Raw genomic sequence first — 72,089 nt, 5'->3', positions numbered from 1 at the left:
ATCTGTTGTGATAAAAAGAAATGCAAAATACAAATACAAATCATTATGTTCAGTGTTGACTGGATGAGGTGATCCACAACCATGAGAAGAAAAACCAAGATTTTTAGGGGGGTGGGGGGGGGGGGGGGGTGAAGTTTCTGTATTTCATGGGTGGAAATATATTGCTGAAATATTTGTGAATGTATTTGGACACAATAATCAGTAATACGGTTTTGTTGTTTTCCTCCACTTCTGTGTTGTTCCATACACAAACACTCACCCCCACCCCTACATATCTGCACACCCACCCACCCACCTGCACACAAAAACTATGATGCAGTTTTATAAAACACACACAGACACACACACAGACACACGGACACACACACACACACACACACACACACACACGGACACACACACACACACACACACACACACACAGACACACACAGACACACACAGAGACACACACACACGCACACTGTAAACTTTGATCCTACTTCTGATGAAGTCCAAGTGTATATATACATGTGTGTGTGTGTGTGTGTGTTTTATATAACTCCATGTATGTGGTACTTGCCAGTTAATACAGGTGCTGTACAGTGTTGAAATATACTGCACTGTACTGCACAGCACTGTACTGTACTGTACTGTACTGTACTGAACTTTACTGTATTGAACTCTACTACACTGCAATATACCGCTACAGTATGCTGTGCTGTGCTATGCTATGGTATGCTGTACAATACTATACTGCTCACACACACACGCACACACACATATGCACACACATACACAAGAAGTAGGATCAAAGAGCACATCACAATGCTAAGACAAGATATATATAGATACAGATACATGTCGTTTGTTTTTTTCTTGAATGCTTTCTTATGCTGTTGTAAGCCATCAAGCACTTTTGTATTATGTAATGTTTCTTTCGAGACGCTTAGAGCCCTTTATAGCGGGGAGGTTGCACCATGTAAGTACTAAATATTATCATTATTATAACACAGATAATGGCACTGATCCTCACAGGCCCACGTCAAAGCGTACGTCGTCAAGTCGTTGGCAGAGACCGTGTCGACGATGACAGGCAAGCTGAGAACTGTGGTGGAGAAGCTGTGTCAGCTGTACTCTGTTGTCGGCATCCTGGCATCGCTTGGAGACTTCCTGGAGGTGAGACTGATCAACACTTTAACTCTCTCCGGACGAAGAAATGCTCACGCATCCCTACACAAAACATATTCGGATTCGGACGAAGGAATGGAATAGCATTCTTCGAAAGTAAATTCCCATCATGCGCTGTACACGTGATTTTGTGATTAGCCAAGCAGAGTGCGCTATTCTGGGTCACTCCACAATCGAACAGTATGATTGGTCAGCCTGGAATGTGTGGCCCGTCTTGCACACACGCTGACAAAGTCACTGACCGGTCGTCTGCTCGCGTGCCAGCCTGTTAGCAAAGCAGGCTCTTCTCAGAATGTTGCGAAGCGAACATGGCAGTGACGGCAACGTTTTAGGGTTGCCGAAGTACTTGAAATGCTACAAACTGAAGGGTCGGACATTGAAGAGGTGGATGATGACAAAGAAGAAAGCAAATTTAATGCAGAAAGCGAGCATGGGTATGGTGATTCAGGGTGAAAAATTGGCAGTATTTTCTACATATGGCAAAACTGTAAAAATAAGATGAGAAATTTGATTTTTTTTTTATATGTAATAGCTCAACACGTAATAAACCAGTTCTGAAAGTTTCATTTTCTTACACAATATTTTTTTCAAACCCTTACAAATGGGCCGTCTGTGGGGAAAAGCAAGGGAGAAAACTTGTTGTCCCGAGTGAGTTAACTCTTTCATAGGCGACTTTTGTTGACAAGACTTCTTCTTCGTCTTCTCCTTCTGCGTTCGTGGGCTGCAACTCTCACGTTCACTTGTTTTGTACACGAGTGGGCTTTTACGTGTATTTCCCTTACCATTTAGGCAGCCATACTCCGTTTTCAGGGGGTGTTGACTAGACAGTGCACTGCCATAGGCGACTGTTGTTGACATGGAGGTGTCATGTTGATAAGACCACCTTGTAACAAAGCTTGACAGCTGCAGCTAGTTTCCCACCCATAGACCTCTGAACAACCTTTGCCCCCTGACCGAGTTTGAAGGGAACAAGTCCATGGAGTGATGGCCTAGAGGTAACGCGAATCTGAGCGTGTTGGTACGAATCACAGCTCAGCCGCCGATATTTTCTCTCCCTCCACTAGACCTTGAGTGGTGGTCTGGACACTAGTCATTCGGATGAGACGATAAACCGAGGTCCCGTGTGCAGCATGCACTTAGCGCATGTAAAAGAACCCACGGCAACAAAAGGATTGTTCCTGGCAAAATTCTGTAGAAAAATCCACTTCGATAGGAAAAGCAAATAAAACCGCACACAGGAAAAAATACAAAAAAATGGGTGGCGCTGTAGTGTAGCGACGTGCTGTCCCTGGGGAGAGCAGCCTGAATTTCACACAGAGAAATCTGTCATGATAAAAAGAAATACAACTGCAAATAAAAATTGTGCTGTTCTGACATGAACCGAAGCCTTTGACTGAGAGCGTCCTTTCTAAAAACATTTTGCGCTGGGGGGGGCGTTTTTCACACAGAAACTTGGTGGTGAAAGTGTTAATATGGAACCTAACGATGATAATGAACATTAGAAAAAAAAAAAAAAATGACAGCTGAGCTTGATCAATACTTTAATAGTGAACCTAATGATGATTCTGAAAATCAGAACAAAAAATATGACAGCTTTGTGGGAGGCGAGCTTGATCAACACTGTATTACAGAACTTATCAATGATGATGAAAACTGGACCAAAAAATGACAGCTTTAGTAGAAGAAGGCTTGATCAAAACTTTGATACAGAATCAAACAATGATTATGAAAATTGAAACAAAAAATGACAGCTTTAGTAGAGGCGAATTTGATCAACACTTCAATACTGAACCTAACGATGATTATGAAAACTGAAACAAAAAATGACAGCTTTAGTAGAGGCGAATTTGATCAACACTTCAATACTGAACCTAACGATGATTATGAAAATTAGAACAAAAAATGACAGCTTTAGTAGAGGCGAATTTGATCAACACTTCAATACTGAACCTAACGATGATTATGAAAATTAGAACAAAAAATGACAGCTTTAGTAGAGGCGAATTTGATCAACACTTCAACACAGAACCTAACGATGATTATGAAAATTAGAACAAAAAATGACAGCTTTAGTAGAGGCGAATTTGATCAACACTTCAACACAGAACCTAACGATGATTATGAAAATTAGAACCAAAAAAATGACAGCTTTATGGGAGGCGAGCTTGATCAACACTTTGATACTGAACCTAGCAATGGTAATAAAAATTGGAACAAAAAACGACAGCTTTAGTAGAGGCGAAATTGATCAACAGTTTATTACTAAACCTAACGTTGATAATGAAAATTAGAACCATAAAAATGGCAAATTTAGTGGTTAGAGATTGATCAACAGTTTATTACTGAACCTAACGATGATAATGAAAATTAGAACCATAAAAATGGCAAATTTAGTGGTTAGAGATTGATCAACAGTTTATTACTAAACCTAATGTTGATAATGAAAATTAGAACCATAAAAATGGCAGATTTAGTGGTTAGAGATTGATCAACAGTTTATTACTAAACCTAGCGTTGATAATGAAAATTAGAACCATAAAAATGGCAGATTTAGTGGTTAGTGATTGATCAACAGTTTATTACTAAACCTAACGATGATAATGAAAATTAAATCCAAAATCATATGCAAACACAGATACAGTAGAAGTTTGGATACAAACATGTGCATATCAATATAAGAACTTGTGCATACACACCCACATGCACAACACACACACACACACATACACACACACACACACACACACACACACATGTTTGAACATGAGCAGCACATTACACATTGGAATGGGGCTGATGACTAGATCTTCAAGCAAACGGTTGTTGACTGCTTTGGGAAAAATGCTATTAGTTAAGTGATTGGTTTTGGTAAATACTTCCTGTACCAATGATAATGATGATAACAAAAATCAAAATAAACAGTGACAGCTTTAAAATAAAAAATGACTGTGTTAGTACTAAACCTTATAATGATAATGTACATTAGAATCAACGCTGAAAGCTTAGCTTTAACCCTTTCAGCTTTAGTACTAAACGTAACATTAATAAGGAAAGAAAAAAAAGGACACTTTGTCCTAAACCTAGTGATGATAAGGAATATTCGAAACACACACAAGAAAATGACAGCATAGGTTTAGTATTACACATAACGACAACTTAACTTTATTAATAAACCTAACAGTAATAATGAAAAATGAAAAATCAATATTGTAAGCTTAACTTGAATTCTGAAACTAACGATGATGATGAACATTAAAATCGACTCTGAAGGCTTAGCTTTGATACTGAACCTAACAATAACAAGGGAACTTTTGTGAGAGTTTATTGTACAAATTTGTGAGAGTTTATTATACAACTTTCCCAAACTGAGATAGTTCATATACATCTGTCTAAAACTGACCATCCACAGCTAAATGACAAGTTACACAGGTCAGCAAAGACAGTCAAACAGCGCTTCATTTTTTTGCATGAACTGGTCATAGATGTGTGTCAGATTTTATATGTGACATTAATAAAAAGAAAATGGTCATTTAGAACAGTACAGTTTCAGGTCAACAGGGGTCACTGGGACACATGAATGATACTTGCATTGATTCAAGTAATTTATCAATGTTTCATCCTCCCCCCTCCATCTTTGATTTATATAAAATAAGGAATGGAATGCACATGAGACCATAAGATACAGCAAAAAAACCCAACAACAACAACAAAAAACAACAACAATAACAACAACAAAAAATAACAACACACACACACACACACACACACACACACACACACACACACACACACACACACACACACACAAAGAACAACTGTATACAGGAATTTCTTTTGAGAAAAAAAATTAATTTTTTTTTCCTCCCTATGAAGGATGGTTATGTCTTTTTACACAGGATTTTTTTTTTTCAGAAACAAATTGCTGTGGAATCTATTTTATTTCAGATTGTTTTATTTCTCCCTGTAAAGGATGGTTACCTCATTTTTTACATGTTTTTTTTTTTTTTTCAGAAAAAAAATTGCTGTTGACTTTACTTTATTTCAGTTCATTTCATTTCTTCCTGTGTGGGTGTATGTGTGAATGTGTGTCTTCATGTTTTACATTTATTTGCTTATTTATCATCATTGTTGTCTTATTTATTTATTTATTTATTATTATTATTATTTTTTTATTATCATTACTACTACCTTTTTATATTATAATTATTATTTATTTATTTATGTAAGCTTATCTATTATTTATTCACCGTTTTTATTATTATTATTTTATTTATTTTATTTTATTTTATTTTTTCTCAAGGCCTAACTATGTGCGTTGGGTTACGCTGCTGGTCAGGCATCTGCTTGGCAGATGTGGTGTAGCGTATATGGATTTGTCCGAACGCAGTGACACCTCCTTGAGCTACTGAAACTGAAACTGAAACTCATTTCTTCCTATAAAGGATAGTTAAATTTTTTATTACACAGCATTTTTTTTTCTTGGAAAAAAGTGCTGTAGAATTTATTTTATTCTATTTTGTTTTATTTCATTTCTCCCTATAACCCTATAAATGGTGTTTACATCTTTTTTTGATGGATTTTTTTCCAGAAAAAATTGCTGTATAATTTTGTTTAATTTAATTTTATTTTGTTGTATTTTATTTTATTTCATTTCTCCCTATAACCCTATAAAGGGTGTTTCCATCTTTTTTTGATGGATTTTTTCCCAGAAAAAATTGCTGTAGAATTTTGTTTAATTATATTTTATTTTATTTCATTTCATTTCTCCCTATATAAAGGATAGTTACGTCTTTTTTTAACATAGGATTTTTTTTTTCCAGAAAAAAATTGCTGTAAAATCTATTTTATCTCCCCCTCCCTATATTAAGGATGGCTACGTCAGCAGTCAGCAGTCGGCCATGCTTCGAGAGCGTCTCCTCGGCCTTCTCGCTGACCTCCGACCCGACGCGGTGGCGCTGGTGGATGCGTTTGACTTCCCGGACGCTGTGCTGGACAGTGCGTTGGGGCGGTGGGACGGGCAGGTGTACGATGCCCTGTACGACTGGTCCCTCAACAGTGCCATGAACGAAAAACAGGTAGGTTCAGGTGCACGATGTCCTTTACGACTGGTCCTTCAACAGTGCCATGAACGACAAACAGGTGAGTTCAGGTGTACGATGCCCTGTACGACTGGTCCCTCAACAGTGCCATGAACGAAAAACAGGTAGGTTCAGGTGTACGATGTCCTCAACGACTGGTCCTTCAACAGTGCCATGAACGACAAACAGGTAGGTTCAGGTGTACAATGCTCTGTACGACTGGTCCCTCAACAGTGCCATGAACGACAAACAGGTAGGTTCAGGTGTACAATGCTCTGTACGACTGGTCCCTCAACACTGCCATGAACAACAAACAGGTAGGTTCAGGTGTACGATGCCGTGTATGACTGGTCCCTCAACAGTGCCATGAACGACAAACAGGTAGGTTCAGGTGTACGATGTCCTCAACGACTGGTCCTTCAACAGTGCCATGAACGACAAACAGGTAGGTTCAGGTGTACGATGTCCTCAACGACTGGTCCCTCAACAGTGCCATGAACGACAAACAGGTAGGTTCAGGTGTACGATGTCCTCAGCGACTGGTCCCTCAACGGTGCCATGAACGACAAACAGGTAGGTTCAGGTGTATGATACCCTTTACGTCTGGTCCCTCAACAGTGCCATGAACAACAAACAGGTAAGTTCAGGTGTACTATGCCCTGTACGACTGGTCCCTCAACAGTGCCATGAACGACAAACAGGTAGGTTCAGGTGTACGATATCCTGTACGACTGGTCCCTCAACAGTGCCATGAACGAAAAACAGGTAGGTTCAGGTGTACGATATCCTGTACGACTGGTCCCTCAACAGTGCCATGAACAACAAACAGGTAGGTTCAGGTGTACGATGTCCTCAGCGACTGGTCCTTCAACAGTGCCATGAATAACAAACAGGTAGGTTCAGGTGTATGATGTCCTTTACGACTGGTCCCTCAACAGTGCCATGAACGACAAACAGGTAGGTTCAGGTGTACGATGCCCTGTACGACTGGTCCCTCAACAGTGCCATGAACGACAAACAGGTAGGTTCAGGTGTACGATGTCCTCAACGACTGGTCCTTCAACAGTGCCATGAACGACAAACAGGTAAGTTCAGGTGTACGATGTCCTCAACGACTGGTCCCTCAACGGTGCCATGAACGACAAACAGGTAGGTTCAGGTGTATGATACCCTCTGCAACTGGTCCCTCAACAGTGCCATGAACGACAAACAGGTGAGTTCAGGTGTACGATGTCCTCAACGACAGGGCCCTGAACAGTGCCATGAACGACAAACAGGTAGGTTCAGGTGTACGATGTCCTCAACGACTGGTCCCTCAACAGTGCCATGAACGACAAACAGGTGAGTTCAGGTGTGTGATGCCCTGTACAATGCCCTTTACGACTGGTCCTTCAACAGTGCCATGAACGACAAACAGGTGAGTTCAGGTGTACAATGCCCTCAATGACTGGTCCCTCAACAGTGCCATGAACGACAAACAGGTAGGTTCAGGTGTACGATGTCCTCAACGACTGGTCCCTCAACAGTGCCATGAACGACAAACAGGTAGGTTCAGGTGTACGATGTCCTCAACGACTGGTCCCTCAACAGTGCCATGAACAAAAAACAGGTAGGTTGAGGTGTGCAATGCTCTGTACGACTGGTCCCTCAACAGTGCCATGAACGACAAACAGGTGGGTTCAGGTGTACTATGCCCTGTACGACTGGTCCCTCAACAGTGCCATGAACGACAAACAGGTAGGTTCAGGTGTACGATGTCCTTTACGACTGGTCCCTCAACAGTGCCATGAACGACAAACAGTTGGGTTTCACTTTTATTGCTGTTATTGTTATCCTTATTATTTTCATTTTGTTGTTATTGTTATTATTATTGTTGGTGTTATGATTATTATTGTTGTTGATGGTGCTAGTGTTATTATTGTTGTTGTTCATATTGTTATGATGATGATGATGATGATTATTATTAATATTATTATTATTATTACTACTACTGCTGCTACTATTACTATTATTACTATTGTTGTTGTTGTTGTTAGTAGTAGTAGTAGTAGTATTGTTATTATTATCATTATTATTTCATCATTATCGTTATTATTATCATTAATAATATTATAGTTATTGTTAGTATTATTATTGTTGTTGTTGTCATTGTTAGTAGTATTATCATTATTATTGTCCTTGTTGTCTTTGTTGTTGTTGTTGTTGTTGTTGTTAATGAAGATAATATTGATATATTGTACTTGTATGACACAAACTCTCCATAGATGGGCTCTAAGCGCCTCACATGAAACAGTACATATGTAACAGTGCATTATATCACACAAGAGTACATGAAGACATTGTTAAGAGTACATGAAGACACTGTTGTTGTTATTATTATCATTGTTATTATTTGTAATTATTCTGCTATTGATAGTAGTAGTAGTAGTAGTAGTAGTAGTATAGTAGTAATAGTAGTATTTATAAAAGAGGAAGGTAACAGAATGGTTAAGATGCTCATCTGCCTATACAGTGACTGTGATGGTCTTGGTTCGAATCCTAGTCTCAGCCCTTCTCCAGAGTTTGACTGGAAAAATCAAGCTGATCTTCAAGACGTTTTGACGAGATGATAAACCGAGGTCCCGTGTGCAGCATGCATTTGGCACACTGAAAAAGAATCCATGAAATGTTGTCCTCTGGTAACATTTTTGAAGAAGAAATCCACTCTGATAGGTACACAAATACATTTTGGTGTCATATACCGTACCATGTCAAACTGATGCAAACTAGGCCTATCGGTTTGCTCTGCTTGGCCAAATTTCGCGCGGCTAACAGTGAAAAGACGAGCCGTCTTGCCCGGTCCGCTCTTAGCCAATCAAACGTCTCTAAAAGCTATAAGCGCTGAATCATTCCTTTGGCCATTGGTATTAGACCAGTGTGTGTGCATGACAGTGTGCGTGTATGCATTTGTACATGTGTAGTTTGTGTGTGTGTGTGTGTGTGTGACCACCAGATCTAATCAGAGTAGAGAGGGTTGCACTTACAGGGATCTCACAGCATGAAAATTTTCCACACCAAACACAAGCTGGGCTAATTTAAAAATTTGTCTGCTACACTACTGAAAAAAGAGATTGGCAGATATTCCAGTATCAATGTTCAGTTTTCATAGCCCCTTGTTTCTTCATATGCTTAAAAATTTTTTTTTTTTTATGCATTTAGCTTTTTATTGAATGGTACTGATCAAGTGTTCTATTAAAATTCCAAGACTTTTACAGATCCCGAATGGCAAAAAACATAGTTTCCCAAAACTTTTCAAGCCCTGGAAATGGTTCTCACATTTTCCCAAGACTTTTCCAGCCCTGGAATTGGTTCTCTCATTTTCCCCAAAGACTTTTCCAGCCCTGGAATTGGGTCTCTCATTTTCACCCCAAAGACTTTTCCAGCCCTGGAATTGGGTCTCTCATTTCCCCCTCAAGACTTTTCCAGCCCTGGAATTGGGTCTCTCATTTTCCCCCAAGACTTTTCCAGCCCTGGAATTGGGTCTCTCATTTTCACCCCAAAGACTTTTCCAGCCCTGGAATTGGGTCTCTCATTTTCCCCCAAAGACTTTTCCAGCCCTGGAATTGGGTCTCTCATTTTCACCCCCAAGACTTTTCCAGCCCTGGAATTGGGTCTCTCATTTTCACCCAAAGACTTTTCCAGCCCTGGAATTGGGTCTCTCATTTCCCCCCCAAGACTTTTCCAGCCCTGGAATTGGGTCTCTCATTTTCACCCCCAAGACTTTTCCAGCCCTGGAATTGGGTCTCTCATTTTCCCCCAAGACTTTTCCAGCCCCGGAATTGGTTCTCTCATTTTCCCCCAAGACTTTTCTCCAGACTCAGTGTCTCCGTAAGAACGCAGCACCTGTGTGATTTGTGTGACAGGTACTGGACACGTATCACAGGTACCAGCGACCCTTCATGGAGGCTCAGTGGGCCAAGACGCCGCAGGTGTTGTCCGTCTCCCGTCTGTAGCTGTCCGCAGTGGTCAGCCGTTCTGCTGCCGTGGGACGGAATGCGGCACTGCCTTCAACCTGTCGATCAGCAGTGTCATACTGTATGATTATTCAGTGATCACAGTGTCATCATACTCCATGATTATTCAGTGACCATGGTATCGTACAAAATGATTATTCAGTGATTGCAGTGTCATACTCCATGATTGTTCAGTGACCACAGTGTCATCATACTCCATGATTATTCAGTGACCATGGTATCTTACTTTATGAGTATTCAGTGACCATGGTATCATACTCCATGATTATTCAGTGACCACAGTATCATCATACTCCATGATTATTCAGTGACCACAGTGTCATCATACTCCATGATTATTCAGTGACCACAGTGTCATCATACTCCATGATTGTTCAGTGACCATAGTGTCATCATACTCCATGATTGTTCAGTGACCACAGTATCATACTGCAAGATTATTCAGTGACCACAGTGTCATCATACTCCATGATTGTTCAGTGACCACAGTGTCATCATACTCCATGATTGTTCAGTGACCACAGTATCATCATACTCCATGATTGTTCAGTGACCACAGTGTCATCATACTCCATGATTATTCAGTGACCACAGTGTCATCATACTCCATGATTATTCAGTGACCACAGCATCATACTGCAAGATTATTCAGTGATTGCAGTGTCATACTCCATGATTATTCGGTTATCATAACAGCATCATGCTCCATAATTATTCAGTAATCAGAATGACTGATGTCAGTTTTTCTGAAAATCAGATGGGTAAAAAGTAGTTATTCCAACCGGAAAATATTATTAGAGTGCACTCTTTTTATTTTACAACAAGGGAGGTAATATAATAAGGGAAGCTACTAGTTGCAGCTACTAATTCCTGATATGAGTGGAGCAGTTGTTTGCACAGGACAGAAATCAGACCACTGCTAGAGTCTGCACCAGTGGGTCATGGTAAGTATGTTACATTAAATGTAATTCTAGAGGGGGAAAAATCCTTTATTCTGTTGAGCAGTTGTTCCCATGGAAGTTCTTGTTGCAGTGAGTGTGGTTGTTTTGGGGCTTTTAAAGAGTGTGAAGTTTGTGCTGCAAACTGTAACTTTCACAACACCGACAGTCTTCGTTGGCTTTCATGGGCAGCCATCATGATGATCATGTTAAGAGTGTTAGTTGTAAAATCTGACATCTGCACATTTGGAGTTGGTTATAGATTTTATAGCTTTTGGGCTCAATTTTGTTGTGAATAGCGCACTTTCATTTAAAAAAAACACTGGGCACTGGGGAAAAAACAGATATATATATATATAGACACACACATGAAGTTTGTGTTGTTTTAAAACAGCTGGTCTCTCTTCTGATAATTAAGTGTGCATTATTCCATTCGCATATATGTTCATCATGTACTGTGTAATCTTACATGGTTGCACTGTTTTGTTTACCATTCAAATTTTCCATGCGGCTTCATGGGGTGTATTCTAGAAGAAGAAAAAAGCAAACCCATTACATTTAGCATGTCTGTCCTGTCTCTGCAAGAAGGACTGGGGAGGAAAAAAGTAAAAAAATAAAAACAAGAGAGGCAAGGCCTTCAAGACTCACTTGTGATACACTTTAAAAAAAAAAAAAAGCCAAGCTTTTTATGTATTGAGTATAATTTCAAAATGTAATGTTTAAGATGAGAAAGATTAGTTTAAAGCAAATTAAGTCCCATAGCATTAATTACAGAGTAATTTCCCTTTTTTTACCCTCTGCACCAAAACATTTGCAAAAAATAAATAAAACTTCCATGCTTAGCAAAAGAAGTTCCTCTTTGAACAAAAAATGATAATAATGACTGCTCTTGTTGTTGGGTCAGAATATCAGATCAAAGTGCCAAGTTCAGAGAATACCAAAAAATATAACAGTAAATGCAGTTTGCATATAATTAGGCTTCATTAGACAACCGAATACCGGGTTAAAACACAGACTCACTTTGTTTACACAAGTGAGTCAAAACCCAAAAAAAACACAGCAGTGTGAATAGGTGTCCGGTTTCAAAACCTGACATCAGGGAAAAAAAAATGAAACAAGACTCATGGTCTGTCTCTGTCACAGTTGGACATTAAAAAAAGTAATTCAGGCTTAGTAATAATGTAATTTATATAGCGCCATTCCATGTAAAACATGCTCATTTCCACTGTGCAATGTATAAAAAAACAACAACAATGTGTTGAACATGAATGCTGCAACTCCCACATTCACTCACAACTCCCATTTGTGAATGAGCATTTACTTATTTCATTGTTTTTACCTTGCCAGTAAGGCAGCCGTCTTCCATTTCCCTTTCTTCGTGTTCAAGTTTACAGTTTCAATTTCTCAAGGAGGCATTACTGCGTTTAGATAAATCTATATACACTACACCACATCTGCTAGGTAGATGCCCAACCAGCAGCATAACCAAACGTGCTTAGTCAGGCTTTGATTTAGCACGATCGTCCTATCGAGCTATATAATTATGTGACCTGGTTGGAGACATAATTTGACAAAAAACAAGAACGCCAGACAATCAATCGAGCTATATAATTATGTGACCTGGTTGGAGACATAATTTGACAAAAAACAAGAACGCCAGAGAATCGACAGACAGACAGAAAATACGAAAAAACAGCTGTATGAAGAGCACAGGAACAGGAGTCATGATGGCTGCCGGAAAAGAGGGTGCTAGTCAGGGGGGCAAAGGGGAGGTTACCTACTTCCGGGAGGTTATTGCCCATAGCTACTTTCGTTTTCTCCGCATAGGCGGATAGTAGTTTGCACAGGACAGGAATGTCAGACCCCTGCCGGAGTCAGCACTAGTGGGTCACGGTAAGTATGTTATTTAAATGTAATTTTAGACAGAAAATTTCCTTTGTGTACTTATCCGTGTCGATTTCTTCCACAGAAGGTTGGCAAAGGGCATCTCTTTTGTTGTCATAGGACGTCAGGCGCAATAGCCGAGTGGTTAAAGCGTTGGACTTTCAATCTGAGGGTCCTGGGTTCGAATCACGGTGACGGCGCCTGGTGGGTAAAGGGTGGAGATTTTTACGATCTCCCAGGTCAACATATGTGCAGACCTGCTAGTGCCTGAACCCCCTTCGTGTGTAAACGCATGCAGAAGATTAAATACGCACGTTAAAGATCCTGTAATCCATGTCAGCGTTCGGTGGGTTATGGAAACAAAAACATACCTGAAAATGGAGCATGGCTGCCTACATGGCGGGGTAAAAACGGTCATGCACGTAAAAGCCCACTCGTGTACATGCGAGTGTATGTGGGAATTGCAGCCCACGAAAGCAGAAGAAGAAGAAGAAGTTGCCATAGGACCTCCGTTTATCGTCTCATCCGAATGACAAGACGCTAAGTTTGATTTTTAAGTCAAACTTGTGAGAAAGGGCGAGAGTGAGAATGGAACCCAGACCCTCACAGACACTGTATTCGCAGATAAGTGTCTCAGCCATTCTGTCACCTTCCTCACCTTCTGCATGTTTACAGACATGAAGGGGTGAAGGCACTGGAAGGTCTTTACATTTTGCTGTGCTGGGTGGTAGGAAAAAAAACCCCAACTGTTTCCCACCTGGTGCCGATACTGTGGTCGAACCCAGGACCTATGGATGGTTGAAAGTCCCACTTCAATTACTTTCACCTCCACCTGATCCCCCTCTCTGGAAATGGAGTATGACTGACTACATGGCAGGGGTTAAAATGGCCATACATGTAAAAATCCACTCATGTATGAGTGTTTTTGGGAGTCGCAGTTCACAACCAAAGAAGACTTACTTTTTTCAGTGAAGCGAGGGTCAGTGTTCATGTGTTTTTCTTGAAGCAGATTCTACGGTGTAATGCTTCATTGCTTTTGTTGGAATCAAACAATGTATTTTTTTATATTGTTTACCCAAATGTGAAATGTGATGACATGTTTCTTGACAAATATAACCTTTTCTGCAAGGGAGAAAAAAAAAAAAGAATTACTTTACTTTTACATATCAGAACTGTTTGTTCATATTGTTCCAAATGTAATTCAGGAATAATTTTGTCTGTGTTTTAGAATTTGTGAAACATCACATATGCCTTAGTTTGTTATTGATAAGGTGTATGAGCTTTGTATGTGTATAATAATGGATAAACACGTTCAACAACAGCCCTTTTGGGTGGAGAGAATTGTAATGCAATATGATAATTTTAAATGGCTTTAGAAGTTTTCTAAACCACCAGCACTGACCTTGTGAAAGACAAATATTCAAAGAATCAAGATGACATTTACATTGGGGAGATAGGGGTGGAGTTTGCATGTTCTCAGAGACCCTGAAATAAACTTAAATGTGTGAATATTCTCAGAAGCTATTTGTGAAATAAACTTTAACTCACTCTGGACGAATAGTTCTCTCCCTTGCTTTTCCCTGCAGACAACCCATTTGTTAGGGTTAGGAAAAAAATCACCAAAAATACAAAACATAAAGTAAATGAATGAAACTTACAGTACTTGACCCACTGACCCCTCTCCTCACGTCGTGTGAACGCCCACCAGAAGCCGAATCACTATGAGTAACTTCTTGCTGGTAGCTTTCTTCACTGCAGATACTTTATTCAACATCTTCACCATCCTTGTCGATGTCGAAACCTTCAGTTTGAAGCATTTCAGTCACTTCAGCAGTGGCAAAAGCCGCTCTCGTGATCTAGTTTGCTCCAAAAATTTCCACTTGTATTGCCTGTGACGCCATTTTCGATACATATGCAGATTAGATTGGCGTGTGGGGTCCTGAACTCGCTGGCTCACTGTGGAGTGTGTTGTTACGAAATCTCATGAAGAAACTTTACATTTGACCCTTGACACGTTCGCAATGCACGGTTTAGCTGTGATTGTTATGCTACCCCATGAGGAAAACATGGAAACATTTTGTCTGGGTTTGCTGTTTACATTATATTCCTAAGCTAATAAGAATGCATCTAGTTAGGATTGAATGTTCTTCTCAATGGTGCTGTTTCTGTCCAAAAAAGTATTGTTGACAATCTGCCAGATAATATCTTTACTGTTTCAAGGAGTATTTCATTTGTCTTCTGTGTATTGTAACATTATTTTTTGACAATATTGTCTTTGTATTTCTTTTCATTACAACGTATTTCTCTGTGTGAAATTTGGGAGAGCTAGTCGCTTCACTACAGCGCCACCCATTTTTTTGTATTTTTTCCTGCATGCAGTTTTATTTGTTTTTCTATCGAAGTGGATTTTTTTTTACAGAATTTTGCCAGGAACAACCTTTTTGTTGCCGTGGGTTATGTGTGCTAAGTGCATGCTGCACACGGGACCTTGGTTTACCGTCTCATCTGAATAACTAGCATCCAGACCACCACTCAAGATCTAGTGGAGGGGGAGAAAATATTGGCGGCTGAGCCATGATTCGAACCAGCACGCTCAGATTTTCCCTCTTCCTAGGTGGACGTGTTACCTCTAGGCCATCACTCCACAATGGTGGATTTGTTTGGATTGTTTGTGTGAGAAAAGATGTGGTTGAAATTGTATCTTAAACTTTATTTATTAATTTTCATTATTGTTTGATTTCCCTCGGACTGGTCATAATCACCAACAGGTTTTCACCCCCGAAGTGGCCTTTTTGCAGTCCGACTGGGCTACAAACAATGTATAAGATTTGATTCTGATTTGTGGGAGAAATGGCATTTAAATCACCAGATTGTGATACTTTGTTAAGAAAGGATTGAGATGTATAGGAAGTGAGTTTTTTCTTAGTGTGCACTTTGATATTCATAATATGTGGAGTGATGGCCTAGAGGTAACGCGTCCGCCTAGGAAACGAGAGAATCTGAGCGCGCTGGTTCGAATCACAGCTCAGCCGCCAATATTTTCTCCCCCTCCACTAGACCTTGAGTGGTGGTCTGGATGCTAGTCATTCGGATGAGACGATAAACCAAGGTCCCGTGTGCAGCATGCACTTAGCGCACGTAAAAGAACCCACGGCAACAAAAGGATTGTTCCTGGCAAAATTCTGTAGAAAAATCCACTTCGATAGGAAAAGCAAATAAAAACCGCACGCAGGAAAAAATACAAAAAAATGGGTGGCGCTGTAGTGGAGCGACGTGCTCTCCCTGGGGAGAGCAGCCTGAATTTCACACAGAGAAATCTGTTGTGATAAAAAGAAATACAAATACAAAATACAAATAAATACAGCTTTGGTGAAATGGAATGACTCTGCCAGCAACCTATATTTCTATATGATTTTCTTGTCAAAATTTACATGTTGAAAACAGTCAGTCAGTAATTCATTAGTCAGAAACCAGATTGATCTTCAGGATTAAAGTTTTGTTGTTAAAATAATGAAGGCATTGGTGTGTGTGTGTGTGTGTGTGTGTGTTTCAATAACTTGTAATGGTCAAGTTGCAAAGAAATGTTTTTTGTTCCTTTTTATAATTAAAAAAAAAAAGTAACATCAATTTGGAAAACAAGAAAACCCACGATTGTTTTCTATGTACATGTTTATTATCTCTTTTTTTTTGTCTGTACATTTTTTCCCCAATAAAATAAGAATATGGTAATAATCATTACTCTGCTGTGTGATAATGTTACACAGGAAAAATAATACAAACAGCACACAGAACTACAACGTATTTACACTGAACCCATACTGTCTCCAGCCATCTGCAAAACACCACAACTTCATAACGTGCCATCATTGGCTCGCAACAATCTATCACACACTGTAACCTAGCACACCTCAGCTCCTGGCAATAAATTAGGGTCATTAACACAGTGAAGTCACTCTGTTTCAAACATCTAACAAAATGTGCACAAAGGCAGCAAACTCCAAAAAGAGGTGACTTTGTAGGGGGACTGGGGGATGGGGAGATGTTTCAATGTTGTTTCAAATAGTCTGGAATGAAAAACAAAAAATCCAACCAAATGCACCTTAAATGTTCTTCGATTGTCTGGGACTTCCTATTTTGTGCTATCGGAATCTGGTACCTTGTCCTAAATTAAGGGGTAGGTGGGGTGTGGATTCATAAATGCTATCATCATTCACCACTCAAGAATACACCAGCTAGCTCATACCCACCACACATATACTTCTGGCTTTCAGTGAGATCTGCAGAAAACAATGATCACTTTTTTTTTTCTTTTTTTAAATACATACTTTAAAAAAAAAAAAAATCAAATGCATAGTCACCAGACAGCAAAGAAGTCTCATGGTCATCTGCCTGTCTGATTAGCAAAACAAGTCTGATCCAACCTGTATTGTTAAAAAAAAAAACCAAAAAAAACCCCAAAAAAACCTGTAACGTATGCTCAAAGGCAAACATCAAGCCACTCAAAGACAATGCATGCAGATGATTCAGTGAAACAAGTTTCTCACCTGTCATCAAATCTAACCTGGAAATAAATGGGAGATCGTGTTATACGGCATCTATTTAACAACAAAAATCCTATTTCAAACTGACCCGAATCTCTTTTGTGACCATGGCAACATGAACCTTGACGCACCATGCAACGTGTCTAAGTATCTGACAGGACCACAGATCACGTCAAAACGACACATTCAAGCCACAAAGTGGAACATCTGCAGCACTTTTAAAAGCCGTGAAGGCTGGACACACAAACTGATCTGCACACATCACACTGCAAGCAAGCCGCACTGACAGTAATGACATGCCGTACGCTCTGCCTCGCAGGCAGTGCAGGAAGGCACAACTAATAACTGTTGATTTCCTTTCTCACTTGAAGGAACAGAACAGTTTTTTTTTTTTTTGGCAGACAACCTCTATTCCTATGTCATAATGATACATCGTTTTACAGCAGACAACCTACATTCCTGATAATAAATATGTTGACCATTGTGGTGCCACAGCCACTGAACATCAGTGAATCCCACATTCTGCGTAATGGAGGAAATAACACCTGTGCTGGACCACATAGATGCAAAAATCAACACTTACAGTGTCGCTTCCTCAACTTTCTTCTTCCTGTAGCTACAATCAACATGCTGCTGATTTTTTTTTGGGGGGGGGCTACCTTCACTTGGAGGGATGCTGTATTTTCCCTTGGTGGTGGTGGGGGGAAAAAAAAACCAAGGTCTTGCCTCCAGCAAGTTCAAGAATTTTCCAAGTGACAGTCGAAATTCTTACCTGTGAAATTTTTGTTTTCAAAGGCTGGAAGTAGAAATACGTGTACTTTGCTTATCTATCATCACTGTCTGTAAACAATTCATCTTGTCTTGTATTTCTGACACAGTCTGCAGGACTTGTGTTTTGTGTGTGACGCTGTGTCCTGGAAACCTGTGAACATTCGGAATCACAGCAGACCCCCCATCCCCTGCACGAAAGTGTTTCCCCTACTTCCAGACTTGATCCAAGATGAATAAACAGACTTGTGTGAAGTCTGATTTCGGTCTAGTCATCGGGTATAAAAACATTGGTCTTTTGTGCTAAACATGAAGATTACAGAGTCAGTATAATTCGAGTGCTGGAGAAAACAACAAAAGAGAGAAAATCTGGAATATATATGATATCATTCACAAATATTATTAGTGTTGTTAACTCATTCATTAAGATTCAGCATAAACAAAACATCAAAATCAGTTAACATCTAGAACCATTTCTTGTACTCAGCAAAAAAAATGGCACTTACAACACACACTCACAAACACACTGATAATCACACACACACCCACAAACACACTAATGAACACACACACACACACACACACACAAAAAGTGGTCAACACAAACCCTCTCACACGGAACCTGGTCAAATAAACCCATCTACCACAGCAACCGATACAGGCCCAATACAACGGCAGTCCAGGCAAAGTGTTCCCATCTGCTGAACTGCTTGAGGTGAAAGAACCAACGAAAAGTAGTACACCAAGTACTTCGAAAACAGAAAGCATCTGGCAAAGGAACATTTCACGCTGCTAAAAATGCACACTGGTAGTAATGAAACATGCTCCCAACCTCTACAGCAGAAGGCAGGGTATTAACCTGGCGTATAGCACAGCTACCCTCCAGTGGGTAGCACCTGGTATGAAATTGGTATGAAGTTTAAATTTATTGTCACACACACACAAAAAAAAAAAGAAAGAAAAAACAAGACAGTGACAAGAGAATGTGTACCCAGAAAACCAGCCTTATGTGTTTCATTACATCCTCTGTCAAATCAGAAACATCTGGCAGGTACTTCTGTACTCATACCTGTAGCTACCTGTCACATCATTTGGCAGGTGTCTCCTGTACTCATATCTGTAGCTACCTGTCACATCATTTGGCAGGTACCTCTGTACTCATACCTGTAGCTACCTGTCACATCATTTGGCAGGTACCTCTGTACTCATACCTGTAGCTACCTGTCACATCATTTGGCAGGTACCTCTGTACTCATACCTGTAGCTACCTGTCACATCATTTGGCAGGTACCTCTGTACTCATACCTGTAGCTACCTGTCACATCATTTGGCAGGTGTCTCCTGTACTCATATCTGTAGCTACCTGTCACATCATTTGGCAGGTACCTCTGTACTCATACCTGTAGCTACCTGTCACATCATTTGGCAGGTACCTCTGTACTCATACCTGTAGCTACCTGTCATATCATTCGGCAGGTGTCTCCTGTACTCATATCTGTAGCTACCTGTCACATCATTTGGCAGGTACCTCTGTACTCATACCTGTAGCTACCTGTCACATCATTCGGCAGGTGTCTCCTGTACTCATACCTGTAGCTACCTGTCACATCATTCGGCAGGTGTCTCCTGTACTCATACCTGTAGCTACCTGTCACATCATTCGGCAGGTGTCTCCTGTATTCATACCTGTAGCTACCTGTCACATCATTTGGCAGGTGTCTCCTGTACTCATATCTGTAGCTACCTGTCACATCATTCAGCAGGTACCTATGTACTCAAACCTGTAGCTACATGTCTGTTTTCACATTGTTTGGCAAGTACCTCTGTACTCATACCTGTCACATCGTTTGGCAGGTACCTTTGTACTCATACCTGTAGCTACCTGCCACATCATTTGGCAGGTACCTTTGTACTCAAATCTGTACTTACCTTTCACAATCATCTAACAGGTACCTCTGTATTCACACGTGTAGCTACCTGTCAAATGATTTGACAGGTACCTCAGTATTCATATCTGGAGCTACCTGTCACATTTGGTAGGTCTGGTACCTGTCACATCAAATAACAGGAACCTCTGTAACCACACTTGTTCTACCTGTGAGCCTCTGCTCTGAAAGTTATAAAAAATAAATAAATAAAAAAAACCACTCAAAATTCCCAAATATGTATTAACCCCATTCCCAGACAAAATACGGACAGTTTTCAAAACCTGTCCCATGGTTCCAAAATGATATGCCGAACATTGGACGCAATTCGTCTGATCAAAAACAATTCACAGCAGTCTGAAACCTGGCATGGATTCCATTCCACCCCACCCCCCTCTGAAACTTGCACAGTCAACAGTGTAGGTTTTCACAGAACCGCCAGCCCCTTTCCGTGGAAGCGAGGCTGAGAAAACAGCTAGCAATTTGCTATATTTGTTATAAAATGCTCCTCAATCTTTGGAACTGTGTTTCCTTAAAAACAAAACTAGTAGTAAAAATATACATAATTTGTCTGAAGTCTTAAACATAGAGTTTGGGAGATATGGCGTGGAGAGAAAATGAAATGTAATGTAATGATGCTGGCAAGAAAACCGGAACTAAGGATGATGCTCACATGTATTTTATGGACCACAAGGTACTTTCTGTCGGTTGGATAAACTCTACAACAATACTCTTTTTTAATAACATCCACACAGGATTAATTTCATAACAGATCACGCTGCTGAATAAAGTCCCCAAAATGAAGAATAAGTCAGCCAGAAAGACTACATGCTGCCAAGACTCCACAATGCCTCTATGCACAGAAAAGAAAGAAGAAAAAAGCTACTTGTTACAGATAAAGCCACACACAATCTTTTTCTGGCTTTAGACCCTTGACTGCTGCTGACAAGTATGCTCTTCACTGAAGGGCTGTCACCTCACTGAGGTATGACACAGCTTACAGGTCAGGATGTCAGTGAAGGGCTGTCACCTCACTGAGGTATGACACAGCTTACAGGTCAGGATGTCAGTGAAGGGCTGTCACCTCACTGAGGTATGACACAGCTTAAAGGTCAGGATGTCAGTGAAGGGCTGTCACCTCACTGAGGTATGACACAGCTTACATGTCAGGATGTCAGTGAAGGGCTGTCACCTCACTGAGGTATGATGCAGCTTACAGGTCAGGATGTCAGTGAAGGGCTGTCATCTCACTGAAGTATGACACAGCTTACATGTCAGGATGTCAGTGAAGGGCTGTCACCTCACTGAGGTATGACACAGCTTACAGGTCAGGATGTCACTGAAGGGCTGTCATCTCACTGAGGTATGACACAGCTTAAAGGTCAGGATGTCAGTGAAGGGCTGTCACCTCACTGAAGTATGACACAGCTTAAAGGTCAGGATGTCAGTGAAGGGCTGTCACCTCACTGAAGTATGACACAGCTTAAAGGTCAGGATGTCAGTGAAGGGCTGTCACCTCACTGAAGTATGACACAGCTTAAAGGTCAGGATGTCAGTGAAGGGCTGTCATCTCACTGAGGTATGACACAGCTTAAAGGTCAGGATGTCAGTGAAGGGCTGTCACCTCACTGAGGTATGACACAGCTTACATGTCAGGATGTCAGTGAAGGGCTGTCACCTCACTGAGGTATGACACAGCTTACATGTCAGGATGTCAGTGAAGGGCTGTCACCTTTTTTTCACTTTTTTTTCTAAAATCAAGTTATACCTGCCAACAAAGACACTGCAGCTTCTGTTAACACAATGGAGGTAATTCATCATGGGAGGCTACTAGCCACAGCTACTTTTAATTTCTCTGCATGGGTGGACAAGTAGTTTGGACAGGACAGGAATCCAGCCCCCGCTAGAGTGTGCACTAGTGGGTCACAGTACAGTGTGTAATTAAAATAAAAATAACAAGAGAGGCAAGGCCTTCAAGACTCACTTGTGATACACTTAAAAAAAAATCCAAGCTTTTTATGTATTGAGTATAATTTCAAAATGTAATGTTTAAGATGAGAAAGATCAGTTTAAAGCAAATTAAGTCCCCTAGCATTAATTACAGAGTAATTTCCCTTTTTTACAACCTGCACCAAAACGTTTGCAAAATAAATAAACTTCCATGCTTAGCAAAAGAAGTTCCTGTTTGAACAAAAAATGATAATAATGACTCCTCTTGTTGTTGTGTCAGAATAAGAGGTCAAAGTGCCAAGTTTAGAGAATACAAAAAATATAAATATAATAGTAAATGCAGTTTGCATATAATTAGGCTTCATTATATATTTTTTTGTGCCCATCCCAGAGGTGCAATATTGTTTTAAACAAGATGACTGGCAAAAACTGAATTTTTCCTATTTTTATGCCTAATTTGGTGTCAACTGACAAAGTATTTGCAGAGAAAATGTCAATGTTAAAGTTTACCATGGACACACAGACACACGGACACACACACACAGACAACCGAACACCGGGTTAAAACATAGACTCATTTTGTTTACACAAGTGAGTCAAAAAGGAGGGCTGGGCAGCGAGGAACATCAACAGTAAATCAAGGCACTAACATAACATTATCTTTCTTCAAATCATCCTTTTCTGATCTAATTCAAAAGCAAGGTTTATTTTTTTAATATTTTTTGCCTGATTCCTTCACCAGCTCTTGAGTCAACGCTCAAACTCAATGACCTGAAGCTGCAAAGCAGGCTTCCCAGTTTCCCTTCTCACTGGCTGCAGTCATCTGCTTTCCCTTTAAACACATTCAAACATGTTAAGTATCCTATGGCAGTGGTTCAACGTTCTGATCGTGATCATGGGCAGTATTATCATCACAGAGAGGTGAAGATGCCAATGTGTTGGCATCCTCTTTAATGTTTTATGTTTCTGCTACTGTTTTGGGTTGGTTGTTTTTTTGGGGGGGGGGTTCTATTGCACCAGCAGAGGTATTAAATATGAGTGCATTAATAAATCACTTTTATCTTCTTTGCAGTTTGTTGAGGAGGAATTAAAAGTATCTTGTAGTCCATAAGCTACAGTATATAAAATATATGGGAACCAAATGTATGAATAATTTCTCTGAAGTTAATAACATAATATCAGAACACATTCTGCGAATATGAAAAAACACATAAAAAAAAAATAGTTGGAGAATAAAGATAACATTCTCTCCACAAATATCAACAAATATGCAACTTATATGGAAGACATCAGCTCAAACAAGTGTACTTTTCGGAATAAGACAAATAATAAAAGACTTCTATGCATAAGACAGTATAACAAAAGTATGATCTCGAACATGCATGATGGTGTTGTTTTATGCATAAGACAACGTAACAAAAACATGGCCTGAAATGTGCGTGTTGATGTCAACGAGACATGACCGACTAGTTTAACAAAGGCATTGCTTCACTGAATGCTAAGGTTCCAAAGGTAATTCAACACAGGAACTCTCTTACAGAATCGATACATGTCTACCCATGCACACACAAACGTCGACAGGAATCATTCAACACTGGGAAACATACTAAGTCAATACACAGGAAACTTTTTTCATGTTCTTTCTCCACTTTCTGTTGTCTCCTATTGAAAGGCTTCAAGAGAAACACACACAGGAAACTTCTTTCATGTTCTTTCTCTGCCGTTCCATTGTCTCCTACCCAATTTTCAGCCTGTCCACTATCACATTCTTGCTGGCAACACCGTTCTTGTTTCCTTTAAAAATTCTGCTGTCTTTTCCTCTTGGCGTCAATAGCGTCCTGAATCGGTTGCCGCTTAGCCTGATAGCGCGCCCGCAGTTCCTCAATCTCTCGCTCCATCTCAGGGTCAAGGTCGGCCAGACGCTGTTCTAACTCCTCGTATGCCAAGGTCCGTAACTGTATGGAATAAAGAGAAAAAGAAATTCACAACATACATGAGCATAGAGTAGCATAAGGATGATTTATAAAAATAAAATAAAAAAATAAAAAAATCTGACATCTAAAAGCAAACAGATATAAACCACAATGACACCTACTGCTCATTACTACTTTCCTCTGACATCTAAAAGCACACTGAAACAAACCACATACACACAAGTACAAATACAAAAGGAGCACAACTTCAGAAAACAATCTTTTTTTATGTAAAATATTATATCATTATAGCGTAACTCACAAATTCATAATCCCCATCAATGAAAGACACAAAAAATTATCAGAACTCACAAAATCAAAATCACTGTTGATAAAAGACCCAGGAAACAATCACAACTCACAAATTCAAAATCCCCATCAAAATGAAAGACCCAGGAAACAATCACAACTCACAAATTCAAAATCCCCATCAAAATGAAAGACCGAAGGTAACGACCACAACTTACAAATTCAAAATCCCCATCAAAATAAAAGACCCAAGGAAATGATCACAACTCACAAATTCAAAATCCCCATCAAAATAAAAGACCCAAGGAAATGACCACAACTCACAAATTCAAAATCCCCATCAAAATGAAAGACCCAAGGTAACTATCACAACTCACAAATTCAAAATCCCCATCAAAATGAAAGACCCAAGGTAACGATCACAACTCACAAATTCAAAATCCCCATCAAAATGAAAGACCCAAGGTAACGATCACAACTCACAAATTCAAAATCCCCATCAAAATGAAAGACCCAAGGTAACGATCACAACTCACAAATTCAAAATCCCCATCAAAATGAAAGACCCAAGGAAACGATGGATCACAACTCACAAATTCAAAATCGCCGTCCAGGAAGGACCTCTGGAAGTGGTGTGGGGGGGTGACCTGTTTGGGCGGGGGCTGCTGCTGCTGCGGGGGCTGCTGCTGTTGCTGTGGGGCCTGCTGGGGGGCGGGGTTGGCGGACACGGGCTGGGCCTTGTTGGACACCCGGGCCTTGTCCTCCTGCTCCTTCTTCTCAAAGTGGTCCAGGTAGGCCGGCCGGTACTTCTCCTTTCCGCCCGTCGCCGTGCTGTGACCTGGACACACAGCATGATGATGATGATGATCTTCTTCTTCTTCTTCTGCGTTCGTGGGCTGCAACTCCCACGTTCACTCGTATGCACACGAGTGGGTTTTTACGTGCATGACCGTTTTTACCCCGCCATGTAGGCAGCCACAATCCGCTTTCGGGGGTGTGCATGCTGGTTATGTTCTTGTTTCCATAACCCACCGAACGCTGACATGGATTACAGGATCTTTAACGTGCGTACTTGATCTTCTGCATGCGTTTACACACGAAGGGGGTTCAGGCACTAGCAGGTCTGCACGTATGTTGACCTGGGAGATTGTAAAAATTTCCATCCTTCACCCACCAGGCGCCATCACCATGATTCGAACCCGGGACCATGGATGATGATGATGATATAGATACTTATACAGCACCTATCGTCCGTCAGAGACCAAGCTCTAGGCACTTTACAAACACAGTGTCATTGATATGGATACTTATACAGCACCTATCGTCCGTCAGAGACCAAGCTCTAGGCACTTTACAAACACAGTGTCATTGATATGGATACTTATACAGTGCCTATCATCCGTCAGAGACCAAGCTCTAAGTGCTTTGCAAACATGGAGTCACTGATATAGATACTTATACAGCACCTATCGTCCGTCAGAGACCAAGCTCTAAGTGCTTTACTAACACAGTGTCAATGATACGGATACTTATACAGCGATATCCTCAGTCAGAGACCACGCTCTGAGTGCTTTACAAACATGGTGTCACTGATATAGATACTTATACAGCGCCTATCCTCGGTCAGAGACCAAGCTCTAAGCACTTTACAAAGTTGAGGTCATTTGCACAACAGGCTGCCTACCTAGGCAGAGCGCAGCAATCCTGCCATGCCTGAACACACTTTGTTTTGGGGGTGCCTGGCACATAATAATAATTACAATAATGTACATTTACATAGCGCCCTTTCTTTCTAAGAGCTCAGGGCACTCTACATGAAAGAAAAAATTGACGAATTACATAAATCATTCATGGCCATTCTTTTGACCATCTCTTTTGCTAACATACTTCACCAGCTATCTACATTTGTGTGACACACACTAACACAAGCAAGACCTGCTCAAAGAAAGATACTGCTTACGTGGCTAAGCTACAAGCCTGAACGAAGTGCAAACACTTTATCAGATGGAGACTGAGTGAGCACACCCCTGGTCTGGAGCCCACTGCTGGTCACCTCCTAACGACCATCCTCAAGACTGTACACAGGTAACCTGTGATCAGAGAAAAGTGGAAACAGTCCACTTACGTTTCATCGTGCCGTCATCTTCCTCCTCCTCCTCCTCTTCGGAATCCTGGTTGATCACCATCGTTCCAAGCTCAGACTGGAGAGTGCTGGCTGCACTGTTCACCACCAGTGTACCGTCCATCTCGGGTACCAGTGTACCTGAAATATGACCACAGTGAGAGCTGCTGCACTATTCACCACCAGTGTACCGTCTGTCTTCGCTACCAGTGTACCTGAAATATGACCACAGTGAGAGCTGCTGCACTATTCACCACCAGTGTACCGTCTGTCTCCGGTACCAGTGTACCTGAAATATGATCACAGTGAGAGCTGCTGCACTATTCACCACCGTGTACCGTCTGTCTCGGGTACCAGTGTACCTGAAATCTGCACCACAGTGAGAGCTGCTGCACTATTCACCACCAGTGTACCGTCTGTCTCCGGTACCAGTGTACCTGAAATATGATCACAGTGAGAGCTGCTGCACTATTCACCACCAGTGTACCATCTGTCTTCGCTACCAGTGTACCTGAAATATGACCACAGTGAGAGCTGCTGCACTATTCACCACCAGTGTACCGTCTGTCTTGGGTACCAGTGTACCTGAAATATGATCACAGTGAGAGCTGCTGCACTATTCACCACCAGTGTACCGTCTGTCTCCGGTACCAGTGTGCCTGAAGTATGACCACAGTGAGAGCTGCTGCACTATTCACCACCAGTGTACCGTCTGTCTCTGGTACCAGTGTACCTGAAATATGATCACAGTGAGAGCTGCTGCACTATTCACCACCAGTGTACTGTCTGTCTCTGGTACCAGTGTACCTGAAATATGACCACAGTGAGAGCTGCTGCACTATTCACCACCAGTGTACCGTCTGTCTCTGGTACCAGAAGAGGGCTGCTGCACTATTCACCACCAGTGTACCGTCTGTCTCGGCACCAGTGTACCTGAAATATGACCACAGTGAGAGCTGCTGCACTATTCACCACCAGTGTACCGTATGTCTCTGGTACCAGTGTACCTGAAATATGACCACAGTGAGAGCTGCTGCACTATTCACCACCAGTGTACCGTCTGTCTCCGGTACCAGTGTACCTGAAATATGACCACAGTGAGAGCTGCTGCACTATTCACCACCAGTGTACCGTCTGTCTCGGGTACCAGTGTACCTGAAATATGATCACAGTGAGAAATGCTGCACTATTCACCACCAGTGTACCGTCTGTCTCGGGTACCAGTGTACCTGAAATATGATCACAGTGAGAAATGCTGCACTATTCACCACTAGTGTATCGTCGGTCTTCGGTACCAGTGAACCTCAAATATAACATGACAGATCAGAAAAATCTCCACCCTTTACCCACCAGGCACCGTCACCGAGATTCGAACCTGTGACCCTCAGATAGAAAGTCCAACGCTTTAACCACTCAGCTATTGTGCCCATCACATCTATTTCTTTCATGCGTGTGAGTGCATAACTGTGTGTGTGTGTGTGCATGCATGCTTGTGCACGCGCGTATGTGTGAGTGTGTTTGTGTGTGTGTGTATGTGCACGCGTGTGTGTGCGTGTTCTTGTGCGCTTTGTGTCTTACTGATATGCTGAAAAACACTCTGAGGTTTGAAAGCACTATGTAAATATACTGTCATTATTATCATAAATAACATGTCAACACATAAATCATGACATACCAGAAGAGAACATTTCTCAAGCTAACTGACATTGGGGAAAACGAGCTATTCACTCTCTCTCCATACCTTCGCTCTGTGCCTTCATGGTACCATCAGGCTCATCTGTCTTCTTCACCATTGTTCCGTCTTTGTCGTCATCCTCTCCCTGCAACACACATTTTAGAATGTCAGTCCACAACATGTCTCTGAAACAAACAATATGTTTGTCCAAAGTTCCCATGCAGACCCGCCATTCACCAACAAAACCTGTCAACAACATTTTGGACAAAGTGTCAGTGACAAATGCCATTTCTCGGTAGCACACCAATATATTTTCAACCACAACAACCCCCCCACAAATGTGCGCAGAGTGTTGCGCCAGACATTTCACTATTGTCGTTGTCTTCAGTCTCGCAGTGTATAGTCTATTGGTGTTGCTCATCAGAAACATTTGCCAAAATAACTTTCCAGAATGGTCCCCTGCACTGAGTTCTTGTAGTGAAATAGCTAGGTGGCTGAAAAAAATAAAAACACTTAGTGTCGCAGCACTTCCAATGGCACAATGGTGATTCATCTTTTGTCGAACATGTGTTCAGTGAGACGTTTGTTTAGCAGCACTTCCAATGGCACAATGGTGATTCATCTTTTGTCGAACATGTGTTCAGTGAGACGTTTGTTGCGACTGGCTGGAAATGTTAAACGTAAACAGTCACTGGCTGAGACATTACTGGGTAAACCATGAGAGTGTCCATCTTCAAATTGGGGAAGGGGTGTAGAAAATGTTTTTCTTTATATGACCACAGCATTTTCTACATGAGCATAACAGTGTTGCAATTATGCAACCAATTCTGCTCAAAACATAGCAGCTGGCAACTCTGTGCATGCATTTATGTGCATGTGCATATGTGTGTATGCTACATGAATGTTGGGGAAGGGGAAGTGAAGATGAAAGAGGGCATTTTACATATCCTTTTGAATTTTTGAAAATTAAAACTTGCATTTACATCTTTGTATCACCATGGTTACACGCGTGTACACAACAAAATCTGGCCACACGTGTCAAAAGTCTGTAGTTTGGTGGTCCACATGGTTTGATGCTGAAGTGCTGCTCCTCACACAGAACATTTTGTTTTTAACTGAGATTATTTTTTTTACAGTGGATAAAATTCCCAAACAACTTGTAAGAGTTGGCAGTTAAGTATGTACACGTGTGTATGTGCAATCATGTGTGTGCATGCACATGTGCTTGTAGTGCACACACTTAAGTGTGCCCTTGTGTGAAAATCATTATGGTGTTATTTCACTGTCCCCAAACACTACCATGTTTTGTGAGACTTAATTCTTTGCATCCCAGCAGCAGGACATGGTAATATTTCTCAGTCTTCATTTTTCGCCCACAATAAATCTTTTCTGACAGGCTCAGTAACTGTGTGCACAGTGTATGTTTAGTAAAAAGAACAACCTGGTACAGACTGATTTACTGATAATGGGGAAAAAAATCTCAGAAAATATAAAGCCCAATACATTAAAGTCTAGTTTACACAAGTATGGATAGCACAGCAACCTGACGGACACAAGCAAATTTCACATTCCTGCTTCATCGCGTGGTTTCTCAGCAAAGTCGGGTAATAAACAAATTTGTATTTGTATTTGAAAATATTTTATCACAACAGATTTCTCTGTGTGAAATTTGGGCTGCTCTCCCCAGGGAGAGCGCGTCGCTATACTATAGCGCCACCCATTTTTTTGTATTTTTTCCTGCGTGCAGTTTTATTTGTTTTTCCTATCGAAGTGGATTTTTTCTACAGAATTTTGCCAGGAACCCTTTTCTTGCCATGGGTTCTTTTACGTGCGCTAAGTGCATGCTGCACACGGGACCTCGGTTTTTCGTCTCATCCGAATGACTAGCGTCCAGACCACTACTCAAGGTCTAGTGGAGGGGGAGAAAATATCGGCGGGTGAGCCGTGATTTGAACCAGTGTGCTCAGATTCTCTCACTTCCTAGGCGGACGCGTTACCTCTAGGCCATCACTCCACACTCCATGGTCAAAAACGTAAAAATTTACAAGTCTGAGTGAGCATGAGTGTGTGTATGCATGACTGAAACCTGACTGAACGACACAGGAAGTGAATGATGAGCGCCCATAATCATCTCTCAGTTGGCTCTTCCTAGGTAGACAGCCTGTTGTGCAAATGACTCAGTGTTTGTAAAGCACTTAGAGCTTGGTCTCTGACCAAGGATAGGCACTATATAAGTATCCATAACAAACACAAGTTTCTTCCTCTTCTTGCTAGTTAGAAAAACATTCGTTCAACACAGGTAGATTTCTCTCTTCCCCTAAATTTCATGTTAAAAGCAAACTCCACTATTTGCGCACACATCTCCACTGGCTCCCTGTCTCACATCAAATAAAGTACAAGATCAGCACTCTATGCTACGAGTGTATTCACAAATCAGCCCCTTCCTATCTCTGTGGCTGCCTTCACCTCTACACTCCATCTCGCTCACTACGATCAGCTTCGGATCCACTCCACTTATGCATACCCAGATTCAAACTCTCGGCTGTTGGCCGCCGTTCTTTCTCGGTCTCTGGACCTTGCAATTGGAACGAACTTCCTCTTTCGCTTCGTCAAGTCTCCACACTCAGCTCTTTGAAGTCTGGCCTTAAAACCCACCTCTTCCCAAAATAGCCTCTCTTCCCTGCCTCTTCTTTGTCTTTAGTTTCTCCAGTTTTAGAGTTATGCGTGCGTGAGAGTGACTGGTGCGAAAGCACTTAGATTTGTCTATGCACAAGATTCAGCGCTATATCATTATTATTATTATTTATTATTTACACAGAAACAGAAAGGGTATGCAGAGTCATAAATAAAAACATTATTTCCATCACAATACAATTTCTTTCTTTCTTATCCTTACCGACTCGTCCCCATTGGAGAGTGCCTGGTTCTGCATCTCCTGGATCTCTTTGGCTTCTCTGATCATCTCCTGCAGTATCTCACACGACTCCGCCTTTTTGATGAAATCATGCTGCAACCATCACAACACAGAAAGGATTTAGTTCTCATGTGAAATCATTCTGTGGAACAGACATCAGATTAGCTAAAGACACCTTCTGCAGTACTGAGATGTTTCATTATTCATTCCTTCATCAAGTTGATATAAAACCTCAGAAATCACAGGGTTTGGAAGAATGTATGAAGCCTGCTTACTCCCCGAGTGTAACCAAATTACCAAGTGCGCACAAACCTACCCTTTGCCATCAATTCACAAAACACCAGGTGCACACAAACCTACTCTTTGACATAAGTCATAAAGTATTGAGTGCACACAAACCTATCCTTTGCCACCAAGTCACAAAACATCAGGTGCACACAAACCTACTCTTTGACAGAAGTCACAAAGTATCGAGTGCACACAACCTACCCTTTGCCATCAAATCAAAAAGAATGAAGTGCACACAAACCTATTCTCTTTGCCACCAAGTCACAAAGTATCAAGTGCACACAAACCTATCCTCTTTGCCACCAAGTCACAAAGTATCAAGTGCACACAAACCTATCCTTTTCGCTACCAAGTCACAAAGTATCAAGCGCACACAAATCAAGCCTTTGCCATCAAGTCACAAAGTATCAAGTGCACACAAAACTATCCTCTTTGCCACCAAGTCACAAAATATCAAGTGCACACAAACCTATCCTCTTTGCCACCAAGTCACAAAATATCAAGTGCACACAAACCTATCCTCTTTGCCATCAAGTCACAAAGAATCATTACTATACAGTGCACACAACCTATCCTTTGCCATCAAGTCACAAGATATCAGAAGCACACAAACCAAGGGGTACACAAAATACAACAAAACAGTACATAGATTTAAATAACATTTAAATAACAAACGTAATATGCTCAGCAGCTGAAGGAGTCCTACGCCTTGCATAATAAAACTGAAAAATTCCTCATAAAATTTTCATTCTGAAAAGCCATCAGTAAACATAACAGCAGCTGACTACGATACATGTAAAATTTTTTTAGTGGACTATATCCTTAATAAAGGAAATTTTCTATTTAAAATTACGTTTAAATAACATACTTACCGTGACCCAACTAATGCAGACTCCGGTAGGGGTCTGACATTCCTGCCTGTGCAAACTACTATCCGCCTATGCGGAGAAAATGAAACTACGGCCGATAACCTCCCGGAAGTAGGTAACCTCCCCTTTGTCCCGCTGGCTAACGCCCTCTTTTTCCGGCAGCCATTATGACTCCTGTCCTGTGCTCTCCATACGGCTAAGTTTTTTCGTATATCCTTAATAATAATAATAACGGATACTTATATAGCACACTATCCAGAAATCTGCTCTAGGTGCTTTACAAAAACGCTTTTGTTAACATAAAACATTATATCTATGTTACATACACACACAAAAATGTGACTACACACACACACATACACACACACACACACTGCATACATACATTTTAACATACATGTGTAAGTAACAGCTACCCTAACACATACGCACACATAGGCAGGCACAAACTTACATTAACACACACACACACAGTACACATTCATATACATGCATGTAGTTATGTACACATACATATGTATACACACATAGTCAAGCACAGCTAACGCAGAGCTGCTGAGCATATTACGTTTCTCTCAAATGAGTCAATGCTGGGTAACACATAACAAAATGCAGCTCATCGTCATTTCCAATCGAAGCAACTGACAGAGCAGCTCTCACCTCTAACAATTCAACAGCAGTGGCTCTGTTTTCAGGGTTTTTCACCAGACACTTGGAGACAAAGTCAATGAACTCCGTGGACCATTTATCTGGTTGTCTGAATGACGGTGGAGGTTTGGTCGGGATCATGAAGATGGCCTGCCAACATTTTTAATAATGATGATAATGATAATGATGATGGTGGTGATAACAATAAAAAAAAAGCAATAATAATAATAATGACAACAACAATGATAATCATCATCATCACACAGATAAAATAACGACAGTACAATAATGGTAGTAATAATAATAACACTGATAAGAATAAAAATAATAACCAAAATAACAATAATGGTACTGGCACAAACTACCCACAAACTCCTACCCACAAACTCCTCCATGTACCCCACCCAAAAGAACCATCTTCCCCTTCCTCCTGTGCCCTCAACCCCACTTGCCCCCCCCCCTTCACTGCACAAACCACCCCACCCCTCCCCCAAGACCAAAAAAAAAAAAAAAAAAAAAAAAAAGCTATTCACTCCAAAATCAAATACTTTAATACTCACATTATGATGCAACGTGCAGTCACTCATATAATACACTCCCAACCCCACCAACCCACACAGCATGACTCCGTCATTCCCACACGTCCCTTCCAACTCTTTTCCTCCCCTGTCTCCTTTTCTACACACACCTGTCAGTGGTAGAAGCAACAACTTTCAGCTAAACCTTTCAGTGACAAGTCTATTCTATGCTCAGTGACAACTGTTTGGGTCATGGGGTAATAACTTGGAAAAAAAAAAAAAAAAAAAAAAAAACGAAAAAAAAATCTAGCATGCAAACTACTAAAGCAAAAGTATAAATAAACATACTTTTCTGAAAGGAAAATAAACACACTATCCAACTGTATCAGTTTCACATAAATCCAATGACTTTGCATTAAGAAAATCCCATCAATGATATGGAAGGAAATTTCTGTCCTGGGGCACTTTTTTGCACACTGGAAGGGGACAGGAAATTTCCATCATGGGGCTTTTTTTGCACACTGGAAGGGGACAAATTTCCATCATGGGGCACTTTTTTTTTTGCAAACCGGAAGGGGATGGAAATTTCCATCATGGGGCACTTTTTTTTGCACACTGGAAGGGGATGGAAATTTCCATCATGGGGCACTTTTTTTTTGCACACTGGAAGGGGATGGAAATTTCCATCATGGGGCACTTTTTTTGCAAACCGGAAGGGGATGGAAATTTCCATCATGGTGCTTTTTTTTTTTTTGCACACTGGAAGGGGACGGAAATTTCCATCATGGGGCACTTTTTTTTTGCACACTGGAAGGGGATGGAAATTTCCATCATGGGGCACTTTTTTTTTTTTTTCCAAACCGGGACAGGAAATTTCCATCATGGGGCTTTTTTTTTTGCAAACCGGAAGGGGATGGAAATTTCCATCATGGGGCACTATTTTGCACACTGGAAGGGGACGGAAATTTCCATCATGGGGCACTATTTTGCACACTGGAAGGGGACGGAAATTTCCATTATGGGGCACTTTTTTTTGCAAACCGGAAGGGGACAGATTTTCCATCATGAGGCACTTTTTTTGCACACTGGAAGGGGGCGGAAATTTCCATCACTGGTCACTCAAGGGGCCAAGGACTTACCCTCATAGGGTGGATGTCTCCGTAAGGCGGCTTGCCTTCCGCCATTTCCAGGGCTGTGATCCCTGCATGCAGAACAGTATCCATGCTGATTATATCATGGTATATCCTCCTTACACAGTGCAGGAGTGAATGACTGAAGTGAAGTGAAGTATAGTGGTGTGGTGTGGTGTAGCATGGTGTAGTGTTGTGCGGTGTGGTGTGGTGTAGTGTAATGTGGTAGTGTGTAGTGTTGTGTAGTGGTTTTATGAAGTGTAGTGTTGTGGTGTGGTGTGGTGTGGTGTGGTGTAGTATTGTGGTGTGGTGTAGTATTGTGGTGTAGTGTAGTGTTGTGGAGTGGAATGGAGTAGTGTGGTGTGGAGTGGTGTGGTGTGGTGTGGAGTGGTGTGGTTCAGTGTAGTGCAGTGGTTTGGTGTGGTATGGTGTAGTGTAGTGTGGTGTGGTGTAGTGCAATGTAGTGAAGTGTAAAATGAAGAACACACACACACACACACACACACACACTGAAACAAACACACACACACACACACATACAAACCCACTAACCTAAGCTCCATATATCAGCCACACAATCGTAGCCAATCTCCTGTATCACTTCAGGGGCCATCCAGTAAGGTGTGCCTATCACAGTGTTGCGCTTTGCCATAGTATCCTAAAACACACACACACACACATCATAAATACATGGCATCCACATGGGGCAAATGCTGAAAATTTCCAAAATTTCATGAACCTGTATTACTAAATTCAAGGATACAGTGTGTGTGTGTGTATGTATGTGTGTGTCGGGGATGTGGGTGGGTGTGGGTGTGTGTGAGCACTGACGTGTCAACATGGATGTGTGAGGGTGAGGTGAGAGAGGGGTCTGTGAGTTGTGAGTGATTTTACAATGTTTATAAAATACTACTTTTAGCCAGTCTGTATCTCAACATCGTTGTCATATTTCTGTACCTTATTCATATCACATGTGTTGTTAAATGCGCTTTCACCCGCAGAGTAAGTACTATATAAATGCACATTATTATTATTATGATCATCATTATTCGAACAAGTACTGTTAAATGCGCTTGGAGCTGCAAATATAAGCACAATATAAATGCACATAATTATCATTATCATCATCACTATTATTATTATCACTATCACTAATATCATCAATAATAATATTATCATTCTTATTATTATCACTGCTATGACTAGTATCATTACTAATATCATCATACTATCGTTATGATGTGAGTTGTGTGAGTGAAGCGACTGACCGTGAGCTGACCAGCAACCCCAAAGTCGGCCAGCTTGGCATGTCCCTCATTGTTCAACAGGATGTTACCGGCCTTGATGTCTCTGTGGATCTTGCGGCGCGAGTGCAGGTACTCCAGACCCTTCAGGGTGTAGTACAGGATCGTCGCTATTTCCCGCTCCACCAGCTGGTCACAGCCACACACACACAGAGTCATACACACACATAGGCACACACACATATCGAAGCACACACACACACACAGTGAAATAAGAAAACACGCTTATTTACAATCTGCCCTCAAGGCAAAAACAAAAAAAATGAATTCTACATAATCACAAGACAGAGAGAGAGAGAGTCAGAGGAGGAGAGAGAGACTCATACACACACACACACATACACACTCAGTCATATACACATAAACACAAGCACACAGTTACACACACATACAGTCACACTTACACACACATACACAGAGAGTCACACACACACACAGTCACATACATATAAACACAGGTATACAGTCACACACACACACACACACACACACACACACAGAGTCACACTTGCATACACAGTCACATACATATTATAAGCACACAGTCACACACACTTACAGAGTCACACACACACACACACACACACACACACACACACACACACACACACACACACACACACACAGGCACAAAAACAAGTGCACAGACAGAGAGACAGACACACACACACACACACACAAACACATACAGGCACAGGCACACACACACAGAGAGAATCACAAAGCATGTCACAAAAACTTATTTCTGAGATCAGAAAATACTTAATCAAAATCAATAATCTAACAAGACATGAAACAAAGTGTCTGAGTTTGATTACCAACAATCCAAATGTGAAGGTAAAACATGTTGAAAGTGGCAGAGCTGTGGACAATTTTTCCTGATTCATACTTCTTTTTTTTTTTTTTTTTTTTTTTTTACATCAGAAAAGAAATGAAATGATAAATAAAAAAATCACTGGAAAATACTTCAGTATGTTCATATACTTGCATTCTACAAACATAGACATGCATTCAATGCTCATTTTGCTTCTTCCTTTTTTAATTTTTATTTTTATTTTTAGCTTATACATGCTTATTCACCTATTGATATGCTCAGAAAAGGAGAAATAATGAACTGAGAACACTACTGTTATTTTCATCCCCCAAAACATGACATTTTATTTCTTAATTAAAACCAAAGTTGTCTGACTAGGCTTTTCTGTGGATGAAACCACAAACACTCACATACTAACTCTCCTACACAGTCAAACTCACACACACACACACACATTTCAGCACATTCCCGTTCCAGTCAAGCAAAGCACAAAGGTGATGAACTGACCGTTTTATTACGTAACCTCATGATGTCAGAGACAGACCCTGCTCCACAATACTCCATCACAATCTGTCAACACACAACACCACAAGACTGTATTGTATTGTATTGCAATGCAGTGTATTGTATTGTGATGTGTTGCATTACATTGTATTGCAATGCAGTGTATTGTATTGTGATGTGTTGCATTACATTGTATTGCATTGTATTGTATTGCATTGCATTGGTTGTACTGCATTTGTGTGAAATTCTGGCTGTTCTCCCAAGGCAGGTGACTGTTTCCATGCTGCTTTGACCTGTACAAATGTTGATTTTTTTTTTTCAAAAAGTGTCATAACTTGTCACAAAGCCAAACTGCATCATTTGACCGCAGCATTCAACTAAAAATGAGTTATGATTATTATTATCATCATTACCATTATCATTATTATTACTGATAACAGCATAGCACCAATCCTCGGTCAGAGACCAAGCTCTAAGTGCTTTACAAACATGGAGTCATTTGTGCAACTGGCTGCCTACCCAGGTAGAGCCAAGTGACCGCCGCCTTTAGGAAAGAAAGATAGCAACAAGCTATGTTGGCTTGCATTGTGCTCTTCCAATCATTACAAGTTAGAACAAGCTACGTGGGTTCACACTGTGCTCTTTCAATCATTACAAGTTAGCAACAACAAGCTATGCAGGCTCACACTGTGCTCTTCCAATCATTACAAGTTAGCAACAACGAGCTATGTGGGCTCACAAGAAACGAAAGATGAGTGCCCAATGGCAGCTGTCAGTCGGCGGCTTTCTACCCAGGTAAGCAGCCTGTTGTGCAAATAACCCCAAGATTGTAAAGAGCTTTGAGCTTGGACTCCAACGGAGGATAGGTGCTATGTAAGTATCCATATCATTCATTCATTCACTCACCCAGAGGTCTGTGTTCTTGAAGTAGCTGCCGTAGTACTTGACGATGTACTTGCTGTCGCACTGCTGCATGATGGAGATCTCCTTGATGATCTCCTGGAGATCAGTGTCCACAGGCACCTGTTTGATGGCAAGCACCTGCCCTGTCTCCTTGTGCAGCGACTTGAACACGCTGCCATACGACCTGGGCCACCACATACGTCACGTTTCATGCAGGAGGCTTAGAAAAAAAGATCTTTTTAAATAGCAATAGTTATATCACACACACACATACACACACACACACACACTTACACACATCATGTTTTATAAACAGGCTTTTCCTTCTTCAATTCAGGACATTTAACAAACAAAAAACAAAAACAAAAATTATATTTATCTGTATGTATTTTTGTATATCTATATATAACAACCAATACATGGTTACACCACACACACACACACCCCTCATGCTTACACAAGGGCTTTTCTTTCTTCAATTCAGCACATGTAATATATATATATATATATATATATATATATATATATATAAAGTAATAATAATAATATCAGTTATACCATACACACACACATCATGTACCACACATGGGCTTTTTCTTCTTCAATTCAATACACTTAACAACAAAAACAAGTTAAACCACACACACACATCCTGTTTCCTATATGGGATTGTCTTCCCTGAATTCAGTACACATAACAAGAAAAAAGAAAAGAAAAGGAAGCGAGAGAATCTGAGTGTGCTGGTTTGAATCATGGCTCAGCCGCCAATATTTTCTCCCCCTCCACTAGACCTTGAGTGGTGGTCTGCACGCTAGTCATTCGGATGAGATGATAAACCGAGGTCCCATGTGCAGCATGCACTTAGCACATGTAAAAGAACCCACGGCAACAAAAGGGTTGTTCCTGGCAAAATTCTGTAGAAAAATCCACTTCAATAGGAAAAAGAAACAGAACTGCACGCAGGAAAAAATACCAAAAAAAAAGGGTGGCGCTGTAGTATAGCGATGCGCTCTCCCTAGGGAGAGCAGCCCAAATTTCACACAGAGAAATCTGTTGTGATAAAAAGAAATACAAATACAAACACTCGCACTTCCTTGTAAATGAATAAACCGTACTTAACCACCAGCAAATCTCTTAAAAACAAACTTCTTAATCCTGGGGAGTTTATAGCCCAGCCACAGTAAACCCATGGAAATTGCCTGTTTTTCTCCAAATTATGTGGCACTCATTTGGAAATACTGTAGAAATTAGTTCCCTTTCTTTGAGGTTTATGCATACGCAGAAACATGAAAACATCTTAATGAGACAAATTTTGACGCCGATGCTCAGGTGCAGGATTTAATGAGTTAAAGCACAAAGATGAAACACTTCATATCCCCCCATAATTTTGGTGCGGTCTGGACAAACAGTTAAGAAAAAATAAATGTCACTAATGACTGGGAGGATAAAGGTTTGATCCACAGTAGAAGTATATTTATGATCACAGAATTTTTCCATCCTTGGCTGGTTCCTCGAAGCTGAAGTGTGCTATGGGCTTCAAGGGAAAGACCAAGACTACACAGTATTGTGTCATCCGTTTCTCATATGCGTCTCTCGTTTACAATTTGCTCAAATTTCCTGAACAACACTGTGTATGTCTGTATCTCTCAGGCCTGGTTGAGCATGAAATTCAAAATGAACGGAAGTCCAGATTACAGCCCTGCTGCACAGACATGAACCTGAACTGATTTCCATATAATCCCAAATCCCAAACCTAAATCTATCTCTAAAGCAGCATTGTCAACTCCTCAAATGTAATAGCGAGGGGAAAAGAAGGTATGAAAAAAAAAAAGGGCAAAACAAGAGAGGCAAGGCCTTCAAGACTCACTTGTGGCAAATTAAGTCCCCTGGCATTAATTACAGAGTAATTTCCCTTGTTTACTCTCTGCACCAAAACGTTTGCAAATAAAATAAAAATTCCATGCTTAGCAAAAGAAGTTCCTGTTTGAACAAAAAAAATGATATTAATGACTGCTCTTGTTGTTGTGTCAGAATATCAGATCAAAGTGCCAAGTTTAGAGAATACAAAAAATATAAATATAACAGTAAATGCAGTTTGCATATAATTAGGCTTACTTTTTTATTTTTTTGTGCCCATCCCAGAGGTGCAATATTGTTTTAAACAAGATGACTGGAAAGAACTGAATTTTTCCTATTTTTATGCCTAATTTGGTGTCAACTGACAAAGTATTTGCAGAGAAAATGTCAATGTTAAAGTTTACCACGGACACACAGACATACACACAGACACAGACAACCGGGTTAAAACATAGACTCACTTTGTTTACACAAGTGAGTCAAAAACAGTCCAGAATTCTGTGGCTTTCCCAGCTCCCTTTTCATGGTGAGTTAAGTTTTAACATCTGCTCCACTTTTGCACCTGTGAATGTAAAGAGTGTGTCTGTTGTCAAAACTGAAGGGCTGGTACAGACAGTTGAAAGGTGATCTCCGCGTCAGTCTTCCATACTGAAGGGTTCGCAGGGACTGTTGTAAGGTGATCTTCACTCAAGTGGAGAAAACAGCAAAGCAGGCAACCACAACCATACACAGTACCTTCATTGTGCAGGATCTGGAGAAAAGCTGCCTTCTGTACATGTGTGTGTGTGTTTGCTGGGTTTTGTTGTTGTTGTTTATAACATTTTACTAAATAGAGGCCTCAGTGGCAGAGTCAGCAAAATGCAGGATCTCTGATCAAGTGCTAACCAGTGATCAGGTCTGGAGGCCACGTTCCAGCATGGTGACTCTGATCTGATTTTCCTCAATCCACACAGGTGTGAATGGGTAACTGACTTCAGTCGGAGAATGACAAAACGGCAGGAGAAGACTTGGCCCTGCCTTCTAATGCCACGCCCTAGAGCCTAGACACAGTGAATTCACAGCCACAATGGACACAAATGGCTACAAGACCTTTAACCTTTAAAAAAAAAAACCCATAATAACAAAGAAACCAGGGTCCTTCCAAATCAAGCAACATCCTTTCACAGAACGTCTGTTTACTTTAACTCCTTGCATGGAACTCTGTTCGTGGTCAAGACTGAAGCAGAGTGAGAAGCTGAGAAAACTACAGGAATAGACTCTGCCACTGGTCAGTTTATATCTGTCTTATGACTGGCTGAGACTGAGGCAGAAAATGTAATCCCTTCTTGTCGTTAAAATTGTTCTCATTGAAACTCTTCAATGAAAAATATATATAAAAATCCAATGAATCTCTCTTTGTTGTGTTTCGACAAGACCCGAGTGTTTCGACTCATAAGGATAGTTCTCTTCAGCTGTCTTGGCAATGGCAGTGACAGTCTCCCCAAGGTTTCTAATATTTAGAGAGACACCACTCATCATCGTGCTTCAATCATCACAGGAAACAAGTGCATTGTCTTTATATACTGTGTTGGAAAAAACTTCTTTTTTTAAAAAAAACTTTCTAAGCTATTTTGGTGTCAAATGACAACATATTTCCAGAGAAAATTAATATCCTGAAGTCTACCACAGACATAGACACAGACACACACTTGCACTCACACAACCAAAACACAGGGTTGTTACATAGAATTAAATTGCTTACACATGTAAACCAAAATTCATAGTCCATCACTTTCCTAAGTAGCTGTCTGGGACAACAGAAAAAAAAACCCAAAACAAAACAAAAACAAAAAAAAAAAAACAGAGAGAGAAGAAAAATGTTCCAGGATCATAAAGGATCCAAGGAAAAAATAACAAAACAAAATAACAGTAATAAATGTTCTTCTGAATCACAGGTATACACACGCCAAAAAATCAGTTAATCAACTTTCGCTCTGTAGAATTACTGTGGTTGTGTTCAAAATATTCTGAAACGGTTGAGGGAATAAATATGCATGATGTTATTTTTATACTATTTCAGTATTTAATCTCAGATTCACACACAAAAAAGTTACAAAAATCTTCATAATCAGTTGCTTGAAGTCAAGGAACCTAAAACAAATGAATATTATGTTATTACAAATGGAACAGATGCACTGTTCTTCACATTAGTCTGATAATGTAAATGCTAACAGTAACCATAAGACGTTAAAGAGACAGCAGTGATAATGTACACTCTTCAAATTCTGTTACCTTTGCCATGGTGTGAACATAAAACATGTTATCTGGTGGTGCTGCTGACAGTTGTCAACAAACATGTTTTACTTGTACACACCACATAAACATGCATGCCCTCACATGCGCAGACACACAGCACAAACACCAATAGAGGTTCAAAGAAAACGACAAACGATAAGAGGAAAGAAATTAGAGAGAAAAAGACAAAGACTGAGAGAGAGAGAGAGAGAGAGAGAGAGAGAGAGATACAGACAGAGAGAGAGAGAGAGAAAGCATATCGCACAATCACTAAGTACTACTTATTTTTCAAACAGCATGCTAATAGCGGTATATTGGGTAAAGTATAAACCCTAACTATACTACATACGACAGGAGTTAATCTGTTTTTAAAAAGAAAAGCCAGCCAAGTGCAAGAGCTGAAAGTTATAGTACAATAAAGAGTGCAGCAGCCTGCAGTGAAAAGATGGATTTCCAAAGTAGTCAGTGAGTGAACACTTACGGTTTACTTTAAACACATTTACAACTAGGAATTGCCCAGAATCAAATAAAAGAATACAGTCACGATGTCGTTATAACTGACTCTACAACATGAATACACTTTACATAAAGGCGACCTGCTACTGCAAAACAGTGTTGTTGATCTTTTACCATACAGTTTACTTTAAATATAGATATGTCAATACCTCTCTCTTTCCCTCTTCTCTCTCACACACACACACATACATATGGTTAATATCTATCAAAGGGTCTGAACAGGAGTGGTATCGCACTATCTCTTTTAAGTTTTATATCAGAACTTTGCAATGCAAAACAGACGTCTTTCAAAATAAATTCAAAAGCGTTTTTTTTTCTTCTTTTTTTCTTTTTTTCAATTGCAATATTTGACAAATTATGTTCTGACTGTACAATACATAAATAAACTGCTCCCTGTCTCACTATTCATCATAGAGAAGGAATGGGGTGTTGGTGGTGGTGGTGGTGTTTGTGGCATGAATTGCAAGCTAGTCTAACTCTAAGGACATATTTCATTCTTTTCTCTGTGTGTGTGTGTGTGTGTGTGTGTGAGAGAGAGAGAGAGAGAGAGAGAGAGAGAGAGAGAGAGAGTGTGTGTGTGTGTGTGTGTGTGTATGCTTTCTACGTGTTCTACGCTCTTTTCTTGTTTTCTTGTGGCTTTCTTCATTTTCTGAAATCATCTTTATATTCATCAGTTTCTAAATAACCCTTTCTTCCAATGTTACCAATAATCATTTATGCTTTATATTTATCATTGTTTCCAAATTACTGTATAAAAAAAAAAACAAGAAAAAGAAAAATGTCAGCACCATGATCACAAAAAAGCATTAAATCTAAATGTTGAACTCAATAATATTCGATATAAATACACATCACATTGTGGCCTAGTATCACTGTTTTTAATAATAAAAGGAAAAAATACAGGGTGAAACATACGATTAACATTAATTATGCTACTTAGTCAGCCAAACCATATAAATGGCTGGCGTGACACGGAGTACATATAAAAGCACCAAAACCCAAGTTCCCCCATGCACATTATATTAAAAACAACAACTGCCTTCCAGAAGAAAAGATACTTCCACAGCCACAGTGCAACTACAATTTCTCTTTCCAAACACTGATACAAAAAAAGAAAATCAAATAAATAAATGAATAAATCAACACCAGCAATTCAACATAAAAAAACAACAACACAATTAACATGCACTTTCATATCACCACACTGGATACCACCACAAAACATGCAATTCAACAAAAATCAAAATACAACAAAAATACATGTACTTCGTTATCCTTTCTTTTTTCCATTTCTTTTAAAATAAATAAATAAATAAATAAATAAATAAACAGACTAAACAACTGTCAACAGCGACAGGACCAGAAAACTGGCCAGCACGGTCTTCTCCTTACCCTTCGCCCAACTTTCCCAAAATGTCGAAGACTTCTTCTGGGGGCCGGGTTAAGCTTTCCTCACTTAGGCGCCATATCTCATTGTCATTTCTAGCACAGGAAAACAAAATGCAAGCAGACCATCTCAAACAAGCATGCCCACCAATAAAGAAAGCACCAGTTGAATGGAGGGGGAGGAAAAAAAGGTGGGGGAGGCAAGGAAACAAAAAGTGGCACTGTGTGTGTGTGTTGCTCTATTGCTTCTGCTGCAGCAAAACTGCAAATCATTAACTGCAAAGAACGAGAGAAGAGAAAACAAAAGAAGATAAATCAATCATACACTATGAACATGTGCACTGAACAGTGGAATCAAGTCGAGAAACATATTGTATCAACTGCTTACAAAAAGTATTCTGTTCATACATATCTGAAGCCACTGTCATCTTCTGGATCTGGATCATTTGTGAAATAACTCATCATGATTCTGACCAAAAAAAAAACTTCATCCAAAAAACTTATAACTTATTATTGGTATGACTGTGAAGATATTTTTCCCCACAACATTCAATCCAATTTTGATACTGGCAGACAAGGTATTTCCAGCGAAAATGACAATGTTAAAGTGTACCACAGATATAGACACACATTTATACACACACACACAAACACACAGACAACAGAACACCAGGTTATTACATGTTTGAAATACTTGCAACTGCACTCTCACCTACTTTTTACATGTCAAGTTCTAAAATAAAATATAAAACACTAAAAAAAAGAAAACCCAACTAAGTTTTCAAAGACCTTTTAACAGCACTAATGAATCAGAAGATGACTGCTCTCTTTCTTTACCAATTACCCTTTCCACTCACTGAACATTGCTGTATTTCTGACAATCATGTTAATTAAAAGTGCTAGATTCCACTGTACAGTGCACAGTACTGAAACAGCTGTTATCAAATAAATGTCTCTGACAATACTGACAACACAAAAAAGTGGAGATTCACACAGATCTTTCATGCAATGCACAATGCAACATAATGCACAAGGTCAGATTTCTCAGGCATGAATCCTAAGGAAGAAGCTGACAGAAAACTTTTCAATGGAGCATTACACATCATAAATACTTCAACATCATTTTGAAAATAAAACAATTATTTTTCAGTGATACAATCATTGACACTTCAACAATATTTAGTAATAAAACAGCTAATACAATTGTGATTTAATACTTTCTTATAGTTTTATAAAGAAACATCTGAGTGGTCAGTTTGTTTATTTGTGAATTTGAGGATAAAGGGAGATAGTGGGGGGAAAAAGGACAAATACTAACTACAGTGGAGAAATGAGAATATTATAGTTTAAAATTTACTGTTTTCATGGATCTACAAATGCTGGAGGAAACTTAAGCCACTTAATGATGATCAAGGAGTCATCAGAAACAGCAGATATAATTATTACAAGGCTTAACAAAATTTTGATTCCTGTTCTATTTTTCCTTTTTCTTGGGGTTTTTGTTTATCAAACTGGAAACAAATTAACTCCAAAGAAAAGCAAGAAAAAAACTAAAAACTTCAAACTAAAGTTGTAATGAATGGAAAACTGTGTGCAATGATAAGAAAATGAAAACAAAAACAAAAAAACAAGCATCATCACAGACGTGACAGAGAGAGACAGAGAGAGAAAAAAAAAAGGTTTCTGCCATAACAAAGCTCCTCTCTGAAGACAGCAAAACTGTTCACCAAGCACAATCTCCTGGAATGAAAAGCCAGACATTTGTCCCATCTGATGATGTCCTTATACACCTATACATATTTGAAGATTTTGATTCACTGTCAATAAAAGTATCAGTAAATTATTAAGTTTTCTCACAATGCTCCAAAAAGGTCTTAATGTTATCTGAAATTAGTGATAAAAAATGAAGCTCATAAACTTGTTCAAATCTATCCCCCCCCCCCCACCCCCCTCTCTTTCCCCCCCAAAAAAGATTTTTTTTTCCCTTCCCATCTGTTATACTCTTCTTTAGAACACACAAATTTCACACTAAAAAAAATATTTCAGCATTAAAAAAACCCAAAAACATTGCACTACAAGCTCTTTCAATGGGTAAACGTCTGGTTTTTCAAAGTCTACAGAAAGCCAAACTGAAACAAAAGGAAATTAAAAACCAAGCTGACAGCAGCACAATGCGCAGGCAGGCAAAGTCTTGACGAACCACAGTCAAACACCCAAGACTTGCATCTTACCCTCTTCCTATTTTACAAATTATGTCAAACACTTCATCTGGCTGCTTGGCAAGGTTTTCGTCACTCAGCTTCTTCAGCTCACTGGAAAGTTAGAAATTAGTTAGAAGACACAAATTAATCATAATGATAAAAATTATTTTTATCTAAGTAAATATCTATTTATTTTATCCGCAGTGGCACTTGAAATCCCAAGTTGTATAAATGCTGAAACAAAGAAACTGCAAAAATTAAATGAACAGATCACGATTTCAACTCTATCACATATCTAAACTTAAAGAAATAAATGTCAATTTCGCCAATACTTGTCACCTGATCAATGATTCATGTTAATATTCTAAATCACATTGGATGATTTAATATCAGCATTCTAAATCACACAGGTCAATAAGATCAACAATTACCAATGATAACTTTGTTTCATAAATCTTTTTCTTTCTTCCTTTTTTTCAAATCAAACCAGATTTCCCATAGTACATGTGCTATGAACTTTGAAGTTGACAGCTGATTCATAACTATGTAAAGTTTTCAATTTTTCTTTCTCACATCTTTCACATAAATCTACCCTTTAGTTTTAATTTTATCTCATCATCATAGTTCAAATTATTCAATCTGCATATCTTAAATCTTTCTCAGACTTGATAGTTATGAATACCTGGCTTCACCTTTTAACAGCAAGTAGTACTTTCACCGCATACACTCCTCACAATACTGTACTTATATAACATTATCATTTCCATCCAAACATAACTGCATTTGTTAATATGATTTCATTTCTCACAATACTGTACTTATATAGCATTATCATTTCCATCTAAACATAACTGCATTTGTTAATATGATTTCATTTCAATTAAGCCTCTGATGTTAGACTGCTGAATACCAACAAAGGACACAATAAAATCAGCACAAAACACAGCTGAACAGGGAAGTAAAATTAAACAGACTAAGCATCTCTCTTCTTTCTTGAGCTGTTGTTCACAATCATTCATACTACTAATTTTAATTCCTTCAGATTTTTCAGGTCATGTCTTCTCTTCTGACTGTCACAGAGTTTGTAATGATCTGTTGCCAAACAAAATCAGGTATTGAGCAAATGTATTTCCTGTCAAAAATATGCCATGTTCAGTGGATCACTGTGTTAAATGTCATGTTTAAACTTAAAGATAAGTTTTTCAAATGCTATGATTACATTTTATAACATATAATAGTGTATTCCTAAAGAAACATGCACAGAGAAGTACACAGTTATAGCTCTTTTAACTGGCTTTATGTGTGGATGTGGCATGAAGAGTGGTGTATACTTTTTTTTTTTTTTTTTTTTTTTTTTTTTTAACTAAAGCTATGGACAAAAGGAAAATCTCTCGATAAGTAAACTTTTGCTTCCATTGTGGTACAAAGTTTGGGTTCATTCCTATAAAAAAAAAAAAGGCTAACCATTGTTTACCATAAATGCTAATTCTTTGTACTACAGTCAAACATAGTTGTTGTTTTTTCCACCTGCATCACTTCCAGGTAGATCACTAGATGAGGGCACTTTTCGCTAAACGTTTAACGCAGATCTGGAAAAATGGTGTCCCTGGCAACTGAAACTTGACAAAACATTACTGATGCCATGTAGGTCAGCTGCTTTAAAATGTTTACCAGTAGCACTTCAGGAAAAATTGCATTTCATCAAAGTAATGACTAATCAGTCACTGTAATCAGTCTAATAAACAATACTGATCAGTCACAAGCTAAATCATATGATTTTATTTGAATCAGTGTAAATTCAGCAATGTTCGCTTTCCCTGAAGCCAACTACACTCCAGACAGCAGGTTTCACAGTATTTGAGTAAGAGATAATTTTTGATTTATGGGGCATCAATCTTGCCAGTTTCTGTTAATTTTGTGTTTTTAGATTTTTTTTATTTAATTTTTTTATTTTTTACAATTTATGTTAAAAAATAAACAAAACAAACATACTTCATGTTTCTTCCAAGTGTTATGCTTTATTAGCATGAAGTGTGATGAGGTGTGTCTGGTCATGAGAAAAAAAGACGGACACCATTTCCCTATTCCACACAAGCCTAAAAGTAAAACTGACATCAAACAATTTCTTCAATTCCTGCAATTATCATTTTATGTCTTCACAAATATTTTGATAGAAAAAAAAACAACACTGATAGAATAACACATTATTTTAGGTGTTTTTCAAACCCCAGCAACAAACATTTTAAGAATTTTTCAACCAAAGAAAGATCCACAAGATTACCAGTCCGATCTGTCTCTAAAAGTCTGTGAACACTAGGTCACAAAATTTGAAAATATACAGTGTCAACCATATTCCATGCACAGTATTACAGCAATAGTCTTGAAAAGTTTTAAGTTGGATTCTTCCAATTTCATTGAGAGAAATGCGGATAGATCTTCACTCCTATTCCTGAGAGATCATATTTGAAAAAAAAAAACACCAAAAAAACAGGGGATCAAAAAAATTCTTCCATGGTTTCTTCAAATTTCATACTCCTGAAAACTTGAACAATGTACATTGTTACAGTTGTTATAGGCATAGACTGCCAGCATATGATCGAAAGAAGCCGAGTCAGCAGTAGTTTCCATCATTTTTTCAATAATGAAGTGTTTGCTATCTATCCCTTGGGTTATTTTAATTGTATCAGTAACATATCCAAAATTAGAAAAAAAAGTATACGAAAAAAGTGCCATTGCAGGATTTCATCTACTTGTGATTTGGCATCCTGAATAGGGAAACATGTGCAAAAACAGAGATTGTGTAACCTGCCACACCTAGATTGTAGATCATTAGATGTAATGGAAAAATAACAATATTACTTCCTCTTGGACAGACTTCAGACTTGTAAATCTTGGTTGCTATAATGCAAACTCTGAATGAGGAAAATCTCTAACATATTCCACAGATAACTCCAGAATACTGGGGGCAGAAGTGTTTAAATATATCAAGTTCAACAAAATGACCACTGCATGCTTTAGACATTTAACCAAATCATAATAATAATACTGAATTAGTGAATATTTACTTAACTTCCACTGTGGATAACCTACAAAGCAACTGAACAATGTTTGGAGTTAATTTTGTGTTGGTGGGAAGTTGTCCCAAACTCTATAAAGCTGCATTTTCAATTCTAACAAAAGACCATTTTCTATTCAAATTATCTTTTCATTTGGTTTGACATGGTTGTAAACTGTAAAGACACAGAACCGACAAGCAGTAAACTGAATACTAAATAACTAATTCCTAAATGGAAAATACTCTTTTTCAACGACACACGCACAGACACAAATATACATTGCAAATCTTTCTAATATAGTAATAGCCATGTAAATTTTGGAGTGACAAGTTTGTGATCTGCTAAGTTAAACTACAACAGTTTTCCTTTAATGTGTTCATATCTTTTATTTTATGAGTCATGTTGTGCTGATCTGTAATAGCTGGTATAGGGATATAAGTGAATGGCCTTGCATATTTTCAGTCATATCATGTTTGGTTCACAAATGCTTCCCATGGTGTACATGCCATCTGTCACAGTAATAAGTGTTATTCAGCTGCAAGTGTGCTTTCACAGCACTGGCAAATCTGAATCTGAAGGTGATGATGTCATGTAAACTCAGCTTTGTCAGCATTATGTGGATTTGAGAATTAATTCTCATTATAGTATGTAAAAATATATGTCCTGTCAGAGAGGGCCACTCAACAGCTCATTAAAATATAACAGTAACTGAGTAAGTCACTATTCCTAAGTTATTCAACTTATTGTGTTTCATGCATGAAATGAATGTGTTCTTTATATATATATATTTATCTCTCTGCAATTGGGAACTGACTTGCAGAACAAAGTTTATACTAATTACTGTACTTATCAATATTATATGTTTATATTATTTATCACACACACACACACACACACACACATTCATTTGCAAATGCAGGAAGAAGCACTGCTATATTTCATTCACATGGTGTGATGGACATCACGGCACGGTTAACTACATCATCAGCGCCTATCATCCTAGTTTGAGAATACTGAACTGACATGTAAACGTTTTCTTTCAACTGAGGTCAACAAAAGGGTGAAGGCTAAAGCTCTAAAAAGCGCAATCAACACATCAATCAGTAAATACTGTTCTGAACCAGTGCTCCAACAGAGCAGACGAACAATAAATCCAGAAAGTTAAATATGAACGGGCCCGTTAAATTTCATTCACAAACACTGAATGGCCCTATCCAATAAATGGCACCCACTCTCTCCAATATTTTACCTCTGTGTCTCCATGTCGCTCATTAGAAAGTACAGATGTGTAAACAACAGAAAAAAAAAGATTGTCAGGAAAGCGAAAACATCCTGACAGGAGAAGTGTCGCTTCAGAACCGGAAATCGTGTTTTCTCGCGTAATTTTATTCAATAGTTTTGTAAATCGGGTTTAGGTAATAATATTTTACGTTAGACGTTCAACAGAAGTACTGAAATTTTTTTATCACGTTTTTCTCATGCAAAATAATTTGAAAACAGTGTTTTCGGGGACATATATATATCGTCATAACGCAGCAGACAGCCACAGTAATAAACATGGCGGCTGAGGTGATACCGAAAATTGAGCAACTCTCTTCTCGTGTAATTCGCATTCTGGGCTGTAATCAGGGACCTCATAGACTACAAGGAACAAATACGTACTTGGTTGGAACTGGAAAAAGGCACTGATTTTTGTTTCCTTGTGATTTATGTTTTGTTTTGGAAGGAAATACAATATAACCTATTGTGGACATCAGATCGACCAATAAAACAGGAAATGAAAGTTGACAAATTCCAGTTTCAGAAACAAGGGAGAGGGTCAGGAAGAAGATGAGAGAATGGACAGTCAAGCTATAAAGGTCCCTGACTGGGAAAAAACAAAAAACAAAAACAAACAAACAAACAAAAACCCGAAAGGCTTATAAATGTCCCCAAAACTGAACTGCTGATATTTCATCTTTGCACACACACACACACACGTGGATAGACGTTAAAATGAAGAATACACACACACACTGTTTTGTTGTTGATTTATGTTTGGTTTTTGAAGCATTACATGGTCATTTTTAAAATGTTGCACGGGTTGTTCGCCCCCCCCCTCCCCCTCACACACACACACACCCAATCATTCTGCTGGTCATTTAATTATGATATTGTTTCAGTTCACATGGTCAGAGGTAACTATTTTTTGTTTTGTCAGAGTTGGGGTTGTTTTAAGTGTTGTGGTGTAATTATGACCCTGATGTGAATACTTTCAAATAGATTTGAAATACTTTTTGATACTTGAAAAATGTATTATATCATGACAATCTCAAGTGTTTGGCAGTCCAGCAGCCCTTCATTTCAAACATTTATCCATGACTTGAGGAACTTAATTTACTCAACAAACACTTGGTGCACATTCATAATTATTGCACCTGCCATTGATGCTTATATTTTTTGTTGTTGTTGTTGTTATTGTTTTGTTGTTGTTTTTTTCTAATTGTTGTTCTGGTCGTGTTTCACAAGAACTAGAACATATAGTTTTCAGTTTCAATTACCCAAATCAATGTGACATTCTGTGTGTCGGTCATTTAAACCTTTCCAAGCTGGAGCAACTTGGTATTGATATTAAATGTCAGAACCACTAATGATGTTAAATTATTTGGTGGATGCGAGAATTATATTCATATTCCACACCTATTTTGTTCATATCCATACATATCACAGTCAAAAGTGTCTGAACGTGAACATTATTTGATATGACTAAGTATTAAAAAAAAAAAAAAAAAGGAAAGAAAAATGTGCACACCAAATATATATGCAAATGTTTCGAGTACTTGCCACTTCTTGTTCAGAAAGTGCTTGACATTGTTTCTGCATTTCCAGCAAACACTGGCCAATGCTCTGTCTCTGGACTTTGCACTTGGGACAGTCTGTCTATTTCACTGTGTGAAATCCCTGCACCTTTTTTCCAAACAGCTCCTCCATATGCTCCCATTTTCTGTCCATTCATTCTAAATCCTTCAGCCTGCATGATTTATAATTTACTCAAATCAGTGGGCGCAATAATTGAATGGTTAAAGCATTGGACTTTCAACAGAGGGTCCCGGGTTCAAATCTCGGTGGTGCCTGGTGGGTAAAAGGTGGAGATTTTTCCAATTCAGCATATGTGCAGACCTTCTAGTGCCTGAACCCTCTACTTGTGTATACATACGCAGAAGATCAAATACGCACATTAAAGATCCTGTTATCCATGTCTGTGTTTGGTAGGTTATGGAAACAAGAACATACCCAGCATGCACATCACTGAAAACGGAGTATGGCTGCCTACATGGCGGGGTAAATAAATAAAACGGTCATACACATAAAATGTTAAATGTTACATGTTTGTCTGAATGTGTATGTGTGTGTGCTTGAAATCTGATTCAATGACATGAAATGAATGATGAGCGCCCAATGGCAACTGTCAGTCGACTACCCAGGTAGGCAGCCTGTTGTGTAAATGGCCCCGTGTTTGTAAAGCACTTAGAGCTTGGTCTCTGACCGAGGATAGGCACTATGTTAGTATCCATATCAATCCATCAATTTATAAGTTTTGTATTTCAACCCTCTTCATGTGAAGGTTTGGTGTGAAAGTCCTTTCAGTTGTTTCCACACAAGATTTAGCGCTGTATAAATACATTGACTGATATATCATTATCATTGAAATGTGAAATCTGTTGAGGAAGGTGGTAGGACAGTTAAGATGCTTATCTGCCAAGATAGTGTCCTTGAGGGTATAGGTTTTATTCCCGGTCTCACCCTTTCTTCCAAAATTGATTGGTCATGAGATGATAAACCAAGTTCCCATGTGCAGTATACACTTGGCACACTGAAAAAGAAACCAAGGCAATATAAGTGTTGTCCCCTGGCGAAATCATGTTGAAGATACCCACTCAGTTGGGAATACAAATATATATTAAATGCATGCTCTCAAGGCCTGACTAAGAGCATTGGGTCTTGCTGCTCATGAATCAGGAATCTGCCCGGCAAGAGATGGTGTAGCGTACGTGGAATTTATCCGAATGCTGTGACACCTCCTTTAGAAACTAATATTGAAATCTGTTTTTGACAGGCGGATATTGGTGGATGCTGGCGACCCTGGGGTGCCTGAGTACATTGCTCAGCTGAAGTCCACCCTGGATAAATTTTCAGTGTCACTGCAGGAGATTGTTGTCACTCACTGGCACCCAGACCATGTGGGAGGCGTGGATGATATCTGCCAAAGTGTCTCACAAAGTAATCTTTCTGTCTCTGTGTTCCCCCCGCACCCTTATCTTCCTTGCCCCCCCCCACCCCCCCCCCCCCCACATCCCCCCCCCCTACCCCCTCACCCCCCTCCTGCACTTCCCTCCTTCTCTCCCTTGCTCCATTTCTCTGTTTCAGTGTCTGTCCAATTCCAGTTTTTGTTGCTGTTGTTATTTTCTGTTGTGTGTGTTGTTGTTTCCACTTTGTTTGTTTCTCTCACTCTTCCCACCTCTCATTATCACTTTTTCAGTTCATGTACGATTCTTGGTCTGTTTGCTGCTATATTAATGTACCACCTCTTGTGAATTTTGATTGTTTTTCAAATGTTTACATTTGTCAAGTTTTTGTTACACACACACACACACACACACACACACAAATAGTTCACACTCTCTCGGTGTCCTGGACTCTGCTCCTTGCAGAAAGCACTGAGGTAAATACTGAGACTGGTAAAATATAAAAATATCAACAACAAATTTTCCCAAATTAGGCCTGAAGAAGCCGTTTATACAGCGAAAATTTGCTGCTTTTAAGTTTACAAGTTTTAAAGACATGCAAAGCCTACAGTTGTTGATATGTATGTATGTATGTATGTATGTGTATGTATGTATGTATGTATGTATATATATATATATATAGATAGATATATAGATAGATATATATATATATATATATATATATATATATTGCTCTGCTTTTTCTTCTGAATGCCTGTTTTCTGTCTTTTCTTGCTGTCTTTTTCTAACCCATTCAAGCCCTGTCCAGTCAGCATTCATTAAAGATAACCAAGAAGACAGTGTGTAACAATAACATTTCCTGTCTGTCTGTACATGTATGTGTGTCACTGTGTATGCCTGTGTCTGTGTCTGTATGTCCATTGTATTATACAGTCACAGCAGATTTCTCTGTGTAAAATTTGAGCTGCTTTCCCCATGGAGAGCATGACACTGTAGAGCAGCACTCCCTCCTTCCCCTTTTCTGCTTTTTTTTTTTCCTGTGTGTGTGAGTGTGTGTGTGTGTGTGCATGTGTGTGTTTTACAATAGTTTGCTCCTTTTGTTTGCTTTTGGGACAGAATGCGGTAAATGAAAATAATCCATGTTTCTTATGTCATCAGAACTTCCCGTGTCAAAAATGAAACGGTTGTCAGCTGAAGACCATCCGCTCAAAGAAACTGAGTACACCTTCATTCAGGATCAGCATGTCTTTCACACGGACGGAGCCACTCTCAAGTGAGTGATTTTAAAAATATTTTTATTCTGTGTGTTTTTCATGGTACAGTTCAAATGTCTTGCCTTTTTCAGGGTACAATCAAAATATCTTGCCTTTTTTCAGGGTGCATTTCAAATGTCATGCTCTTTTTCAGGGTACAGTTCAAATATCTTGCCTTTTTTCAGAGTGCATTTTAAATGTCATGCCCCTTTTCAGGGTACAATTCAAATACCTTGCCTTTTTTTTTCAGGGTGCATTTCAAATATCATGCCTTTTTTCAGGGTACAATTCAAATATCTTGCCTTTTTTTCAGGGTGCATTTCAAATGTCATGCCCTTTTTCAGGGTACAATTCAAATATCTTGCCTTTTTTTCAGGGTGCATTTCAAATATTATGCCTTTTTTTTAGAGTGCATTTCAAATGTCATGCCCTTTTTCAGGGTACAATTCAAATATCTTGCCTTTTTTTCAGGGTGTATTTCAAATATCATGCCTTTTTTCAGGGTGCATTTCAAATGTCATGCCTTTTCTCAGGGTACAGTTCAAATATCTTGCCTTTTTCAGGGTATTTTTCAAATGGCTGTTGCTTTTTTAAAGGGTACATTTCAAATGTCATGCTTTTTTTCAGGGTACATTTCAAATATCTTGCCTAATTTCAGGGTACAGTTAAAGCATCTTGCCTTTTTTTAGGGTACAGTTCAAATATCTTGCCTTTTTTTTAGGGTACTGTTGAAATATCTTGCCCTTTTTTCAGAGTATATGTCAAATGTCATGCCTTTATTCAGGGTACAGTTCAAATATCTTGTTTTCAGGGTACATTTAAAGTATCTTTCCTTTTTTCAGGGTACTGTTGAAATATCTTGCCCTTTTTTCTGGATATATGTCAAATGTCATGCCTTTTTTCAGGGTACAGTTCAAATTTCATGCCGTTTTTCAGGGTGCATTTCAAATGTCTTGCCTTTTTTCGGGATACATTTCAAGTGTCTTTGTCTTTTGTCAGGGTTCATTTCAAATGTCTCTTGCCTTTTTCAGGTTTTTTTTTCAAATGACTCTTGCCTTTTTTCAGGGTACATTTCAAATGTCGTACTTTTTTTCAGGGTACAGTTCAAATATCATGCCTTTATCAGGGTATATTTCAGATGTCTGTTGTCTTTTTCAGGGTATATTTCAAATGTCATGCCTTTTTTCAAGGTAATTTTCAAATATCTTGCTTTATTTAGTTTGCATTTCAAATATCTTGCCATTTTTCTGGGTACAGTTAAAAAGTCTCGCTTATTTTCTATTTTCAGGGTACATTTCAGAGTACAGTTCAAATATCTTGCTTTTTTTCAGGATTCATTTTAAATGTTCATTGCTGCTTTTTCAGGGCGCATTTCAACCCTGGTCATTCAGAGGACCACATAATTCTCCATCTGCTGGAAGACAACGTGTTGTTTAGTGGAGACACCATTCTGGGAGGAACAACCACTGTACGTAGCCAGCTTTGTGTCGTCTTTGGATTTCCACTGCATTGTTGTATCAAAGGGTGTGTCACTGTAGGCGAGGTGAGAGAACCAGAGAACCAACGAACAAGTTTAGCTGGGGCTTTATCGGAGTGGATGAATCAATGTTACAGTGACATTGTGAAACCAGTATTTTGTTAGAACCCTTTGTAACCACTTTGGCCATGAGATATTTTATTTTAGTCTTAGTGATTTCTTAAAATCTTTCAAATCTTATTATTCATACACTAACTTACCAACTGCCTTCTGTGAATTTGTAACTCTTTTAAACTCTGTGTGTGTGTGGGTGTGGGTGTGATTGTTTATTAGTATATGGGATTCAGTGATTCTGTGAAAAACACTCACAAACACATTCAGATATTTCACAAACTCACCAAGACTTTAAGCAGGTTCATGAAGTCTTTTGATGGTCACAGTGGTTACATGAAAATAACTAACTTTCAGAGCTTTCATGACATTACTGGCTTCACAATCTTAACTTCTGTATCTGTAACATCTCGGTGGGACCACCATGGTGGAAGGAGAGCATTGGGCCCGCCTTCCTGTGCCGTGCCCTTGACACAGTGGATATGAACTCACTGCCCAGATGGAGGAAGGTGGCAGAATGGTTAAGACACTCAGCTGCCAATATAGTGAGTTTGTGAGGGTGTGGGTTTGAATCCTGTTTTCGCCCTTTCTCCCAGTTTGACTGGAAAATCAAACTGAGAGTCTAGTCTTTCAGATGAGACGATGAACTGAGGCCTCGTTTGCAGCACGCACTTGGTGCACTGAAAAAGAACCCGTGGCAACAAAAGTGTTGTCCCTCTGGCAATATCATGTAAAGAGAATTCCACTCTGATAGGCACACAAACATTCAAGCATGCACTCAAGGCCTGACAAGCGCATTGGGTTATGCTGCTGTCAGGCATCTGCCTAGCAGATGTGGTGTAGCGTATAAGGATTTGTCTGAACGCATTGACGCCTTCTTGAGAAACTGAAACTGCCCCCAGTGGCCATATAAGGCTACGGGAGCTGTAACCCATTAACTTATGCATCATGCAGACGGTGGAAGATCTTCACAGCTACATGAAATCACTGTGCGACATCCTGGAGCTGAACCCTGCACAGATTTACCCCGGGCATGGCTACGTCATCAACAACCCCCAGGAGACGGTGCAGGGTTACATCAACCATCGCAACATGAGGGAGAAACAGATCGTGAAATGCCTGACAGACAACCAGGGGAAACCTATGGACCCCATGGACATTGTCAAAATTATCTATGTTGTGAGTAGAGCGAAGGGAGCAGTGTCAAAGTTATCTATGTTGTGAGTAGAGCGAAGGGAGCAGTGTCAAAGTTGTCTGTGTTGTGAGTAGAGCGAAGGGAGCAGTGTCAAAGTTGTCTATGCTGTGAGTAGAGCGAAGGGAGCGGTGTCGAAATTGTCTATGCTGTGAGTAGAGCAAAGGGAGCAGTGTCAAAGTTATCTATGTTGTGAGTAGAGCGAAGGGAGCAGTGTCAAAGTTATCTGTGTTGTGAGTAGAACAAAGGGAGCAGTGTCAAAGTTGTCTATGCTGTGAGTAGAGCGAAGGGAGCAGTGTCGAAGTTATCTATGTTGTGAGTAGAGCGAAGGGAGCGGTGTCGAGGTTGTCTATGCTGTGAGTAGAGCGAAGGGAGCGGTGTCGAAGTTGTCTGTGCTGTGAGTAGAGCGAAGGGAGCGGTGTCAAAGTTGTCTATGCTGTGAGTAGAGCGAAGGGACCGGTGTCGAAGTTGTCTATGCTGTGAGTAGAGCGAAGGGAGCGGTGTCGAAGTTGTCTATGCTGTGAGTAGAGCGAAGGGAGCAGTGTCAAAGTTGTCTGTGCTGTGAGTAGAGCAAAGGGAGCGGTGTCAAAGTTATCTGTGTTGTGAGTAGAGTGAAGAGAGCGGTGTCAAAGTTGTCTATGCTGTGAGTAGAGCGGAGGGAGCGGTGTCAAAGTTGTCTATGCTGTGAGTAGAGCGGAGGGAGTGGTGTCAAAGTTGTCTATGCTGTGAGTAGAGCAAAGGGAGCAGTGTCAAAGTTGTCTACGTTGTGAGTAGAGCAAAGGGAGCAGTGTCAAAGTTATCTATATTGTGAGTAGAGCGAAGGGAGCGGTGTCGAAATTGTCTATGCTGTGAGTAGAGCGAAGGGAGCAGTGTCAAAGCTGTCTATCTTGTAAGTAGAGAAAAGGGAGCAGTGTCAAAGTTGTCTACGTTGTGAGTAGAGCGAAGGGAGCAGTGTCAAAGTTATCTATGTTGTGAGTAGAGCGAAGGGAGCAGTGTCAAAGTTATCTATGTTGTGAGTAGAGCGAAGGGAGCAGTGTCAAAGTTGTCTATCTTGTGAGTAGAGCAAAGGGAGCAGTGTCAAAGTTGTCTACGTTGTGAGTAGAGTGAAGGGAGCAGTGTCAAAGTTATCTGTGTTGTGAGTAGAGCAAAGGGAGCAGTGTCAAAGTTGTCTATGCTGTGAGTAGAGCAAAGGGAGCAGTGTCAAAGTTGTCTGTGCTGTGAGTAGAGCGAAGGGAGCAGTGTCAAAGTTGTCTATGCTGTGAGTAGAGCAAAGGGAGCAGTGTCAAAGTTGTCTGTGCTGTGAGTAGAGCAAAGGGAGCAGTGTCAAAGTTGTCTACATTGTGAGTAGAGTGAAGGGAGCAGTGTCAAAGTTATCTACGTAGTGAGTAGAGTGATGGGAGCAGTGTTGTGAGTAGAGCGAAGGGAGCAGTGTCAAAGTTGTCTATGTTGTGAGTAGAGCGAAGGGAGCAGTGTCAAAGTTGTCTATGTTGTGAGTAGAGCGAAGGGAGCAGTGTCAAAGTTGTGTATGTTGTGAGTTGAGCGGAGCAGTGCTTTTTGCTTGTGTACGTGTGCTAATTTGAGTTACATTGTTGACAGGCGCAATAGCCGAGTGCTTAAAGCGTTGGACTGTCAATCTGAGGGTCCCGGGTTCGAATCACGGTGACGGTGGGTAAAGAGTGGAGATTTTTACGATCTCCCAGGTCCACATATGTGCAGACCTGCTAGTGCCTGAACCCCCTTCGTGTGTATATGCAAGCAGAAGATCAAATACGCATGTTAAAGATCCTGTAATCCATGTCAGCGTTTGGTGGGTTATGGAAACAAGAACATACCCAGCATGCACGCCCCCGAAAACGGAGTATGGCTGCCTACATGGGGGGGTAAAAACGGTCATACATGTAAAAGCCCACTCGTGTGCATACGAGTGAACGCAGAAGAAGAAGAAGAAGAGTTACATTGTTGATGTTTTTTAGTTTGAAGAAAATGTCAGTGTGTATGTGTGTGTGTGTGTAGTATGTTGATGTGTGTGTGTGTGTGTTTGTAGTGTGTTGGTTTGTGTGTGTTTATGTGTGTGCATAAACGCATGCATGCATATATGGATGTGGATGTGGGGGTGCGTGTGTAATAGCTTTGTTAGCATCAGTGTATGCGTAGTTGTAGTTGTTGTAATTTCCTTAAGCAAATTTTCACTTACATGATGATAGATGTATGTTTGGATGTACATGTTTGGTCTTGCCGCATATTGAATTTTTAGTTCTGTGGTTTGTGTGCGAGCAAGCATGCGCATACACACACACATACATGTTCACACAGGCATGTGCATGCATGCGCACACACACACACACCAGAAACACACACACACACACACACACACACACACACACACACACACACTGTCACTTACACACGTCCATTCTTGTGTCCAGGGAGTGGCAGAAAGTCTTCACATGAGTGCCGCCAACAACGTGAAGCAGCATCTTCTGAAGCTACAGCAAGAGAACATAGTCGGTGAGTGCAGTGAGGATTGTCTGAAATCTGCCTTCACTTGGCTGGTGATGTTCCTTTATTATTTTCCTCTGTGGATCTTCTACTTTCATGGGCTGTTCCTCCCACGTTCACTCGTATACCTGAGTGGACTTTTACGTGTATACCATGTAAGCAGTCATACTGTTTGGGACGGTGGGGGTAGGTGGGGCATGATGGACATGTACCTGTTTCAATAACCAACTGAACCCTAGCATAGATTATAAGATCTTCAATGTGCGTATTTGATCTTCTGCATGTGTATACACACAAAGGGGTTCAAGCACTAGCAGGTCTGACATGATTTGACCTGAAAGATTGGGAAAATTATCCACCCTTTATCCACCAGGCACTATGACGGAGAACTATAAAACAAATTCTTAACTCATAGGAGACAGGCACAAAGTCACCTTCTTTGGAAGTTTTGATTTCCAACACTTTCAGTTACTGGAATCAGAACTTCCAGAACAGAAATGGAGTGAAAGTGATTTTATACCCTGTTTTCTAGGATTTAACAGTTTGATTTGGGTTTATTTCTTCTGCATTTGTGTTTATGGTGTGGCCATGTGGAAAAATATTTTGGAAGAGCACACACACACACACACACACACACACACACACACACACACACACACACACACACACACACAGCATCCAGGTTTCAAAACACAGTCTCAGACATACAGAGCATTGAATTATAAACATATCAAGAGGTTTCAGATCTCAGCTGGCTGCATGAGAGGTTTGGATTTTGCTTTTCGTGTTGCTGCTGTTGGCCATCTAACCAGTGAGAAGGTCTGCATATCCATAGAATATATCAGCAATCTGTTGTTAAAAGTAAGAAATCAGCTTACATAATTCTGCACAAGAATGATATTAAGTTCAGGAGATGTCAGTTACAAGAGTTTGGTTGTGGAGAGAGACAGACTTTATCCTTTTCATATAATCTGTCACAGCTAGAAAGAGAACCTGACAAGTTTCATTATTACTGGATACATTTGACAAACTGATGCTTTCTGCTGTAATAGAATACATTTGTAAAGCAGGAGAGAGTTTCTCTGTTCATCTTAACCTTGTTAACTCTCTCCAGGCGACAGAATGCATGAGCATTCCTACATAAAATGTATTTGGTTTCGGACAACGGAATGGAATAGTATTTTCAAAAAATAAAAAATCCATCACGTGCTGTACACGTGATTCTGTGATTAGCAAAGCAGAGTGCGCTATTCTGGGTCACTCCACAATCGAACGGTATGATTGGCCAGCCTGTCATGTGTGGCCCGTCTCGCACACATCGTAATAGACCAACACATAGTAAACCAGTTCTGAAAGTTTCATTTTTATACTCTGTATTTTGTAATCTTGTAATTTTTTTTTCCCAAACCCTTACAAATGGGCATGTCATGGGGAAAAGGAAGGGAGAAAACTTGTTGTCCCGAGTGAGTTAAACCCATGAACACAAAGAAGAAATCATAGACTGTAGATTAGTTGTCTCTCTCTGTCTGTCTCATTGACTCTTGTCTCTCTCTCCTTTATTTGTCTCTCTCTGTCTGTCTCATTGACTCTTGTCTCTCTCTGTCTGTCTCATTGACTCTTGTCTGTCTCTCCATTATTTGTCTCTCTCTGTCTGTCTCATTGACTCTTGTCTCTCTCTGTCTGTCTCATTGACTCTTGTCTCTCTCTGTCTGTCTCATTGACTCTTATCTGTCTCTCTCCTCACTCTCTGTCTGTCTCATTGACTCTTGTCTCTCTCTGTCTCATTGACTCTTGTCTCTCTCTCTCTCTCCATTATTTGTCTCTCTCTGTCTGTCTCATTGACTCTTGTCTCTCTCTGTCTGTCTCATTGACTCTTATCTGTCTCTCTCCATTATTTGTCTCTCTCTGTCTGTCTCATTGACTCTTGTCTCTCTCTGTCTGTCTCATTGACTCTTGTCTCTCTCTGTCTGTCTCATTGACTCTTGTCTGTCTCTCCATTATTTGTCTCTCTCTGTCTGTCTCATTGACTCTTGTCTCTGTCTGTCTCATTGATTCTTGTCTGTCTCCTCTGTCTCTCTCTGTCTGTCTCATTGACTCTTGTCTCTCTCTGTCTGTCTCATTGACTCTTATCTGTCTCTCTCCATTATTTGTCTCTCTCTGTCTGTCTCATTGACTCTTGTCTCTCTCTCCTTTTCATCATTTGTCCCTGCCCTTCCTCCTGCGTCTCTTTATTTCTGTTTCTGACGGACTTTCTGTTCTTACCGTCATTTTTCCCCTCTTTCCTACCATGTCTTCCCCCCAGTGGGGATGCCGGGGGTCCTTCAGTATAAATAGCATACCCGCCTTCTGGAAATTCTGTGCTAGAAATTTCCTCTTTTCTTTCACTGTCTTTGTTTCTGCCTTTTTTCTTTCTTCACTGTTGTCTCCTTCTTCTGCCTTCCAGTCCATTCCCCCTTTCTTTTTTCAAGCTAACTTTGTCACTTTTTTCTCTTTTCCGCAGTCTGTGGTGTACTATCTGTGCTGTTTTGCTCTGGCGATTAGGAAGTGAGGTGTAAACACTGGGATGGGCACTAGCTGCCTATGATGCAGTGTTATTTGCATATACGGCCTTTTTTATGTTTTTTTGGTTTGGTGTTGAACTTGAAGTATTGTTTTTTCCTTTTTTATGATTTTTTGTAATCTGGGGATGATAATTTAGCGGAATGGCTGGCGTCCTCAGCATGGCCTAGTCTTATTTGTCGTAAGGAGCTAAATGGTTAGGGTACTGTGTCATGAACTGTGTTTTGTGGGTTTGTATTAGTGGTTGTTGTTTTTGTTTTTTTGTAGATGTGACAGTTTTGTGTCGATGTGGTTGAGCATCTGTATGGTTTGACTGTCCTGATATGGCCCTGTGCGGTCGGCTGGACTATAAGCAACAAGAATAATGATGAGAAGAGTAATACCATGTCTCCGTCTTCTTTGTTCCCAGAGTCCCCTGACGGACACAAGTGGACGTTGGTCACGGCTAAACCATCTCTGTGATGGGGTGCAAAGCTGAACCTGAAATCACAGTTTCATCACCAGTGAAAAGAATGCTGGCCAACTCCCAGTGAAAAACATGTATCAAAGATTACCTATGCTTTAGGCAGAAAGAAAATCAGAAATCTTTCACCGTTTGTCTGTCTGTCTGCCTGTCTGTCTGTCTGGTGCTGTGAAGGCCTGTTCACACTGTCCAGGGCACTTGAATCAGTCCTCTTTCTTTCACTCAGTCTACACAGTGTTTAAATTGAGACACCCCTACTGATCAAGCGCTTGCTTTAGCACTCAGAGTCCTAAAAGAAGTCGAACATGCTCAACTTTAAAGTGATCCAGCTGAACTCACAAGTTAACATCCAGTTGAACTTCAGGAAATGGTCATAACCTTTCTTGACAAAGAAAAATTATGATGGACCCAGAAGTGTGTTCACACCTCCGTGTTTTACATATCCATCTATATAAGAGCATGTACAGGATATGTTTTGTTTGCCTGAATAGAATAAATTCTATTTGCCATGGAACCTTAAGGTTTGTAAAACATGCAGCGCACACATACAAATAAATAGTTATTGTCATGTGTTGGCACAGTATTCAGACAAGAATTTCCACACTCATTATGTTACATTACTTACCACTATTAACTGTCCTGGAACGTTACCTGTGATGTTAGATTCTTGTGTATCCTTTGAAAAATTGTTCTCTAACAGTACTGTATTTAACACAGTGATCAAGTAGACAGATTTCGTCTTCCAATATTTCACAACAGCTACATAGTTTGTCTTTTCATGGAATGTTTAAGAATCTTTCTCTTTTTTTTTTCCTTTTTTTTTTTCTTCTTTTTTTCTCAAGGCCTGACTAAGCGCATTGGGTTACGCTGCTGGTCAGGCATCTGCTTGGCAGATGTGGTGTAGCGTATATGGATTTGTCTGAACGCAGTGATGCCTCCTTGAGCTACTGAAACTGAAACTCAATATTCAGATCATGTGCACTTATCCTGAGTTTGTCTATAATATATGACTATGTATGCCCACGATCCTAAACTGATCAAACTCAGATTTCTCACTGGCCAGTGCCAACGTCCTTTTGCTTTTGACTTCAGTTGGAGCTGATGTTTCACCTGATTTACTGGTAGTGATTTTCAGCCTTCATGTGGCCTTGCATAGTTGCCTGTGGGGGAAAGGTAGCAGAATGATTAAAACGCCAATACAGTTTCTGTGAGAGCCTAGGTTTGATTCCCAGTCTTGCCCTTTCTCCCAAGGTTTTGACTGGAAAATCAAACCGAGCATCTACTCATTGTAATTGAAACCATAAACTGTGATCCTGTATGCAGCACGCAATTTATGCACTGAAAAAAAGAACCCATGGCAACAAAAGTGTTGTTTTCCGACAAGATTCTGTAGAAGAAATACACAAATATATGTGCATACACTCAAGGCTTGAATTACGCTGGGGTATGCTGCTGTGAGCCATCTGCATAGCAGATGTGGTATAGTGCATATATATGGATTTTAGGCCCAACACTCGGCTTATATCACAGATTGACGTAAGTTTACATTTGGGTCAACAGCAAAGTGAGAGCTGTATTATCAGTGGTTTCTCCAGTCAATGGGAAACCATTTACAGCTTAGTCTTTTGTGAAGGACTATGACTCTCAAACTAGGAGGCAAAATTACACTGGCTCTTAGTGCTGCAGCCTTGTGGGCTAGTTGACCATCCCAACGCCGATCCGACTGTCCTAAAACCCTCTTGGCCGAGAGAGTGGGGATGTACTTGGGCAAGACACTCTCCACTATAATCAAATTCTAGCCCAATTTGTTGGAACAGCAGTTGCCTCCTCTGCTGTTCTGATGGTCATAGTCGGACACGACTGACTATCATATATATATGGATTTGTCCGTACACCTTCATGAGAAACTGAAGCAGAGCTGATATTTGACGTGATTCACCAGTAGTGGGTCTCAGCCCTGATGTTGCCATGCACAGTTGCCTGGGCTCGCAGCCACACTGATCAGAACTGAACTTAGCCGGCCATGGAGAGCACCATGAAACCAGAGACGGGCTGTGTTGGTGGCAGTGAGATGGCGTGTTCCTGAGTTCAGGCATGGGATTCTTCAGACGATAGCCTGAAGAAACTGGATTGAAGAAAGGTTTAGAAAGTGGCAGATTGGAAAATTTTTATGTATGAGGTATTGCATCAGTTTCAGTCTGAAGCAGAAAGCCTGAATTTCATCCCTGGAGCTAAAGGGTCAAAATTGTGGAGATTGTACTTGTAGGCTTGCACACACACACACACACACACACACACACACACACACGCACACACACACACACACACGCATATATATTGTGTTAATGGTTTCTGATTATTATCATTATTATTATTGAATTGTTACTGTTAAATGTAATTGCATGTTAGTTATACATTTTACGATAGTTTTCTAGTTTACTTTTTTTATGTTTTCTTCTTCCCTGCCCCCCCCTCCTCCTCCCCCGATACCTCCCCCCCCCCCCCCACACACACACACTTTTTTTTTTCTTTTTTTTAACATCTAATATCACTGATAGTGAAAAGACGCTAAACTAAAGAACGAACATATATATACTTTTTTCCCCATCTGTTTGCCTTATTATAGATCAAGTTTCAGACAGTGATAAAAGAAGCTGGTGAGGTCTAGTGTTGTGCTGACTGGCTGGCACTGATTGACTTGTTACTTTTCCCATCATGCTTTTGATTAAATTCAAATTGTGTAGAACTCTTTATTTAGCAGGTTTGTTATCTGCAAGTGGTGTGTGGAAAGATGAAGATGAAGGAGAACAGAAGGCAGTGGATATATGTGTGTGTGAGGTCAGTGTATGATGGTTGAAATGGCTGGTATGCAGTCAGCTGGGCTATCTAGAATAAGCAACTTGATTTGAACATGATTTGTACAGTTTGTGTGTTTGTTTGAGTGTGTATATGTGTATATGTGAAGGGATGGAAATATCCTATGACCACAATAAAGCCAGGACTTGTGATAATGTTTACATTTTTTTAAGTTTTGTTTATTTTGACATGTTAAACAGAAAAAAATGAGATAATTGTTCATGAATGAATATGTCAGCATGAAAAAAAAAGAAAAGAAGGAAAATGTTGAAAATAAAGATTTCATAATCATTGACAGTGACTGAATGAGTTTTAACTGTGAATGTGTCTGTTCTGTGTTTAACAATGAAATAATGACCATTTACAAATGATTTATTCTGTGAATTATTGTGCTTACACGAAGCGATCAACGTACAAAAAGAGGATGTCTGTTCTTGAAAAGCAAGCTCCCTGCCAACTCAGGAGGGAGAGGAACATCCCACAGTCGACCATCACTTTGTCTCTGGACCTTGCACTCAGAATGAGTCAGCTCCCTCTTTGGCTTCATCGTGTCTCAGAACTCAGCTCTTTCAAGTCTGACCTTAACTCTCTCCATACGAACGGCGAAAGAGACGACGTTAACAGCGTTCCATCCCAATTACCATCATCAAAATATTGCAAGCGGAACGCTCTTATACTGAAGAGGTGAATGTTGACAAAGAATACCACAGTTCTGACGACGGAAGCTAAAGGTTGGGTCATTCAGACACCCACTGGATATCCGAGGGGTCTGTGTAGAGGAGAAGAGAGGACTGGCCGTACTGAGTGAGTTAAATCTTACATCTTCCAAAAATAGCTCTCCCATTCCCCCCCAAACCACCCCAACCCCCTTTCTTCCCTGCATCTTCCTGTCCACAGTTTATCCAGCTTTCTATTGATATGTATTTGTAGGGTTTTTTTGGTTTTTTTAATTAGAGTTATTCATGCATGTGATGGACTGGTGTGTAAGTGCTTTGATCTGTCTCTGCAGAAGATTCAGCGCTATATGAATACTAATTTATCATCACTAGGGAAAGTAGAAAATACACACATACAGTGAAGAAGACGATAGTTCTGTGATGTACACCATAGCAGGTCCAGCCTGGACAGGATGCAAATGGGGATGATAAATTCACAATGGCGTATTTCTCATAGACTTCATTCCCATGTACAGCATGCACTTGGGACACGTAGAAGAACCCATGGCAACAAAAGGGTTGTCCATTCTGTTGGAAAAAACAAACAACACACTTAGATACTAGAATCAGAACACTTGCTGACAGATTTTTTTTTTTAATGTGGGTGGCACTACACTGGTAATGCACTGTCCCCATGGAGAGCAGCTCAAATTTCAGAGAAATCTGCTGTGATAAAAAAAAAACAAAAAAACCAACAACAACAATACAGTACAATACAATCAACACTATACAATCGAAAACAATGGCTTAGTTCCCAGTTACAAGCCCATGAAGTCACCCACATTATGGTATGGGGCTGGTGAAGAGGTTCGATCTACTTCTTCTTCTGTGTTCACTCGTATGCACACGAGTGGGCCTCTACGTGTATGACCGTTTTTACCCCGCCATGTAGGCAGCCATACTCCGTTTTCGGGGGTGTGCATGCTGGGTATGTTCTTGTTTCCATAACCCACCGAACGCTGACATGGATTACAGGATCTTTAACGTGCGTATTTGATCTTCTGCTTGCATATACACACGAAGGGGGTTCAGGCACTGGCAGGTCTGCACATATGTTGACCTGGGAGATCGTAAAAATCTCCACCCTTTACCCACCAGGCGCCGTCACCGTGATTCGAACCCGGGACCCTCAGATTGACAGTCCAACGCTTTAACCACTCGGCTATTGCGCCCGTCGTTCGATCTACAAATATACAGTCTGGTGGTCATCTGCGTACAGAGTCAAGTGGTAGCAGACCGGATTCACCATAGCTCAGTCCTCTGCAGACAGCCGACACTTCCCCTTAGACAGCCAGGTGATCCTCACAGTTGGATGGACTTAAACCTCAGATCATCAGGACTTCACCCCTCCACAGACAGCCAGGACCACCCCTCTACAGACTGCCAATATTTCCACCGTCTATAGACAGACAGGATTTCACCCTACAGACAGCCATAACTTCACCCCTCAATAGACAGCCAGGACTTCACCCTCCACAGACAGCCAATATTTCCACCATCTACAGACAGCCATAACTTCACCCCTCAACAGACAGCCAGGACTTCACCCTCCACAGACAGCCAATATTTCCACCATCTACAGACAGCCAGGATTTCACCCCTCAACAGACAGCCAGGACATCACCCCTCAACAGACAGCCAGGACTTCACCCTTCTACAGACAGCCAGGACTTCACCCTTCTACAGACAGCCAATATTTCAACCATCTACAGACAGCCAGGACTTCACCCCTCTAAAAACAGCCAGGATTTAATCACTCTACAGACAGCCAATATTTCCACCATCTACAGGCAGCTAGGACTTCACCCTTCTACAGACAGCCAGGATTTAATCCCTCTACAGACAGCCAGGACTTCAAAACCACCACCATCACCCACCCCCTCTACCCATCCCCCCCTTTCCCCCGCATCTCCCTCCTCCCACAGTTAGTACCTGCACTTAACCTTTGTTCTCACGTATGAAGATAACACTGAGTTATCATGAAACATGTCAACGACTGTGAATCATTACTGCGGGTACAGCCACCGCTGACGTCACATACACAATGTGCCGATAAAAGTGGGGGGCGGGGGGGGGGGGGAGAGTCGGGGAATTCGGGGAGGTGGGGAACAGGCAAAAAAAAAAAAAAAAAAAAAAATATTGACAGCATGGAGGCCAAATTGTGGATGTGAGATAACAAGTGCTCCTATCATTTGAAAGCAAATACTTCTCTGTTTAATCGATGGGTACTGATTTGGTGAAACAATGTTGTGTGACGTGAACAAATTGCTACGAATTGCAGTGCATATGGAAATCAATACGAGAGAACAAAGTGCAGATGGCCAGTTGTGTCATCCAATATCACTCACTTCATATGACTAGTCACATGTACCATCAGGTAGTCTTACGGGCTTGATTTACAAAGTAATTCAGAAAAAACATTTTGGGGGGAACGACGCACAAACAGTAATAAGGACTCTGTCTCTCTGTCTTTCTCTATTTCTGTTTCTTTCTCTGTCTATTTCTGACGGTCTCTCTCTCTCTGTGTATCTGTTGGGTACATCGCTGTCGCCAAAATTATGGCATTATCGCGACGGGTGGGGGGAGTGCGCAGCTTGGCAGGTTCACTGGTCGTTGGACAGGGTATGAGTTTCCAAAGACCCTCTCTGTCCCCTCAGTGATGTCTTCCCATTAATTTTCTTTCGCTCTCTGCCTTGTCTTATTTTCCCTTTTACTGTTCTCTGAAGGATGGTCTTGGAGAACTCATCAGATGTCACCATGTGGCGATACCATCTCAACGTGTGTTTTTGGGGTTGTTTTTTTTCCCCCACCGTGGTCAGTAGGTTTTCATACCGACCACTGATGGTTTTCCTGACTTCCTTTATCTGTTACGTGGTCCTTGTAGGAGATTCCAAGGAGTCTCCTAAAACATCACATTTCAACACACTGGTTCCTTCTCTGGAGCTCTGCTGTGTCTCACATGCGTACAAGAAAATAGAGGTAACCACTGTATGCATGAGCTTCAGTTTTGTTTTGAGACTGAAATATTGATATTTATGGAATGTCTGCAATAGAAAGCGTGCGCTTACGGGTGCACACACACTTCATAGGTCTACACACACGCACGTGCACACACGCGCGCATTCACATGCGCGCTCACACACACACACACACACACACACACACACACACACACACGCACGCACGCACGCACGCACACACCTCCATTATGAATTATCGTAATGGTATCAGTTTCTCCACTTGAGAAGAAATACGGAGGAAGAGACAGATCGAGAGAGACAGAGACACAGAGAAGGCTTACTTACAGTGTGCGGTAATCTATCGCCTGTTTGCGCAATAGACCCTACACCCCTGTCACATCATTACACAAACCAAACGACAAACGCACTTCAACATCGCACGTGGACCTTAACCCTTGACCTGAGTACGTGCACACACACACACACACACACACACACACACACACACACACACACACACACACACACATTCACACACACACACACACACACACATTCACACATTCACACACACACATTCACACACACACACACATTCACACACACACACACATTCACACACACACTCACACACACACACACACACACACACACACACACACACACACACACACACATGGACGTGTACCCATTCAGTGACACACATGCCAATACCCTGAATTGTTTTAGTCTTTCCGATGTGACCAGATAGATCCAACCCGTATTTCCATGTGCAGTGTGCACTCACAGCATACAAAGAGGAAGGTGGCAGAATGGTTAAGACGCTCAGTTGCCAATACAGAGAGTCCGTAAGGGTGTGGGTTCGAATCCCGCTCTCGCCCTTTCTCCCAGGTTTGACTGGAAAGTCAAACTGAGCGTCTAGTCTTTCGGATGAGACGATAAACCGAGGTCCCGCCGTGTGCAGCACGCACTGAAAAAGAACCTATGGCAACGAGAGTGTTGTCCTATGGCAAAATTACGTAAAAGAAATCCACTCTGATATGTATAAGTATGCACTCAAGGCCTGACAAGCGCGTTGGGTTATGCTGCTGTCAGGCATCTGCCTAGCAGATGTGGTGTAGCGTATAATATATATGGATTTGTCTGAACGCAGTGGCGCCTCCTTCAGAAACTGAAACTGAAAATTGCAGCACGAAATAGAACCCACGGCAACAAAACAGATGGTACCATTTAAAATTCTGTTAAAAACAAAAACAACAACAACTAACACCAGTTTTATTGTAAAACAAACGCATTGGAATGTGGCGCTATGTTGTGGCGACGTGTCCTTAGTCCCCAGGGAGAGCAGCCTGCTCCTGCATCCATCCATCCTTCCAACAACATCAACAACAACAACAAAAAAAGTAAGCACGTACATCACATTATTCAATACATTAACAGCACATATGAATGGTAAGAAGACAACTTTTTAATACAAATAATACATTTATGGAGGACAGAGAAAGAAAGAATGAAGGGAAGAAGAAAGAAGAAAAAGAAGAAGAAAAAGGAAAAAAGAAAGAAAAAAAAGAGAGAAAGAAAGAAATACTGGATGTAGAAATAGAGAGATAGGTAGACCAGACAAGCAGAGAAAGATAAAAAAAATATTAAAAAATAAAAATAAAAAAAGAGGCGTAAATACTTTGATTATTGATAATCAATGAAATTGTGGTTTATATTATAGTGACGTGGAGCATGTTTATAGATTTTTCATGACGTGCACGATATGGGTTTTTGAATACTAAGATGCTTTTAACTGTGTTCACTTTTATACATGTTAACATGTCATTCCATAAGCAACCCCCTGAGTAAGAGAGACTGGACTTAAATAGATAAATTCTTGGCAGCGGTACAGAAATCTTGTGTACATGACGTTGAGTATTAATAACAAATCTATTTTGAAGAGAAGGGGGAGTAAAACCAGACATAATTTCAAACATAAATAGAGCCTTATCATATTTAAGTTTAGTTGTTAGTGGGAAAATATCCAGAGTTCTGTAATCAGAAGGATTTAGTGGGGAGGATTTTAGAATAACTCATTTTAACTCACTCAGTACGGCCAGTCCTCTCTTCTCCTCTACACAGACCCCTCGGATGTCCAGTGGGTGTCTGAATGACCCAACCTTTAGCTTCCGTCGTCAGAACTGTATCAGTGGTTTTCTTTGTCAACATTCACCTCTTCAGTATAAGAGCGTTCCGCTTGCAATATTTTGATGATGGTAATTGGAATGAAACGCTGTTAACGTCGTCTCTTTCGCCGTTCGTATGGA

General features: G+C 40.2%; 3 protein-coding genes and 1 long non-coding RNA gene across 6 annotated transcripts in view; 3 read left to right on the top strand and 1 right to left on the bottom strand.

The window, feature by feature from the left end:
• Window positions 1-10,482, top strand: part of LOC143290917 (peroxisomal acyl-coenzyme A oxidase 1-like) — a 37,982-nt gene extending 27,500 nt beyond the window's left edge. The window contains exons 12-14 of the mRNA XM_076600477.1: window positions 1,018-1,158; window positions 6,039-6,245; window positions 10,151-10,482. Coding sequence (XP_076456592.1) covers window positions 1,018-1,158; window positions 6,039-6,245; window positions 10,151-10,240 — 438 coding nt within the window. The 3' untranslated portion in view covers window positions 10,241-10,482. The remainder of the gene's footprint in view (window positions 1-1,017; window positions 1,159-6,038; window positions 6,246-10,150) is intronic.
• A 5,855-nt stretch (window positions 10,483-16,337) lies between these two features.
• LOC143291227 (uncharacterized) lies at window positions 16,338-21,455 on the top strand. The gene is made up of 2 exons (XR_013056486.1): window positions 16,338-19,443; window positions 19,633-21,455. It is a non-coding gene; the product is annotated as an uncharacterized LOC143291227 (long non-coding RNA).
• A 1,798-nt stretch (window positions 21,456-23,253) lies between these two features.
• On the bottom strand, window positions 23,254-50,820 carry LOC143291226 (serine/threonine-protein kinase 3-like). 3 transcript variants are annotated; one of them, XM_076600995.1, is made up of 14 exons: window positions 50,718-50,817; window positions 46,443-46,523; window positions 44,218-44,307; window positions 38,182-38,362; window positions 37,279-37,341; window positions 35,922-36,086; window positions 35,206-35,311; window positions 34,663-34,724; window positions 33,018-33,155; window positions 31,183-31,293; window positions 28,353-28,431; window positions 26,615-26,752; window positions 25,083-25,327; window positions 23,254-24,222 (listed from the first exon to the last, which is right to left on the bottom strand). In XM_076600995.1, the coding sequence occupies exons 1-14, from the start codon at window positions 50,738-50,740 to the stop codon at window positions 24,064-24,066; spliced, it is 1,641 nt and encodes a 546-aa protein (XP_076457110.1). In that variant the 5' UTR covers window positions 50,741-50,817; the 3' UTR covers window positions 23,254-24,063. The 3 variants fall into 3 exon arrangements, with proteins under 3 accessions (XP_076457110.1, XP_076457111.1, XP_076457112.1); XM_076600996.1 differs by lacking the exon at window positions 46,443-46,523 and having other exon boundaries at window positions 50,718-50,820; XM_076600997.1 differs by lacking the exon at window positions 44,218-44,307.
• A 180-nt stretch (window positions 50,821-51,000) lies between these two features.
• Window positions 51,001-66,392, top strand: LOC143291225 (endoribonuclease LACTB2-like). The gene is made up of 7 exons (XM_076600994.1): window positions 51,001-51,150; window positions 53,565-53,728; window positions 54,853-54,967; window positions 56,313-56,415; window positions 57,490-57,714; window positions 60,154-60,235; window positions 63,195-66,392. Exons 1-7 carry the CDS (start codon window positions 51,026-51,028, stop codon window positions 63,245-63,247), a joined length of 867 nt encoding a protein of 288 aa, XP_076457109.1. The 5' UTR covers window positions 51,001-51,025; the 3' UTR covers window positions 63,248-66,392.
• Window positions 66,393-72,089: the final 5,697 nt, after the last annotated feature.

This window comes from Babylonia areolata, chromosome 16 (assembly GCF_041734735.1).
Source record: "Babylonia areolata isolate BAREFJ2019XMU chromosome 16, ASM4173473v1, whole genome shotgun sequence".
Taxonomy (NCBI): Eukaryota; Metazoa; Mollusca; class Gastropoda; order Neogastropoda; family Buccinidae; genus Babylonia; species Babylonia areolata.
This window is presented reverse-complemented; position numbering and strand designations above follow the sequence as displayed.

Bases quoted from the DNA above. Each gene is read 5' to 3' on its own strand.
- LOC143291226 (XM_076600995.1), bottom strand. From the start codon at position 50,740: ATGAGCGACATGGAGACACAGAG. The intron at 33,156-34,662 runs GTAAGTCCTTGG...AAATGTTGGCAG, and splicing joins GAGACATCCACCCTATGAGG to GCCATCTTCATGATCCCGAC. The intron at 24,223-25,082 runs GTGAGTTGTGAT...TATTCCATACAG, and splicing joins TGGACGGCGATTTTGAATTT to TTACGGACCTTGGCATACGA.
- LOC143291225 (XM_076600994.1), top strand. From the start codon at position 51,026: ATGGCGGCTGAGGTGATACCGAAAATTGAGCAACTCTCTTCTCGTGTA. The intron at 51,151-53,564 runs GCACTGATTTTT...TGTTTTTGACAG, and splicing joins TTGGTTGGAACTGGAAAAAG to GCGGATATTGGTGGATGCTG. The intron at 57,715-60,153 runs GTGAGTAGAGCG...TCTTGTGTCCAG, and splicing joins TTGTCAAAATTATCTATGTT to GGAGTGGCAGAAAGTCTTCA.